Source organism: Leuresthes tenuis, unplaced genomic scaffold (genome assembly GCF_036924035.1).
Source record: "Leuresthes tenuis unplaced genomic scaffold, fLeuTen1.0.hap1 SCAF_29, whole genome shotgun sequence".
NCBI classification, from domain to species: Eukaryota; Metazoa; Chordata; class Actinopteri; order Atheriniformes; family Atherinopsidae; genus Leuresthes; species Leuresthes tenuis.
In genome coordinates this window covers 750,381-822,469 of record NW_027325383.1, presented here as the reverse complement: position 1 = coordinate 822,469, position 72,089 = coordinate 750,381, and the positions used below count along the sequence as shown (strand labels likewise).

Here is a 72,089-nt window from a genome sequence, read left to right as displayed (position 1 = left end):
AGCCCCGTCCCCACTGTAAACAGTGTTGACTGTGAGCCGCTTCCCCCCCCCTGAGACGCCGGATGGTGGACCAGAATCTTTTCGAGGCCGTCCGGAAATCGTTCTCCATGGTCTCACCGAACTCCTCCCAGGCCCGAGTTTTTGCCTCACAACCACCGAAGCCGTGGCCCGTCTGGCCCGTCGGTACCTATCAGCTTCTTCCAGGGTCCCACTGGCCAAAAAGGCCCGATAGGACTCCTTCTTCAGCTTGACGGCTTCCCTCACCACTGGTGTCCACCAGCAGGTTCGAGGGTTGCCGCCACGACAGGCACCGACCACCTTACGGCCACAACTCCGACCAGCTGCCTCGGCAATGGAGTCACGGAACATGGCCCATTCGGACTCAATGTCCCCCACCTCAAATATGGTTGAAGCTCTGCCGGAGGTGGGAGTTAAAGCTCCTTCTGACGGGGGATTCTGACAAACGCTCCCAGCAGACCCTCACAATACGTATGGGCCTGCCAGGTCTGATCGGCATCCTCCCCCACCAGCGGAGCCAACTCACCACCAGGTGGTGATCAGTTGACAGCTCCGCCCCTCTCTTCACCCGAGTGTCCAGGACATACGGCCGCAAGTCCGATGATACAACCACAAAGTCGATCATCGAACTGCGGCCAAGGGTGTCCTGGTGCCAAGTGCACATATGGACACCCTTATGCCTGAACATGGTGTTCGTTATGGACAGTCTATGACTGGCACAGAAGTCCAACAACATAACACCACTCTGATTCAGATCGGGGGGGCCGTTCCTCCCAATCACACCCCTCCAGGTCTCACTGTCATTGCCCACGTGAGCATTGAAGTCCCCCAGCAGAATGAGGGAGTCTCCGGTAGGAGCATTCTCCAGTGCCTCCCCCAGAGACTCCAAAAAGGGTAGGTACTCTGAACTGCTGTTTGGCGCATAGGCACAAACAACAGTCAGGACTCGTCCCCCCACCCAAGGCGGAGGGAGGCTACCCTCTCGTTCACTGGGGTAAACCCCAATGTACTGGCACACAGCCGGGGGGCAATAAGTATGCCCACACCTGCTCTGCGCCTCTCACCACGGGCAACTCCAGAGTGGAAGAGAGTCCAACCCCTCTCAAGAGTACTGGTTCCAGATCCCAAGCCGTGCGTCGAGATGAGTCCGACTATATCTAACGGTCTGATGAAGTTTCAACAATAAACAACAAACTTTGTATTATGAGAAAGAACCAGACTCATTCTTCAGGAATCCGAAAATAAGCTCTATTTTACGAGTTATGCACGAATTCGGATTCTCCTATAAAACGAATTCCTTAACTCAAACCAAGTTAAGACTGCTTTGTCCTTCATATTTATTCATGTCTAATCAAGTTTCAATGATAAACAACGTTGTACTTTGTAGAATGAGAAAGAACTTCTTCAGCAATAAGCATCTCTCGACAAATGACGAAATAAAGATTTTGCTATAAAATTAATTGCTATCAGCCTGACTTAAAACTGTCTTCCTTATTTATCCACTTCAAATCAAGTTTCAACAATTAAAAAAAATTTGTAGTTTGAGAAAGAACAACTTAATCTTGAGCAATCAGTATAAATAGAGGGTAAGCAAAGGTGCGAATGTCAAACCATACATGATCAAAACAGGGAGCGGAGGTGTTTGGCTGAGACAAGGTGTGAATGTCCACCCATAATTAATGAAAAGCGGGCAACAAGTAGGTTTGAATGCCCAACCATACATCATCAAAAGCAGGAGTGGATATGTTCGGCTACAAGAAGGTTTGAACGTCTGACCATATTTTGTAAAAAGCGGGTAAGAAAAGGTTCGAATGCCCGAACATACACCATCAAAGGAGGGAGCGGAGGTGTTCCGCTGTAAGAAGGTGTGAATGTCCGACCATAGTTGGTAAAAAACGGGTAAGAAAAGGTTAAAATACCCGACTGTACACAATCAGTAGCGGGTGCGGAGTTGTTCGGCTACTAAAAGGTGTGAAAGTCCGACCATGGTTTGTAAAAAGCGGGTAAGAAAAGGTGCGAATGCCCGAAAATGTATGATCAAAAGAGGGAGCGGAGGTGTTTGGCTGCAAGAAGGTGTGAATGTACACCCATAATTACTGAAAAATGGGTAAGAAAAGGTGCGAATGCCCAACTATACATAATCAAAAGCAGGAGTGGATGTGTTCGGCTCCAAGAAGGGTTGAATGTCTGACCATACTTTGTAAAAAGCAGGTAAGAAAAGGTTTGACTGCCCGAACATACACCATCAAAAGAGGGAGCGGAGGTGTTCCGCTGTAAGAAGGTGTGAATGTCCGACCATAGTTGGTAAAAAGCGGGTAAGAAAAGGTTAAAATACCCAACTGTACACAATCAATAGCGGGAGCGGAGTTGTTCGGCTACTAAAAGATGTGAAAGTCCGACTATGGTTTGTAAAAAGCGGGTAAGAAAAGGTGCTAATGCCCGACAATGTATGATCAAAAGAGGGAGCGGAGGTGTTCGGCTGCAAGAAGGTCTGAATGTCCAACCATAATTTGTAAAAACCGGGAAGGAAAGGCTCGAAAGCCCGACTATACACCATCAAAAGCGGGAGCAGAGTGGTTCAGCTGCAAGAAGGTCTGAATGTCCATCAATAATTGCTTTAAAACATGAAAGAAAATTTTCGAATATCATCCGCACATGATCATAAGAAGGAGAGGAGGTGTTCAGCTGCAAGAAGGTGTGAATGTCCACCCATAATTCCTGAAAAATGGGTAAAAAAAGGTGCGAATGCCCAACCATACATTATCAAAAGCAGGTGTGAATGTCAGATCATAATTTGCAAAAAGCTGATGAGAAAGGGTGAGAATGCCCGACTATACACCATCAAATGCGGGAGCGGAGGTGTTCGGCTCTGAGTAGGTGTGAATGTCCGACTTTAATTGCTGAAAAATGTGTTAGAAAAGGAAAGAATGCCGGACCATACATCATCAAAAGCGAGAGAGGTGGTGTTCGGCTGCAAAAAGGTGTAAATGTTCGACTAAAGTTTGTAAAAAGCGGGTAAGACATGGTGCGAATGCCTGACAAGGTATGATCAAAAGCAGGAGCGGAGGTGTTCAGCTGCAAGAAGGTCTAAATGTCCATCAATAATTGCTAGAAAACATGAAAGAAAATTTTCGAAAATCAAACCGCACATGATCATAAGTGGGAGAGGAGGTGTTCAGCTGCAAGAAGGTGTTAATGTCCACCCATTATTCCTGACAAATGGGTAAAAAAAAGGTGCGAATGCCCAACCATACATCATCAAAAGCAGGAGTGGATGTGTTCGGCTACAAGAAGGTGTGAACGTCCAACCAAAGTTTGTAAAAAGCAGTTAAGAAAAGGTTTGAATATCCAACCAAACATAATCAAAAGCGGGAGCATAGCTTTTCGACTGCAAGTAGGTGTGAATGTCAGATCATAATTTGCAAAAAGCTAAAGAGAAAGGGTGAGAATGTCCGACTGCACACCATCAAATGCGGGAGCGGAGTTGTTCGGCTGTGAGTAGGTGTGAATCTCCGACCGTAATTTCTGAAAAATGTGTTAGAAAAGGTAAGAATGCCGGTCCATACATCATCAAAAGCGAGAGAGGTGGTGTTCGGCTGCAAGTGGGTGTGAATGTCCAGCCATAATTACTCACAAACGGGTAAGAAAAGGTAGTATTGCCAGACCATACATGATCAAAACAGGGAGCGGAGGTGGTTCAGCTGCAAGAAGGTGTGAATGTCTCACTAAAGTTCAAATATATTAACAAAAGCGGGAGGAGAGGTCTTCGGATGAGAGTGGTTGAGAATTTCCAACCATAATCTATAAAATTCGGTGAAAAAAAGGTGTGATAGAACACTAAAAGGTGGAGCGGAAGTGTTCGGCTGCAAGAAGGTGTGAATGTCCGACTATATTTGGTGAAAAGCAGGTGAAGCAAGGTCTGAATGCCCAACCTTACATTATCAAAAGCGAGATCAGAGGTGTTTGGCTGCAAGAAGGCCATAGTTTGCCAAAAGCGGGTAAGCTGCGAATGACCAACTAAATATCAACAAAAGTGGGGACGGAGGTCTTCGGATGCAACTGGGTGTGAACATCCCACCATACAAGTATGGTGGAGAGGAAGCTGTGAACAGCCGACCATAGTTTGCAAAAAGCGGGTGAGACAAGGTGCGAATGTCCAACCATACATGATCAAAACAGGGAGCGGAGGTGTTTGGCTGTGACAAGGTGTGAATGTCCACCCAAAATTAATGAAAAGTGGGCAAAAAGTAGGTTTGAATGCCCAAGCATACATCATCAAAAGAAGGAGTGGATGTGTTCGGCTACAAGAAGGTTTCAATGTCCGAGCATAGTTTGTAAAAAGCGGGTAAGAAAAGGTTCGAATGCCCAAACATACACCATCAAAAGAGGGAGCGGAGGTGTTCCGCTGTAAGAAGGTGTGAATGTCCGACCATAGTTGGTAAAAAGTGGGTAAGAAAAGGTTAAAATACCCGACTGTACACAATCAATAGGGGGAGCGGATGTGTTCGGCTACAAGAAGATGTGAAAGTCCAACCATGGTTTGTAAAAAGCTGGTAAGAAAAGGTTCGAATGCCCGAATATATACCATCAAAAGCGGAAGCGGAGGTTTTCGGCTGCAAGAAGGTGTGAACGTCCGACCAAAGTTTGTAAAAAGCAGTTAAGAAAAGGTTCGAATATCCAACCAAACATAATCAAAAGCGGGAGCAGAGCTGTTCGACTGCAAGTAGGTGTGAATGTCCAGCCATAATTACTCACAAAGGGGTAAGAAAAGGTAGTATTGCCAGACCATACATGATCAAAACAGGGAGCTGAGGTGGTTCAGCTGCAAGGTGTGAATGTCTGACTATAGTTTGTAAAAAGCGGGTAAGATAAGGTGCGAATGCCCGACAATGTATAATCAAAAGAGGGAGCAGAGGTTTTCGGCTACACGAAGGTTTGAATGTCCGACCATAGTTTGTAAAAAGCGGGTAAGAAAAGGTTCAAATGCCTGACTATACACCATCAAAAGAGGGAGCGGAGATGTTCCGCTGTAAGACGGTGTGAATGTCCGACCATAGTTGGTAAAAAGCGGGTAAGAAAAGGTTAAAATACCCGACTGTACACAATCAATAGCGGGAGCGGAGTTGTTCGGCTACAAGAAGGTGTGAAAGTCCAACCATCGTTTGTAAAAAGCTGGTAAGAAAAGGTTCGAATGCCCGAATATATACCATCAAAAGCGGAAGCGGAGGTGTTCGGCTGCAAGAAGGTGTGAACGTCCGACGAAAGTTGGCAAAAAGCAGTAAAGAAAAGGTTCGAATATCCAAACATAATTAAAAGCGAGAGAGATTGTGTTCAGCTGCAAGTAGGTGTGAATATCCAGCCATAATTACTCACAAACGGGTAAGAAAATGTAGTATTGCCAGACCATACATGATCAAAACAGGGAGCGGAGGTGGTTTAGCTGCAAGGTGTGAATATCTGACTATAGTTTGTAAAAAGCGGGTAAGATAAGGTGCGAATGCCCGACAATGTATAATCAAAAGAGGGAGCAGAGGTTTTCGGCTACACGAAGGTTTGAATGTCCGACCATAGTTTGTAAAAAGCGGGTAAGAAAAGGTTCAAATGCCTGACTATACACCATCAAAAGAGGGAGCGGAGATGTTCCGCTGTAAGACGGTGTGAATGTCCGACCATAGTTGGTAAAAAGCGGGTAAGAAAAGGTTAAAATACCCGACTGTACACAATCAATAGCGGGAGCGGAGTTGTTCGGCTACAAGAAGGTGTGAAAGTCCAACCATCGTTTGTAAAAAGCTGGTAAGAAAAGGTTCGAATGCCCGAATATATACCATCAAAAGCGGAAGCGGAGGTGTTCGGCTGCAAGAAGGTGTGAACGTCCGACGAAAGTTGGCAAAAAGCAGTAAAGAAAAGGTTCGAATATCCAAACATAATTAAAAGCGAGAGAGATTGTGTTCAGCTGCAAGTAGGTGTGAATATCCAGCCATAATTACTCACAAACGGGTAAGAAAATGTAGTATTGCCAGACCATACATGATCAAAACAGGGAGCGGAGGTGGTTTAGCTGCAAGGTGTGAATATCTGACTATAGTTTGTAAAAAGCGGGTAAGATAAGGTGCGAATGCCCGACAATGTATAATCAAAAGAGGGAGCAGAGGTTTTCGGCTACACGAAGGTTTGAATGTCCGACCATAGTTTGTAAAAAGCGGGTAAGAAAAGGTTCAAATGCCTGACTATACACCATCAAAAGCGGGAGCGGAGATGTCCCGCTGTAAGACGGTGTGAATGTCTGACCATAGTTGGTAAAAAGCGGGTAAGAAAAGGTTAAAATACCCGACTGTACACAATCAATAGCGGGAGCGTAGTTGTTCGGCTACAAGAAGGTGTGAAAGTCCAACCATCGTTCGTAAAAAGCTAGTAAGAAAAGGTTCGAATGCCCGAATATATACCATCAAAAGCGGAAGCGGAGGTGTTCGGCTGCAAGAAGGTGTGAACGTCCGACCAAAGTTGGCAAAAAGCAGTAAAGAAAAGGTTCGAATATCCAAACATAATTAAAAGCGAGAGAGATTGTGTTCAGCTGCAAGTAGGTGTGAATATCCAGCCATAATTACTCACAAATGGGTAAGAAAATGTAGTATTGCCAGACCATACATGATCAAAACAGGGAGCGGAGGTTGTTTAGCTGCAAAAAGGGGTGAATGTCCAACTAAAGTTCAAATATATTAACAAAAGCGGGAGGAGAGGTCTTCGGATTAGAGTGGTTGAAATTTCCAACCATAATCTATAAAATGCGGTAAAAAAAAAGGTGTGAAGGAATGAATTTTATAGCAAAATCCGAAATCATGCATAACTCCGCATAAGGAACGTATTGCTCAACCAAAGGGATGCTTCTTTCTCATTCAGGGTAATATGAGGAACTTTATGCTTGATACATTTTAGACATGGATTACTATGAAGGACAAAGCAATTTTAACTTGGTTTGAGCAAAGCAATTCATTTTATAGGAAAATCCGAAATCGTGCAGGACTCATGAAAGTAAGCTTATTCTCGGATTCCTGATCCTCCAGTGTTGCTCTTTCCTATACTGCAAAATACAGCCTTGTTCTTTGTTGAAATCGATATAGACATTGATAAATATGAAGGACAAAGCAGTTTTAACATAGTTTGAGTAAAGGAATTCATTTTATACATAAAATCCCAAATCATGCAGAACGTATGAAAATAAGCTTATTCTCGGATTCCTGTTCCTTCAAGTGTTGCTCTTTCTACTACTGCAAAATACAATGTTGTTCTTTGTTGAAGTAAATCTAGACATTGATAAATATGAAGGACAAAGCAGTTTTCACTTGGTTTGAGTGAAGGAATTCATTTTATACATAAAATCCCAAATCATGCAGAACGTATGAAAAGAAGCTTATTCTCGGATTCCTGATCCTTCAGTGTTGCTTTTTCTACTACTGCAAAATACAATGTTGTTCTTTGTTGAAGTCGATCTAGACATTGATAAATATGAAGGACAAAGCAGTTTTAACTTGGTTTGAGTGAAGGAATTCATTTTATACATAAAATCCCAAATAATGCAGAACGTATGAAAACAAGCTTATTCTCGGATTACTGATCCTTCAGTGTTGCTCTTTCTTCTACTGCAAAATCCAGTGTTGTTCTTTGTTGAAGTCAATCTAGACATTGATAAATATGAAGGACAAAGCAGTTTTAACATAGTTTGAGTGAAGGCGTTCATTTATAGTAAAATCAATAATCGTGCAGAACTCATGAAAATAAGCTTATTCTCGGATTCCTAAAACTTTTGATTTTGCTCTTTCTTTACTACAAAGTACAATGTTGTTCTTTGTTGAAGTCGATCTAGACATTGATAAATATGAAGGACAAAGCAGTTTTCACTTGGTTTGAGTGAAGGATTTGCAGCTGAAAACCTCCCGCTCCCGCTTTTGATTGTGTATAGTCGGGCTTTCGAGCCTTTTCTTACCCGGTTTTTAGAAATTATGGTTGGACATTCAGACCTTGCAGCCGAAGACCTCCACTCCCTCTTTTGATCATACATTGTCGGGCATTCGCACCTTGTCTTACCCGCTTTTTACAAACTATAGTCAGACATTCACACCTTGCAGCTGAACCACCTCAGCTCCCTGTTTTGATCATGTATGGTCTGGCAATACAACCTTTTCTTACCCGTTTGTGAGTAATTATGGCTGGACATTCACACCTACTTGCAGTCGAACAGCTCTGCTCCCGCTTTTGATGGTATATATTCGGGCATTCGAACCTTTTCTTAACTGCTTTTTGCAAACTTTGGTCGGACGTTCACACCTTCTTGCAGCCGAACACCTCCGCTTCCGCTTTTGATGGTATATATTCGGGCATTCGAACCTTTACTTAGCAGCTTTTTACAAACCATGGTTGAACTTTCACACCTTCTTGTAGCCGAACAACTCCGCTCCCGCTATTGATTGTGTACAGTCAGGTATTTTAACCTTTTCTTACCCGCTTTTTACCAACTATGGTTGGATATTCACACCGTCTTACAGCGGAACACCTCCGCTCCCGCTTTTGATGGTGTATAGTCAGGCATTTGAACCTTTTCTTACCCGCTTTTTACAAACTATGGTCGGACATTCAAACCTTCTTGTAGCCGAAAACCTCCGCTCCCTCTTTTGATCATACATTGTCGGGCATTCGCACCTTTTCTTACCCGTTTTTTTACAAACCATGGTCGGACTGTCACACATTCTTGTAGCCAAACACATCCGCTCCCGCTATTGATTGTGTACAGTCGGGTATTTTAACCTTTTCTTACCCGTTTTTTACCAACTATGGTCGGACATTCACACCTTCTTACAGCGGAACACCTCCGCTCCCTCTTTTGATGGTGTATGTTTGGGCATTCGAACCTTTTCTTACCCGCTTTTTACAAACTATGCTCGGACATTCAAACCTTGTAGCCGAACACATCCACTCCTGCTTTTGATGATGTATGGTTGGGCATTCAAACCTACTCTTTGCCCGCTTTTCATTAATTTTGGGTGGACATTCACACCTTGTCACAGCCAAACACCTCCGCTCCCTGTTTTGATCATGTATGGTTGGACATTCGCACCTTTTCTCACCCGCTTTTTGCCAACTATGGTCGGCTGTTCACAGCTTCCTCTCCACCATACTTGTATGGTGGGATATTCACACCCACTTGCATCCGAAGACCTTTTGTTGATATTTAGTCGGTCATTCGCAGCTTACCCGCTTTTGGCAAACTATGGCCTTCATGCAGCCAAACACCTCTGATCTCGCTTTTGATGATGTAAGGTTGGGCATTCAGACCTTGCTTCACCTGCTTTTCACCAAATATAGTCGGACATTCACACCTTCTTGCAGCCGAACACTTCCGCTCCACCTTTTAGTGTTCTATCACACCTTTTTTTTCACCGCATTTTATAGATTATGGTTGGAAATTCTCAACCACTCTCATCCGAAGACCTCTCAACCCGCTTTTGTTAATATATTTGAACTTTAGTCGGACATTCACACCTTCTTGCAGCTGAACCACCTCCGCTCCCTGTTTTGATCATGTATGGTCTGGCAATACTACCTTTTCTTACCCGTTTGTTAGTAATTATGGCTGGACATTCACACCTACTTGCAGCCGAACACCACCTCTCCCGCTTTTGATGATGTATGGACCGGCATTCTTACCTTTTCTAACACATTTTTCAGCAATTATGGTCGGAGATTCACACTTACTCACAGCCGAACAACTCCGCTCCCGCATTTGATGGTGTATAGTCGGGCATTCTCACCCTTTCTCATCAGCTTTTTTCAAATTATGATCTGACATTCACACCTGCTTTTGGTAATGTATGGTTGGGCATTCGCACCTTTCCTTACCCATTTTTCAGGAATTATGGGTGGACATTCACACCTTCTTGCAGCTGAACACCTCCTCTCCCGCTATTGATTGTGTACAGTCGGGTATTTTAACCTTTTCTTACCCGCTTTTTACCAAATATGGTCGGACATTCACACCGTCTTACAGCGGAACACCTCTGCTCCCGCTTTTGATGGTGTATAGTCAGGCATTTGAACTTTTTCCTACCCGCTTTTTACAAACTATGGTCGGACATTCAAACCTTCTTGTAGCCGAAAACCTCCGCTCCCTCTTTTGATTATACATTGTTGGGCATTCGCACCTTATTTACAAACTATAGTCAGACATTCACACCTTGCAGCTGAGCCACCTCAGCTCCCTGTTTGGATAGTGTATGTTCGGGCATTCGAAACTATTCTTACCCCCTTTTTACAAACTATGCTCGGAGATTCACACCTACTCACAGCCGAACAACTCCGCTCCCGCATTTGATGATGTATTGTCCGGCATTCTAGTCTCTTCTAACACATTTTTCAGCAATTATGGTTGGACATTCACACCTACTCACAGCCGAACACTTCCGCTCCCGCATTTGATGGTGTATAGCCGGGCATTCTCACCCTTTCTCATCAGCTTTTTGCAAATTATGATCTGACATTCACACCTACTTGCAGTCGAACAGCTCTGCTCCCGCTTTTGATTATGTTTGGTTGGATATTCGAACCTTTTCTTAACTGCTTTTCACAAACTTTGGTCGGACGTTCACACCTTCTTGCAGCCGAACCCATCCACTTCCACTTTTGATGGTATATATTCGGGCATTCGAACCTTTTCTTACCCGCTTTTTACAAACCGTGGTCGGACTTTCACACCTTCTTGTAGCCAAACAACTCCGCTCCCGCTATTGATTGTGTACAGTCGGGTATTTTAACCTTTTCTTACCCGCTTTTTACCAACTATGGTCGGACATTTACACCTTCTTACAGCGGAACACCTCCGCTCCCTCTTTTGATGGTCTATGTTTGGGCATTCGAACCTTTTCTTACCCGCTTTTTACAAACTATGGTCGGACATTCAAACCTTCTTGTAGCCGAACACATCCACTCCTGCTTTTGATGATGTATGGTTGGGCATTTTCACCTTTTCTTACCCATTTTTCAGTAATTATGGGTGGACATTCACACCTTCTTGCAGCTGAACAACTCCTCTCCCGCTTATGATCATGTGCGGTTTGATATTCGAAAATTTTCTTTCATGTTTTAAAGCAATTATTGCTGGACATTCAAATCTTCTTGTAGCCGAACACATCCACTCCTGCTTTTGATGATGTATGGTTTGGCATTCGCACCCTTTTTTTACCCATTTTTCAGGAATTTTGGGTGGACATTCAGACCTTCTTGCAGCCGAAAACCTCCGCTCACTCTTTTGATCATACATTGTCGGGCATTCGCACCTTATCTTACCCGCTTTTTACAAACTATAGTCAGACATTCACACCTTGCAGCTGAACCACCTCCGCTCCCTGTTTTGATCATGTATGGTCTGGCAATACTATCTTTTCTTACCCGTTTGTGAGTAATTAATCCCAAAATATTGAGCATAAAATAAGTCTTTATGCTGATGATGTATTACTTTTCCTTCAGAACTCACAGACGTCTCTCAGTCACACGATCACACTCATAAATAAATTCTCAGCACTTTCTGACTACTCTATCAACTGGTCTAAGACCACAGTTCTGCCCATTAACTGTAGGGTCCATAATATACCTGCGATCACTTTACAGTCAGGAAATATTAGATATTTAGGCATAAACATTTCCTCCAGGCTCTCAGAGCTAACAAAGCTAAATTATGTGCAATTATTAAAGACAGTAGAGGACGATCTCTCGTTGGAAGTCCTTACCTATATCACTTATGGGGAGAGTTACATCCATTAAAATGATGATACTACCAAAAGTTAACTATTTGTTCTCAATGATCCCCATAAAACCATCTGCTACTTGGTTTAAGTCACTAGATTCATGCATCTCCAAATTTCTGTGGAAAAACAAACCACCACGTATTAGTTTAAAAACCCTACAGAAGACCAAGGACAGTGGTGGATTAGATTTACCTCATTTTCGGCACTATTCCTTAGACAATAGGTTACAATATATATCAAAATGGTTTAAACCTTGTTGTTGTCACAGTTCCCAGAGACGTTGTAATCGTTGAGGATTCTATATTCACCCCCTCATTAGAGGCAAGTAATGCAGATTGATGACACTGAATCTTCTTCTCTGTTCATTGCTGGCATCATTCCCAGCATCGTAAGTGTTCGTGGCATTGTTAGCCTCTTCTTCTGGATCTTGATATCGAGAATCCTTTTGTATTTCTGGTTTGTCAGTCCTCTGTCTTCGTTCACCGGAGTCTTTGTCTTTTTGTCCTTGAGTTTGGTGATTTTTTCTTCTTTTGATGCCTTGACACAATGTGACAGGTGATACCACGTGGGAGATCCTGTAACTTGGACTGCTGTCCCTATGCTGCGAAATGGCTGTGCTGCTCAAATGGTCTCTCCTTCATCATGGTTACATGCTGCCATTCCGACATCTCGCCATTCCGACATGGGTCTCCAATTGTCGGAATGGCGACACTTAATTTTTTATCAAACGTCCCACCATTCCGACACTTTTTTCCTCCTATGGTCGGAATGGCGGTATGTTTTTTTTTTTTTTTAACATACCGCCATTCCGACAGTTCCTTTTAATAGCCTATTTTTTACCCAAAACATTTTGCACTAATGATATGCCGGCGCAAATACGCCCTAAAGTTTGGCGCACAAGCTTTGCACATGCAGAGGCCACAGCCTCGCAAACAAACTTTAATAATCTATTATCAAAATCCCCTGAATTTCAAATGTAAAAATACAGATATTAATGTAACTCTGGCGAGACTGAAACTGATTAAGCAGAAATACAGTGTCAGTGAGCTGTCACAGCAGCCAGCTGGAGCGGAGCTCTCCACAGAGCCCATGCGTCTTTTGCACGCTGTCATCATATGCAAAAGTAATAATTGCAATTACAGATATCACGGCTACTGCACAGGACACAGTTGCGAGCACTCTGCCTTGCCTTGCCAATAGGAGAAGATAGAAATGACAGCATAGAACGTATAAAACACAACAAAATGCAGTAAAAACGTTTATTCATGTTATTCACGTGATTTATGAGTACTCACTCCAATTTTGGGAAGCGCGGATGGGTTTTGCGCATTTGGCACAAACACACAGCCGCAACGGTTGTAGCTTTATACAGCCTGTTGATATCTTAAGGACCTAACTGGTCACACCTGGGACTAAATGTCATGTAGAGATTGTTTTTACATGACATTACAGCTGAACATATAGCTTTCATCCACAAACCAACGTGGGAGAGCCCGAAGACGCATGTGCCACACGCACATAGGCATGCGTAAAACCAATTTTGACCACTTCATACTGTTTATTTGCTTTCTTTTAGTTAACTTTCGTTTCTTTTGGATTCTTGTGCGTGTTATGGAGCCGTTTTGGTCCATGTTTGTAAGCCTTTTTTTCCTGGATTAAATTTTCGGAAGTTGAAACAAGTGGCATTGGAGTGTGTGATTGAAAACCACCGCGGACTGCTTCTCCTCCTCCAGTTGCCGAGACTTTGTGTTTTTAATAACGCTTGTCTATAAACATGTGTTAAATATGGCCTTCTTGCAGCCAAACACCTCTGATCTCGCTTTTGATAATGTAAGGTTGGGCATTCAGACCTTGCTTCACCTGCTTTTCACCAAATATAGTCGGACATTCACACCTTCTTGCAGCCGAACACTTCCGCTCCACCTTTTAGTGTTCTATCAAACCTTTTTTTCACCGAATTTTATAGATTATGGTTGGAAATTCTCAACCACTCTCATCCGAAGACCTCTCCTCCCGCTTTTGTTAATATATTTGAACTTTAGTGAGACATTCACACCTTCTTGCAGCTGAACCACCTCCGCTCCCTGTTTTGATCATGTATGGTCTGGCAATACTACCTTTTCTTACCCGTTTGTGAGTAATTATGGCTGGACATTCACACCTACTTGCAGCCGAACACCACCTCTCTCGCTTTTGATGATGTATGGACCGGCATTCTTACCTTTTCTAACACATTTTTCAGAAATTACGGTCGGAGATTCACACCTACTCACAGCCGAACAACTCCGCTCCCGCATTTGATGGTGTGCAGTCGGACATTCTCACCCTTTCTCATCAGCTTTTTGCAAATTATGATCTGACATTCACACCTACTTGCAGTCGAAAAGCTATGCTCCCGCTTTTGATTATGTTTGGTTGGATATTCAAACCTTTTCTTAACTGCTTTTTACAAACTTTGGTTGGACGTTCACACCTTCTTGTAGCCGAACACATCCACTCCTGCTTTTGATGATGTATGGTAGGGCATTCGCACCTTTTTTTTACCCATTTGTCAGGAATAATGGGTGGACATTCACACCTTCTTGCAGCTGAACACCTCCGCTCCCACTTATGATCATGTGCGGTTTGATTTTCGAAAATTTTCTTTCATGTTTTCTAGCAATTATTGATGGACATTTAGACCTTCTTGCAGCTGAACACCTCCGCTCCTGCTTTTGATCATACCTTGTCAGGCATTCGCACCATGTCTTACCCGCTTTTTACAAACTTTAGTCGAACATTTACACCTTTTTGCAGCCGAACACCACCTCTCTCGCTTTTGATGATGTATGGTCCGGCATTCTTTCCTTTTCTAACACATTTTTCAGCAATTATGGTCGGACATTCACACCTACTCAGAGCCGAACACCTCCGCTCCCGCATTTGATGGTGTATAGTCGGGCATTCTCACCCTTTCTCATCAGCTTTTTGCAAGTTATGATCTGACATTCACACCTGCTTTTGATAATGTATGGTTGGGCATTCGCACCTTTTTTTACCCATTTTTCAGGAATTATGGGTGGACATTCACACCTTCTTGCAGCTGAACACCTCCTCTCCTTCTTATGATCATGTGCGGATGATATTCGAAAATTTTCTTTCATGTTTTAAAGCAATTATTGATGGACATTCAGACCTTCTTGCAGCTGAACCACTCTGCTCCCGCTTTTGATGGTGTATAGTCGGGCTTTCGAGCCTTTCCTTCCCGGTTTTTACAAATTATGGTTGGACATTCAGACCTTCTTGCAGCCGAACACCTCCGCTCCCTCTTTTGATCATACATTGTCGGGCATTAGCACCTTTTCTTACCCGCTTTTTACAAACCATAGTCGGACTTTCACATCTTTTAGTAGCCGAACAACTCCGCTCCCGCATTTGATGGTGTGCAGTCGGACATTCTCACCCTTTCTCATCAGCTTTTTGCAAATTATGATCTGACATTCACACCTACTTGCAGTCGAAAAGCTATGCTCCCGCTTTTGATTATGTTTGGTTGGATATTCAAACCTTTTCTTAACTGCTTTTTACAAACTTTGGTTGGACGTTCACACCTTCTTGTAGCCGAACACATCCACTCCTGCTTTTGATGATGTATGGTTGGGTATTTTAACCTTTTCTTACCCGCTTTTTACCAACTATGGTCGGACATTCACACCGTCTTACAGCGGAACATCTCCGCTCCCGCTTTTAATGGTGTATAGTCAGGCATTTGAACCTTTTCTTACCCGCTTTTTACAAACTATGGTATGACATTCAAACCTTCGTGTAGCCGAAAACCTCTGCTCCCTCTTTTGATTATACATTGTCGGGCATTCGCACCTTATCTTACCCGCTTTTTACAAACTATAGTCAGACATTCACACCTTGCAGCTGAACCACCTCAGCTCCCTGTTTTGATCATGTATGGTCTGGCAATACTACCTTTTCTTACCCCTTTGTGAGTAATTATGGCTGGACATTCACACCTACTTGCAGTCGAACAGCTCTGCTCCCGCTTTTGATTATGTTTGGTTGGATATTCTAACCTTTTCTTAACTGCTTTTTACAAACTATGCTCGGACTTTCACACCTTCTTGTAGCCGAACAACTCCGCTCCCCCTATTGATTGTGTACAGTCGGGTATTTTAACCTTTTCTTACCCACTTTTTACCAACTATGGTCGGACATTCACACCTTGTCACAGCCAAACACCTCCGCTCCCTGTTTTGATCATGTATGGTTGGACATTCGCACCTTGTCTCACCCGCTTTTTGCAAACTATGGTCGGCTGTTCACAGCTTCCTCTCCACCATACTTGTATGGTGGGATGTTCACACCCAGTTGCATCCGAAGACCTCCGCCCCCACTTTTGTTGATATTTAGTTGGTCATTCGCAGCTTACCCGCTTTTGGCAAACTATGGCCTTCTTGCAGCCAAACACCTCTGATCTCGCTTTTGATAATGTAAGGTTGGGCATTCAGACCTTGCTTCACCTGCTTTTCACCAAATATAGTCGGACATTCACACCTTCTTGCAGCCGAACACTTCCGCTCCACCTTTTAGTGTTCTATCAAACCTTTTTTTCACCGAATTTTATAGATTATGGTTGGAAATTCTCAACCACTCTCATCCGAAGACCTCTCCTCCCGCTTTTGTTAATATATTTGAACTTTAGTGAGACATTCACACCTTCTTGCAGCTGAACCACCTCCGCTCCCTGTTTTGATCATGTATGGTCTGGCAATACTACCTTTTCTTACCCGTTTGTGAGTAATTATGGCTGGACATTCACACCTACTTGCAGCCGAACACCACCTCTCTCGCTTTTGATGATGTATGGACCGGCATTCTTACCTTTTCTAACACATTTTTCAGAAATTACGGTCGGAGATTCACACCTACTCACAGCCGAACAACTCCGCTCCCGCATTTGATGGTGTGCAGTCGGACATTCTCACCCTTTCTCATCAGCTTTTTGCAAATTATGATCTGACATTCACACCTACTTGCAGTCGAAAAGCTATGCTCCCGCTTTTGATTATGTTTGGTTGGATATTCAAACCTTTTCTTAACTGCTTTTTACAAACTTTGGTTGGACGTTCACACCTTCTTGTAGCCGAACACATCCACTCCTGCTTTTGATGATGTATGGTAGGGCATTCGCACCTTTTTTTTACCCATTTGTCAGGAATAATGGGTGGACATTCACACCTTCTTGCAGCTGAACACCTCCGCTCCCACTTATGATCATGTGCGGTTTGATTTTCGAAAATTTTCTTTCATGTTTTCTAGCAATTATTGATGGACATTTAGACCTTCTTGCAGCTGAACACCTCCGCTCCTGCTTTTGATCATACCTTGTCAGGCATTCGCACCATGTCTTACCCGCTTTTTACAAACTTTAGTCGAACATTTACACCTTTTTGCAGCCGAACACCACCTCTCTCGCTTTTGATGATGTATGGTCCGGCATTCTTTCCTTTTCTAACACATTTTTCAGCAATTATGGTCGGACATTCACACCTACTCAGAGCCGAACACCTCCGCTCCCGCATTTGATGGTGTATAGTCGGGCATTCTCACCCTTTCTCATCAGCTTTTTGCAAGTTATGATCTGACATTCACACCTGCTTTTGATAATGTATGGTTGGGCATTCGCACCTTTTTTTACCCATTTTTCAGGAATTATGGGTGGACATTCACACCTTCTTGCAGCTGAACACCTCCTCTCCTTCTTATGATCATGTGCGGATGATATTCGAAAATTTTCTTTCATGTTTTAAAGCAATTATTGATGGACATTCAGACCTTCTTGCAGCTGAACCACTCTGCTCCCGCTTTTGATGGTGTATAGTCGGGCTTTCGAGCCTTTCCTTCCCGGTTTTTACAAATTATGGTTGGACATTCAGACCTTCTTGCAGCCGAACACCTCCGCTCCCTCTTTTGATCATACATTGTCGGGCATTAGCACCTTTTCTTACCCGCTTTTTACAAACCATAGTCGGACTTTCACATCTTTTAGTAGCCGAACAACTCCGCTCCCGCTATTGATTGTGTACAGTTGGGTATTTTAACCTTTTCTTACCCGCTTTTTACCAACTATGGTCGGACATTCACACCTTCTTACAGCGGAACACCTCCGCTCCCTCTTTTGATGGTGTATGTTCGGGCAGTCAAACCTTTTCTTACCTGCTTTTTACAAAGTATGGTCAGACATTCAACCCTTCTTGGAGCCGAACACATCCACTCCTGCTTTTGATTATGTATAGTTGGGCATTCGCACCTTTTCTTACCCATTTTTCAGTAATTATGGGTGTACATTCACACCTTCTTGCAGCCAAACACCTCCGCTCCCTCTTTTGATCATACATTTTCGGGCATTCGCACCTTTTCTTACCCGCTTTTTACAAACCATGGTCGGACTTTCACACCTTTTAGTAGCCGAACAACTCCGCACCCGCTACTGATTGTGTACAGTCGGGTATTTTAACCTTTCCTTACCCGTTTTTTACCAACTATGGTCGGACATTCACACCTTCTTACAGCGGAACACCTCCGCTCCCTCCTTTGATGGTGTATGTTCGGGCACTCGAACCTTTTCTTACCCGCTTTTTACAAACTATGGTCAGACGTTCAAACCTTCTTGTAGCCGAACATATCCACTCCTGCTTTTGATGATGTATGGTTGGGCATTCGAACCTACTTGTTGCCCGCTTTTCATTAATTATGGGTGGACATTCACACCTTGTCTCAGCCAAACACCTCCGCTCCCTGTTTTGATCATGTATGGTTTGACATTCGCACCTTTGCTTACCCTCTTTTTATACTGATTGCTCAAGATTAAGTTGTTCTTTCTCAAACTACAAAATTTTTTTAATTGTTGAAACTTGATTTGAAGTGGATAAATAAGGAAGACAAACAGTTTTAAGTCAGGCTGATAGCAATTAATTTTATAGCAAAATCTGTATTTCGTCATTTGTCGAGAGATGCTTATTGCTGAAGAAGTTCTTTCTCATTCTACAAAGTACAACGTTGTTTATCATTGAAACTTGATTAGACATGAATAAATATGAAGGACAAAGCAGTCTTAACATGGTTTGAGTTAAGGAATTCGTTTTATAGGAGAATCCGAATTCGTGCATAACTCGTAAAATAGAGCTTATTTTCGGATTCCTGAAGAATGAGTCTGGTTCTTTCTCATAATACAAAGTTTGTTGTTTATTGTTGAAACTTCATCAGACCGTTAGATATAGTCGGACTCACCTCGACGCACGGCTTGGGATCTGGAACCAGTACTCTTGAGAGGGGTTGGACTCTCTTCCACTCTGGAGTTGCCCGTGGTGAGAGGCGCAGAGCAGGTGTGGGCATACTTATAGCCCCCCGGCTGTGTGCCAGTACATTGGGGTTTACCCCAGTGAACGAGAGGGTAGCCTCCCTCCGCCTTTGGGTGGGGGGACGAGTCCTGACTGTTGTTTGTGCCTATGCGCCAAACAGCAGTTCAGAGTACCTACCCTTTTTGGAGTCTCTGGGGGAGGCACTGGAGAATGCTCCTACCGGAGACTCCCTCATTCTGCTGGGGGACTTCAATGCTCACGAGGGCAATGACAGTGAGACCTGGAGGGGTGTGATTGGGAGGAACGGCCCCCCCGATCTGAATCAGAGTGGTGTTATGTTGTTGGACTTCTGTGCCAGTCATAGACTGTCCATAACGAACACCATGTTCAGGCATAAGGGTGTCCATATGTGCACTTGGCACCCGCACACCCTTGGCCGCAGTTCGATGATCGACTTTGTGGTTGTATCATCGGACTTGCGGCCATATGTCCTGGACACTCGGGTGAAGAGAGGGGCGGAGCTGTCAACTGATCTGAGGATGCCGATCAGACCTGGCAGGCCCAAACGTATTGTGGCCCCAGCCGAGGCAGCTGGTCGGAGTTGTGGCCGTAAGGTGGTCGGTGCCTGTCGTGGCGGCAACCCTTGAACCTGCTGGTGGACACCAGTGGTGAGGGAAGCCGTCAAGCTGAAGAAGGAGTCCTATCGGGCCTTTTTGGCCAGTGGGACCCTGGAAGAAGCTGATAGGTACCGACGGGCCAGACGGGCCGCGGCTTCGGCGGTTGCTGAGGCAAAAACTCGGGCCTGGGAGGAGTTCGGTGAGACCATGGAGAACGATTTCCGGACGGCCTCGAAAAGATTCTGGTCCACCATCCGGCGTCTCAGGGGTGGGGGAGCGGCTCACAGTCAACACTGTTTACAGTGGGGACGGGGCTTTGCTGACGTCAACTAGGGATGTTGTGAGTCGGTGGGGGGAGTACTTCGAGGAACTCCTCAATCCTACCAACACGTGCTCGGAAGAGGCAGAGTCGGAGAGCTCGGAGACGGGGCCTCCCATTTCTGGGGCTGAGGTTGCCGAGGTGGTTAAAAAGCTCCTCGGTGGCAAGGCCCCGGGGGTGGATGAGGTCCGACCTGAGTTTCTCAAGGCTCTGGATGTTGTAGGGCTGTCTTGGCTGACACGCCTCTGCAGTATCGCGTTGACATCGGGGACAGTGCCTCTGGACTGGCAGATTGGGGTGGTGGTCCCCCTCTATACCCTCGGCAGGATCCTGGAGGGTGCATGGGAGTTCGCCCAACCAGTCTACATGTGTTTTGTGGACTTGGAGAAAGCGTTCGACCGTGTCCCTTGTGGAGTCCTGTGGGGGGTGCTCCGGGAATATGGAGAACCGGACCCCTTGATAGGGGCCGTTCGGTCTCTGTATGACCGGTGCCAGAGTTTGGTCCGCATTGCCGGCAGTAAGTCGGATACGTTTCCGGTGAGAGTTGGACTCCGTCAGGGCTGCCCTTTGTCACCGATTCTGTTCCTAACTTTTATGGACAGAATTTCTAGGCGGAGCCAGGGCGTTGAGGGTGTCCCATTTGGCGACCTCAGAATCGGGTCTCTGCTTTTTGCAGATGATGTGGTTCTGTTAGCGTCGTCAGGCCGTGACCTTCAGCTCTCACTGGAGTGATTCGCAGCCGAGTGTGAAGCGGCTGGGATGAGAATCAGCACCTCCAAATCCGAGACTATGGTTCTCAGCCGGAAAAGGGTGGAATGCTCTCTCCGGGTCGGGAATGAGATCCTTCCCCAAGAGGAGGAGTTCAAGTATCTCGGGGTCTTGTTCACGAGTGACGGACGAATGGAGCGGGAGATTGACGGGCGGATCGATGCGGCGCCTGCAGTGTTGCAGGCTCTGCACCGACCCGTCGTTGTGAAGAGGGAGCTGAGCCAGAAGGCGAAGCTCTCTACTTACTGGTCAATCTACGTTCCCATCCTCACCTATGGTCACGAGTTGTGGGTAGTGACCGAAAGAACAAGATCGCGAATACAAGCGGCCGAAATGGGTTTCCTCCGCAGGGTGTCTGGGCTCTCCCTTAGAGATAGGGTGAGAAGCTCAGTCATCCGGGAGGGGCTCGGAGTAGAACCGCTGCTCCTCCGCATTGAGAGGAGTCAGATGAGGTGGCTCGGGCATCTGGTTAGGATGCCCCCTGGGCGCCTCCCTGGGGAGGTGTTCCGGGCACGTCCCACTGGGAGGAGACCCCGGGGGAGACCCAGGACACGTTGGAGAGACTATGTCTCTCGGCTGGCCTGGGAACGCCTCGGGGTCCCCCCGGAAGAGCTGGAGGAAGTGGCCGGGGACAGAGACGTCTGGGTTTCTCTGCTCAAGCTGCTGCCCCCGCGACCCGACCCCCGGATAAGCGGCAGATGATGGATGGATGGATGGATATATCCTCCACCAACCAGACTTACAACCCCCGACTAGGGTAGCAGAATTTCTAAGCATCTGTACCCCAAAACTACTATCAAAAATATATAAATTATTGTCTAAGATAGATGACACAATGTCTCTTCCATCCTCAAAATGGGAGGCAGATTTATCCATCAGTTCTGGTCATAGCTTCTAACCACAAATATGTTTGAACACCTTCATAAAGACTCGAAATCCTAATTTACAGCTCATACAATACAAAATCCTTCATAGAACACACTATACAGGACAAAGGATGTTCAGGATGGGTCTAACACACTCAAACATCTGCTCACATTGCACAGATAACACACCTGATGATTATGCACACGCTTTGTGGTTTTTCTGCGCCTGTCCAGAAGTTCTGGCTTGAAGTCTGTGAGGACCTATCAACATGGCTAAAGTGTAGCATCCCTGCATGCCCCACACTGTGCATACTGGGTGACTTAGACAACATCAACATGGAAATTAACTCAGCACACATGGTTGTCACAGTGTTATGTATCGCAAAGAAAACTATTCTCATGAACTGGAAAGCGAAGAACAATCTGTGTATTAACCAGTTTAGAAATTTTCTTTTAGATTATATTAGCATGGAAACAATGTCTGCCTCCTCAAAACATCAATTGGCTGAATTTCATTCTCTCTGGTCCCCTCTGATTAGTTTTATCACATAGTGGTGGGTTGCTGAGTGATGGTGGGTCTCAGGCCCGGGCTGCTGCGACTGGTGTGACCGGGTGGTTTGTTTGTTTGTTTTTTATGTTGTTTGTTTGTTTTTTGTAGAGGTCCTCCTGGGTGGGGTTGGGTTGAGTGGGGTGGGGCGGGATGGGTACCTTCTGGGGGTACAGTAGCTCCCAGAATATGGTCGCTGCAGCCTCGAGCCTGGTGGACATCAGGCCCTCCTGCCCATTGTTGGCTCCCAGGTAGCGGGGATGCCTATTGCAGCCAGTCCCTGGCTGCCCTCTCTGGGGGAGAGTAGCTCCCCCGGTATATATCCCCATACCCCTCTCCCTTCTGGCTCCTGTACACAGCACACACTCACACATGAAGGGTTTTGGGGGCGTGTGTGTTCGGTGGGGTGTAGTGGATGGGGCCACGTAGGTGGTCCCCTTTGGTTGCACTCTGCAGTTCCCTGCCCCTGTTTTAATTACACCTTAGACATTACTACTTATCAAACACACTCACACACACACACATTAGGTCTTGGGGGGTGGTTACACTGAGTGGCATCTGGTGGGCGGGGCTCTTTGGGTATGTAGGCTGCCCAGAGTGCCGCGCTCCCAGTTCTACAAGTTTGGCTGCCCCTCAATTTTAATTGCTCACTATTAGAAAATATTGAAGAGCCAGAAGGGTGAGGGGAGGGGTCTTCTTCGCACACCCCTGCTTCCTGGTGTCTGCTCGGGGCAGGAGGGGCCAGGAGGATTAATTAATTGTTCTGCTGGTTCGGGGTCTGTGGTGGCTGGGGGGTTGCTGGCCTCCTGGTTTGCCCGCTGCACTACACCCCAGCAGAGTCGAGGGAGGTAGGATGTGTGGATGTGTGGATGTATGGGACGTGAAAGTGTGTGTGGTAATGATTGGGCCTGGATCTGGGACTTGCTGTCGCCTGTGTTTCTCCCGATGGGGCATCAGCGTTGCCTCTCCCCACTGCTCGCGACTTCACCCACCTGTGGGCACGTCTTGACTCCCAGGGCACTTGGCCAGGGGCGCTGGGGCAGGCGCTGACCCACTTTGTGGCTGTCTGGGGCGCTTGGCCCTCCTGGGTATTGGGTGGGGCCTCTGCCGGGGGGTTTGGGGGCGCTCGGGCTCCTGGGGCCCAGGTCCAGTGCACGGCCCATGTCTGGGCGGCTGGGGCCTGGCGGGGTCGGTGGGCTGTTACCCCTGGTTCCCGGAGTGCCTCTGCCCTATGCTTATGGGGGCTCTTTCCGGGGGCTTCCTCTGCAGTCTTCTGGGTGGATGCGTGGTTGCCCCTGCGGTGGGCTGCCTGGGTTCTGTGCTCTGTGGGGGCTGCTGGTGGCCTGGGTCTTGTGGCCCTCTCTGCCTGCTTCTGATTGCTTGGGGGGGGGGGGCTGTGGATTGTGGCCCTGTACGCTTATACACTCATAACTAAGCACGGTTATCATGTAGGTCCTGTGCCATGGGTGTTGCATGTTCTCACACACACACACACACACATTCATTAGTCCAGTAGCATGGTCACTAAGCAGTTGATGTATTATCATGTCGTCTCAGGTCATCTATATCCACAGCTGTGTTGTATGCGATTGCCGCTTCTTGTGCTTGTTTTTGTTTGTTTGTGTGTTTGTTTTTTCTCTGCTTGTCTGCTTTCAGGTGCTCCTGGTGGCGCTAAGGCTGGATTCCCCTCAGAGGCCATGGATTGTTGTCTGTTTTGTTTTTTACAGGTGTAGCAGCTGGTTGTCTGGTTTTTGTTTCTATTTTTTTTTCTGTTTCCTCTTCTTTCCTCTTCTTCTTTCCTTGTCCCCCGGTCCGGTTCAGTTCAGTTCATGTCATATATTGTAAACAGAAATAAATAAATGGGCATCAAGGGGAGCTTTACATTTATAAAACTTCCCTTGGCAAAGCAAATCTGTTTGGCATCAAAGGTATTCAGACTACAATTCTTCTGACATAATGCTGAACAGGACAAGGGGAAAAAAAAAAAAAGTAAAGAAGACAGTTCTGCCGAAAGTCAGGGACTAGACCTGTTCTAAGTTCTATACTTTTTGAAAGGGGCATGTTTATCAACTATGGAATTAGAAGATTTACAAAAATGGTCAAGTGCTAGATCTTCATCTGAGATTTTAACAGTGTCATATAACTATTCAACAGATCAGTTAAAAAAAAGCCTGCTCATGGAGATGTTTCAGGATCTGGATACCAAGCGTGGACCTAATGTTTTCATTTTTGCAATTCTGATACAGGCTATTGAGCAGTGATAACTAACACCAAGTTCAGATACTGCGGATATTCTACCTTTGATTTGTTAAGATTGAGCCAATCAGGGACAACCTTGAAGGATCTCTTTGGTTTTGTAGGATCAGTAATTACCTGAGAAAGGTTGATATTGGTACACACCTTTTTTAAATGATCAGAGGCAGAGTTCAACTTGTTTAAATTAAAATTGCCACACAGAGATTGGGTTTAGGCCACATGCACACAGAATGACATCAACAAATATAAGAAATATTAAACATTTACACATAGATTTTTGAATACATGTAGAGGAATGATACTTTGAAATGTGCTCATTGCGGAGTTATGATCAGTTGAGTAATGAAGGTTGAACTATTCTGGGAAAGAGGTTCTATTCCCACCATCATGATGGACACTCCTGATATAGAAGGTTTCGCTAACGCATTGGAATTGTTTTACTATTTTCATATGCATGTGCAATGAAGAATTGCTTGCTGCTGATAAATGCAAAGAAGAAAAGCTTACACATAGATGCTCACATATAGGTTGCTGAATGCAATGAAGACCTGCTTATCCAGTAAAGTTCAATGTCAATGTGTAATATTCAATTAGGATTTGCAAAACAGTGAAGTTAAACAATGAATATGTCCATAGTCGGTATGAGAAGACTACAGGAATATTTACCTGGGTGTACGTTCAAACAGAGATGAGAAAATCGCGATAAATAATTGTTTGTTTGTTTGTTAGTATGTATATGAATGTTACGTGTATAAAATGTGTTGAGTTATAGTTACTCAGTAGTGTCTCAGTGAAACAACCGACGGGGGATGCCTTGCGGTGACAACAAAAGCAGTGTTTTACTGATCAGTCAAGTTGCTCCAGTGTACTCCATACAAACTGGTTGGCTACTGAAGGGATAGAAAATGGGGAATTCTTGTTTTAAAGCACTGTGACGGACTGGCGACCTGTCCAGGGTGTACCCTGCCTTTCGCCCGATGACTGCTGGGATAGGCTCCAGCCCACCCGCTACCCGATTAACGGACTGTCGGTATAGAAAATGGATGGATGTTTTAAAGCAAACAAGGAATTAGATGGGAAAAATACATGTTTTAACGGGACCTAGACAATATTAAATACTCAGACAGATGGGAGAAGAAGTGTAGTTTTGTAGGAAATCACAAAATTATTACATAGAATTAGTGAAATCAATTGAAGAATGCCTTTCTGAAGAGCTGTTTACCACAGATGAGCAGCTTTGCGACCAAACACAATGTAGATCGCTTTACTGACAAAATTATCTAATTTAATGGATTGGTTTAGACATGCATAACAGCATTTTAAGAACAAAGAGAGAAACAAAAAGGGACAACGCTTCATGGTGGAAGGTGATGTATAAATAAAAGTTTATATGATGAAGGGGGTGGCAACACCCATTCCGAAATCCCGCCATTCCGACATCCCGCTATTCCGACATCCCACCATTCCGACATACCACCATTCCGACATACCACCATTCCGACATGCAAACGTCCCACCATTCCGACGTTCAAATGTCCCACCATTCCGACAAGGCTTTCTGTATAAGGAAATGTGTGTTACTCAACAGGTGAGTCCCTTCTTTCTGTTCATGCAATTTATATGTTTAACACATGTTTATAGACAAGCGTTATTAAAAACACAAAGTCTCGGCAACTGGAGGAGGAGAAGCAGTCCGCGGTGGTTTTCAATCACACACTCCAATGCCACTTGTTTCAACTTCCGAAAATTTAATCCAGGAAAAAAAGGCTTACAAACATGGACCAAAACGGCTCCATAACACGCACAAGAATCCAAAAGAAACGAAAATTAACTAAAAGAAAGCAAATAAACAGTATGAAGTGGTCAAAATTGGTTTTACGCATGCCTATGTGCGTCTGGCACATGCGTCTTCGGGCTCTCCCACATTGGTTTGTGGATGAAAGCTATATGTTCAGCTGTAATGTCATGTAAAAACAATCTCTACATGACATTTACTACCAGGTGTGACCAGTTACGTCCTTAAGATATCAACAGGCTGTATAAAGCCTTGCGCAACGGCTGTGTGTTTGTGCCAAATGCGCAAAGCCCATCCGCGCTTCCCAAAATTGGAGCGAGTACTCATAAATCACGTGAATAACATGAATAAACGTTTTTACTGCATTTTGTTGTGTTTTATACGTTCTATGCTGTCATTTCTCTCTTCTCCTATTGGCAAGGCAAGGCAGAGTGCTCGCAACTGTGTCCTGTGCCGTAGCCGTGATATCTGTGCAATTATTACTTTTGCATATGATGACAGCGTGCAAAAGACGCATGGGCTCTGTGGAGAGCTCCGCTCCAGCTGGCTGCTGTGACAGCTCACTGACAATGTATTTCTGCTTAATCAGTTTCAGTCTCGCCAGAGTTACATTAATATCTGTATTTTTATATTTGAAATTCAGGGGATTTTGATAATAGATTATTAAAGTTTGTTTGCGAGGCTGTGGCCTCTGCATGTGCAGAGCTTGTGCGCCAAACTTTAGGGCGTATTTGCGCCGGCATATCATTAGTGCAAAATGTTTTGGGTAAAAAATAGGCTATTAAAAGGAACTGTCGGAATGGCGGTATGTTAAAAAAAAAAAACATACCGCCATTCCGACCATAGGAGGAAAAAAGTGTCGGAATGGTGGGACGTTTGATAAAAAATTAAGTGTCGCCATTCCGACAATTGGAGACCCATGTCGGAATGGCGAGATGTCAGAATGGCAGCATGTAACCATGATGAAGGAGAGACCATTTGAGCAGCACAGCCATTTCGCAGCACAGGGACAGCAGTCCAAGTTACAGGATCTCCCACGTGGTATCACCTGTCACATTGTGTCAAGGCATCAAAAGAAGAAAAAATCACCAAACTCAAGGACAAAAAGACGAAGACGCCGGTGAACGAAGAGAGAGCACTGACAAACCAGAAATACAAAAGGATTCTCGATATCAAGATCCAGAAGAAGAGGCTAACAATGCCACGAACACTTACGATGCTGGGAATGATGCCAGCAATGAACAGAGAAGAAGATTCAGTGTCATCAATCTGCAACACGTGCCTCTAATGAGGGGGTGAATATAGAATCCTCAACGATTACAACGTCTCTGGGAACTGTGACAAAAACAAGGTTTAAACCATTTTGATATATATTGTAACCTATTGGCTAAGGAATAGTGCTGAAAATTAGGTAAATCTAATCCACCATTGTCCTTGGTCTTCTGTAGGGTTTTTAAACTAATACGTGGTGGTTTGTTTTTCCACAGAAATTTGGAGATGCATGAATCTAGTGACTTAAACCAAGTAGCAGATGGTTTTATGGGGATCATTGAGAACAAATAGTTAACTTTTGGTAGTATCATCATTTTAATGGATGTAACTCTCCCCATAAGTGATATAGGTAAGGACTTCCAACGAGAGATCGTCCTCTACTGTCTTTAATAATTGCACATAATTTAGCTTTGTTAGCTCTGAGAGCCTGGAGGAAATGTTTATGCCTAAATATCTAATATTTCCTGACTGTAAAGTGATCGCAGGTATATTATGGACCCTACAGTTAATGGGCAGAACTGTGGTCTTAGACCAGTTGATAGAGTAGTCAGAAAGTGTTGAGAATTTATTTATGAGTGTGATCGTGTGAGTGAGAGACGTCTGTGAGTTCTGAAGGAAAAGTAATACATCATCAGCATAAAGACTTATTTTATGCTCAATATTTTGGGATTAATTACTCACAAACGGGTAAGAAAAGGTAGTATTGCCAGACCATACATGATCAAAACAGGGAGCGGAGGTCGTTCAGCTGCAAGAAGGTGTGAATGTCCAACTAAAGTTTATAAAAAGCGGGTAAGACAAGGTGCGAATGCCCGACAATGCATGATCAAAAGAGGGAGCGGAGGTTTTCGGCTGCAAGAAGGTCTGAATGTCCACCCATAATTCCTGAAAAATGGGTAAAAAAAGGGTGCGAATGCCAAACCATACATCATCAAAAGCAGGAGTGGATGTGTTCGGCTAGAAGAAGGTTTGAATGTCCGACCATAGTTTGTAAAAAGCGGGTAAGAAAAGGTTCGAAGCCCAAACATAGACCATCAAAAGAGGGAGCGGAGGTGTTCCGCTGTAAGAAGGTGTAAATGTCCGACCATAGTTGGTAAAAAGCGGGTAAGAAAAGGTTAAACTACCCGACTGTACACAATCAATAGCGGGAGCGGAGTTGTTCGGCTACAAGTAGGTGTGAAAGTCCGACCATGGTTTGTAAAAAGCGGGTAAGAAAAGGTTCGAATGCCCGAATAAATACCATCAAAAGTGGAAGTGGAGGTGTTCGGCTGCAAGAAGGTGTGAACGTCCGACCAAAATTTGTAAAAAGCAGTTAAGAAAAGGTTCGAATATCCAACCAAACATAATCAAAAGCGGGAGCAGAGCTGTTCGACTGCAAGTAGGTGTGAATGTCAGATCATAATTTGCAAAAAGCTGATGAGAAGGGGTGAGAATGCCCGGTTATACACCATCAAATGCGGGAGCGGAAGTGTTCGGCTGTGAGTAGGTGTGAATGTCCGACCATAATTGCTGAAAAATGTGTTAGAAGAGACTAGAATGCCGGACAATACATCATCAAAAGCGGGAGAGGTGGTGTTCGGCTGCAAGTAGGTGTGAATGTCCAGCCATAATTACTCACAAATGGGTAAGAAAAGGTAGTATTGCCAGACCATACATGATCAAAAGAGGGAGCAGAGGTGTTCAGCTGCAAGAAGGTCTGAATGTCCACCAATAATTACTGAAAAATGGGTAAGAAAAGGTGCGAATGCCCAACAATACATCATCAAAAGCAGGAGTGGATGTGTTCGGCTACAAGAAGGTTTGAATGTCCGACCAAAGTTTGTAAAAAGCAGGTAAGAAAAGGTGAAAATACCCGACTGCACACAATCAAAAGAGGGAGCGGAGTTGTTCAGCAACAAAGAGTGAAAGTCTGACCATGGTTTGTAAAAAGTGGGTAAGAAAAGGTTTGTATGCCCGAATATACAACATCAAAAGCGGAAGCGGAGGTGTTCGGCTGCTTGAAAGTTTGAACGTCCAACCAAAGTTTGTAAAAAGCAGTTAAGAAAAGTTTCGAATATCCAACCAAACATAATCAAAAGCGGGAGCAGAGCATTTCGACTGCAAGTAGGTGTGAATGTCAGATAATAATTTGCAAAAAGCTGATTAGAAAGGGTGAGAATGCCCGACTATACACCATCAAATGCGGGAGCTGAGTTGTTCGGCTGTGAGTAGGTGTGAATCTCCGAGCATATTTTGTAAAAAGGGGGTAAGAATAGATTCGAATGCCCGAACATACACTATCAAAAGAGGGAGCGGAGGTGTTCCGCTGTAAGAAGGTGTGAATGTAAGACCATAGTTGGTAAAAAAACGGGTAAGAAAAGGTTAAAATACCCGACTGTACACAATCAATAGTGGGAGCGGATGTGTTTGGCTACAAGAATGTGTGACAGTCCGACCATGGTTTGTAAAAAACGGGTAAGAAAAGTTGCGAATGCCCGACAATGTATGATCAAAAGAGGGAGCGGAGGTTTTCGGCTACAAGAAGGTTTAAATGTCCGACCATAGTTTGTAAAAAGCGGGTAAGAAAAGGTTCAAATGCCTGACTATACACCATCAAAAGCGGGAGCGGAGTTGTTCCGCTGTAAGACGGTGTGAATGTCCGACCATAGTTGGTAAAAAGCGGGTAAGAAAAGGTTAAAATACCTGACTGTACACAATCAATAGCGGGAGCGGAGTTGTTCGGCTACAAGAAGGTGTGAAAGTTCAACCATGGTTTGTAAAAAGCTGCTAAGAAAAGGTTCGAATGCCCGAATATATACCATCAAAAGCGGAAGCGGAGGTGTTCGGCTGCAAGAAGGTGTGAACGTCCGACCAAAGTTTGTAAAAAGCAGTTAAGAAAAGTTTCGAATATCCAACCAAACATAATCAAAAGCGGGAGCAGAGCGTTTCGACTGCAAGTAGGTGTGAATGTCCAGCCATAATTACTCACAAACGGGTAAGAAAAGGTAGTATTGCCAGACCATACATGATCAAAACAGGGAGCTAAGGTTGTTCAGCTGCAAGGTGTGAATGTCTGACTATAGTTTGTAAAAACCGGGTAAGATAAGGTGCGAATGCCCAACATTGTATAATCAAAAAAGAGAGCAGAGGTTTTCGGCTACAAGAAGGTTTGAATGTCCGACCATAGTTTGTAAAAAGCGGGTAAGAAAAGGTTCAAATGCCTGACTATACACCATCAAAAGCGCGGAGCGGAGGTGTTCCGCTGTAAGACGGTGTGAATGTCCGACCATAGTTGGTAAAAAGTGGGTAAGAAAAGGTTAAAATACCCGACTGTACACAATCAATAGGGGGAGCGGAGTTGTTCGGCTACAAGAAGGTGTGAAAGTCCAACCATGGTTTGTAAAAAGCTGGTAAGAAAAGGTTCGAATGCCCGAATATATACCATCAAAAGCGGAAGCGGAAGTGTTCGGCTGCAAGAAGGTGTGAACGTCCGACCAAAGTTTGTAAAAAGCAGTTAAGAAAAGGTTCGAATATCCTACCAAACATAATCAAAAGCGGGAGCAGAGCTGTTCGACTGCAAGTAGGTGTGAATGTCCAGCCATAATTACTCACAAACGGGTAAGAAAAGGTAGTATTGCCAGACCATACATGATCAAAACAGGGAGCTGAGGTGGTTCAGCACCAAGGTGTGAATGTCTGACTATAGTTTGTACAAAGCGGGTAAGATAAGGTGCGAATGCCCGACAATGTATAATCAAAAGAGGGAGCAGAGGTTTTCGGCTACAAGAAGGTTTGAATGTCCGACCATAGTTTGTAAAAAGCGGGTAAGAAAAGGTTCAAATGCCTGACTATACACCATCAAAAGCGGGAGCGGAGATGTTCCGCTGTAAGACGGTGTGAATGTCCGACCATAGTTGGTAAAAAGCGGGTAAGAAAAGGTTAAAATACCCGACTGTACACAATCAATAGCGGGAGCGGAGTTGTTCGGCTACAAGAAGGTGTGAAAGTCCAACCATCGTTTGTAAAAAGCTGGTAAGAAAAGGTTCGAATGCCCGAATATATACCATCAAAAGCAGAAGCGGAGGTGTTCGGCTGCAAGAAGGTGTGAACGTCCAACCAAAGTTGGCAAAAAGCAGTAAAGAAAAGGTTCGAATATCCAAACATAATTAAAAGCGAGAGAGATTGTGTTCAGCTGCAAGTAGGTGTTAATATCCAGCCATAATTACTCACAAACGGGTAAGAAAATGTAGTATTGCTTGACCATACATGATCAAAACAGGGAGCGGAGGTGGTTTAGCTGCAAAAAGGGGTGAATGTCCAACTAAAGTTCAAATATATTAACAAAAGCGGGAGGAGAGGTCTTCGGATTAGAGTGGTTGAGAATTTCCAACCATAATCTATAAAATGTGGTGAAATAAAAAGGTGTGAAGGAATGAATTTTATAGCAAAGTCCGAAATCATGCATAACTCCGCAAAAGGAACGTATTGCTCAACCAAAGGGATGCTTCTTTCTCATTCAGGGTAATATGAGGAACTTTATGCTTGATACATTTTAGACATGGATAACTATGAAGGACAAAGCAATTTTAACTTGGTTTGAGCAAAGCAATTCATTTTATAGGAAAATCCGAAATCGTGCAGGACTCATGAAAGTAAGCTTTTTCTCGGATTCCTGATCCTCCAGTGTTGCTCTTTCCTATAATGAAAAATACAGCCTTGTTCTTTGTTGAAATTTATATAGACATTGATAAATATGAAGGACAAAGCAGTTTCCACTTTGTTTGAGTGAAGGAATTAATTTTATAGCAAAATCCCAAATCAAGCAGAACGTATGAAAATAAGCTTGTTTTCGGATTCCTGATCCTTCAGTGTTGCTATTTCTTCTACTGCAAAATACAATGTTGTTCTTTGTTGAAGTAAATCTAGACATTGATAAATATGAAGGACAAAGCAGTTTTCACTTGGTTTGAGTGAAGGAATTCATTTTATACATAAAATCCCAAATCATTCAAAACGTATGAAAAGAAGCTTATTCTCGCATTCCTGATCCTTCAGTGTTGCTTTTTCTTCTACTGCAAAATACAATGTTGTTCTTTGTTGAAGTCGATCTAGACATTGATAAATATGAAGGACAAAGCAGTTTTAACTTGGTTTGAGTGAAGGAATTCATTTTATACATAAAATCCCAAATCATGCAGAACGTATGAAAATAAGCTTATTCGCGGATTCCTGATCCTTCAGTGTTGCTTTTTCTTCTACTGCAAAATACAATGTTGTTCTTTGTTGAAGTCGATCTAGACATTGATAAATATGAAGGACAAAGCAGTTTTAACTTGGTTTGAGTGAAGGAATTCATTTTATACATAAAATCCCAAATCATGCAGAACGTATGAAAATAAGCTTATTCTCGGATTACTGATCCTTCAGTGTTGCTCTTTCTTCTACTGCAAAATCCAGTGTTGTTCTTTGTTGAAGTCAATCTAGACATTGATAAATATGAAGGACAAAGCAGTTTTAACATAGTTTGAGTGAAGGCATTCATTTATAGTAAAATCAATAATCGTGCAGAACTCATGAAAATAAGCTTATTCTCGGATTCCTAAAACTTTTGATTTGCTCTTTCTTTACTGCAAAGTACAATGTTGTTCTTTGTTGAAGTCGATCTAGACATTGATAAATATGAAGGACAAAGCAGTTTTCACTTGGTTTGAGTGAAGGATTTGCAGCTGAAAACCTCCCGCTCCCGCTTTTGATTGTGTATAGTTGGGCTTTCGAGCCTTTTCTTACCCGGTTTTTAGAAATTATGGTTGGACATTCAGACCTTGCAGCCGAAGACCTCCACTCCCTATTTTGATCATACATTGTCGGGCATTCGCACCTTGTCTTACCCGCTTTTTACAAACTATAGTCAGACATTCACACCTTGCAGCTGAACCACCTCAGCTCCCTGTTTTGATCATGTATGGTCTGGCAATACTACATTTTCTTACCCGTTTGTGAGTAATTATGGCTGGACATTCACACCTACTTGCAGTCGAACAGCTCTGCTTCCGCTTTTGATGGTATATATTCGGGCATTCGAACCTTTTCTTAACTGCTTTTTGCAAACTTTGGTCGGACGTTCACACCTTCTTGCAGCCGAACACCGCTTCCGCTTTTGATGGTATATATTCGGGCATTCGAACCTTTTCTTAGCAGCTTTTTACAAACCATGGTTGAACTTTCACACCTTCTTGTAGCCGAACAACTCCGCTCCCGCTATTGATTGTGTACAGTCAGGTATTTTAACCTTTTCTTACCCGCTTTTTACCAACTATGGTCGGACATTCACACCGTCTTACAGCGGAACACCTCCGCTCCCGCTTTTGATGGTGTATAGTCAGGCATTTGAACCTTTTCTTACCCGCTTTTTACAAACTATGGTCGGACATTCAAACCTTCTTGTAGCCGAAAACCTCCGCTCCCTCTTTTGATCATACATTGTCGGGCATTCGCACCTTTTCTTACCCGTTTTTTACAAACCATGGTCGGACTGTCACACATTCTTGTAGCCAAACACATCCGCTCCCGCTATTGATTGTGTACAGTCGGGTATTTTAACCTTTTCTTACCCGTTTTTTTACCAACTATGGTCGGACATTCACACCTTCTTACAGCGGAACACCTCCGCTCCCTCTTTTGATGGTGTATGTTTGGGCATTCGAACCTTTTCTTACCCGCTTTTTACAAACTATGCTCGGACATTCAAACCTTGTAGCCGAACACATCCACTCCTGCTTTTGATGATGTATGGTTGGGCATTCAAACCTACTTGTTGCCCGCTTTTCATTAATTTTGGGTTGACATTCACACCTTGTCACAGCCAAACACCTCCGCTCCCTGTTTTGATCATGTATGGTTGGACATTCGCACCTTTTCTCACCCGCTTTTTGCCAACTATGGTCAGCTGTTCACAGCTTCCTCTCCACCATACCTGTATGGTGGGATATTCACACCCAGTTGCATCCGAAGACCTTTTGTTGATATTTAGTCGGTCATTCGCAGCTTACCCGCTTTTGGCAAACTATGGCCTTCATGCAGCCAAACACCTCTGATCTCGCTTTTGATGATGTAAGGTTGGGCATTCAGACCTTGCTTCACCTGCTTTTCACCAAATATAGTCGGACATTCACACCTTCTTGCAGCCGAACACTTCCGCTCCACCTTTTAGTGTTCTATCACACCTTTTTTTTCACCGCATTTTATAGATTATGGTTGGAAATTCTCAACCACTCTCATCCGAAGACCTCTCCTCCCGCTTTTGTTAATATATTTGAACTTTAGTCGGACATTCACACCTTCTTGCAGCTGAACCACCTCCGCTCCCTGTTTTGATCATGTATGGTCTGGCAATACTACCTTTTCTTACCCGTTTGTGAGTAATTATGGCTGGACATTCACATCTACTTGCAGCCGAACACCACCTCTCCCGCTTTTGATGATGTATGGACCGGCATTCTTACCTTTTCTAACACATTTTTTAGCAATTATGGTCGGAGATTCACACTTACTCACAGCCGAACAACTCCGCTCCCGCATTTGATGGTGTATAGTCGGGCATTCTCACCCTTTCTCATCAGCTTTTTTCAAATTATGATCTGACATTCACACCTGCTTTTGATAATGTATGGTTGGGCATTCGCACCTTTTCTTACCCATTTTTCAGTAATTATGGGTGGACATTCACACCTTCTTGCAGCTTAACACCTCCTCTCCCGCTATTGATTGTGTACAGTCGGGTATTTTAACCTTTTCTTACCCGCTTTTTACAAACTATGGTCGGACATTCAAACCTTCTTGTAGCCGAAAACCTCTGCTCCCTCTTTTGATTATACATTGTTGGGCATTCGCACCTTATTTACAAGCTATAGTCAGACATTCACACCTTGCAGCTGAGCCACCTCAGATCCCTGTTTTGATAGTGTATGTTCGGGCATTCGAACCTATTCTTACCCCCTTTTTACAAACTATGCTCGGAGATTCACACCTACTCACAGCCGAACAACTCCGCTCCCGCATTTGATGATGTATTGTCCGGCATTCTAGTCTCTTCTAACACATTTTTCAGCAATTATGGTCGGACATTCACACCTACTCACAGCCAAAAACTTCCGCTCCCGCATTTGATGGTGTATAGCCGGGCATTCTCACCCTTTCTCATCAGCTTTTTGCAAATTATGATCTGACATTCACACCTACTTGCAGTCGAACAGCTCTTTTCCCGCTTTTGATTATGTTTGGTTGGATATTCGAACCTTTTCTTAACTGCTTTTTACAAACTTTGGTCGGACGTTCACACCTTCTTGCAGCCGAACACATCCACTTCCACTTTTGATGGTATATATTCGGGCATTCGAACCTTTTCTTACCCGCTTTTTACAAACCGTGGTCGGACTTTCACACCTTCTTGTAGCCAAACAACTCCGCTCCCGCTATTGATTGTGTACAGTCGGGTAGTTTAACCTTTTCTTACCCGCTTTTTACCAACTATGGTCGGACATTTACACATTCTTACAGCGGAACACCTCCGCTCCCTCTTTTGATGGTCTATGTTCGGGCATTCGAACCTTTTCTTACCCGCTTTTTACAAACTATGGTCGGACATTCAAACCTTCTTGTAGCCGAACACATCCAATCCTGCTTTTGATGATGTATGGTTTGGCATTTTCACCTTTTCTTACCCATTTTTCAGTAATTATGGGTGGACATTCACACCTTCTTGCAGCTGAACAACTCCTCTCCCGCTTATGATCATGTGCGGTTTGATATTCGAAAATTTTCTTTCATGTTTTAAAGCAATTATTGATGGACATTCAAATCTTCTTGTAGCCGAACACATCCACTCCTGCTTTTGATGATGTATGGTTTGGCATTCGCACCCTTTTTTTACCCATTTTTCAGGAATTTTGGGTGGACATTCAGACCTTCTTGCAGCCGAAAACCTCCGCTCCCTCTTTTGATCATACATTGTCGGGCATTCGCACCTTATCTTACCCGCTTTTTACAAACTATAGTCAGACATTCACACCTTGCAGCTGAACCACCTCCGCTCCCTGTTTTGATCATGTATGGTCTGGCAATACTGCCTTTTCTTACCCGTTTGTGAGTAATTAATCCCAAAATATTGAGCATAAAATAAGTCTTTATGCTGATGATGTATTACTTTTCCTTCAGAACTCACAGACGTCTCTCAGTCACACGATCACACTCATAAATAAATTCCACAGTTCCCAGAGACGTTGTAATCGTTGAGGATTCTATATTCACCCCCTCATTAGAGGCACGTAATGCAGATTGATGACACTGAATCTTCTTCTCTGTTCATTGCTGGCATCATTCCCAGCATCGTAAGTGTTCGTGGCATTGTTAGCCTCTTCTTCTGGATCTTGATATCGAGAATCCTTTTGTATTTCTGGTTTGTCAGTCCTCTGTCTTCGTTCACCGGAGTCTTTGTCTTTTTGTCCTTGAGTTTGGTGATTTTTTCTTCTTTTGATGCCTTGACACAATGTGACAGGTGATACCACGTGGGAGATCCTGTAACTTGGACTGCTGTCCCTGTGCTGCGAAATGGCTGTGCTGCTCAAATGGTCTCTCCTTCATCATGGTTACATGCTGCCATTCCGACATCTCGCCATTCCGACATGGGTCTCCAATTGTCGGAATGGCGACACTTAATTTTTTATCAAACGTCCCACCATTCCGACACTTTTTTCCTCCTATGGTCGGAATGGCGGTATGTTTTTTGTTTTTTTTAACATACCGCCATTCCGACAGTTCCTTTTAATAGCCTATTTTTTACCCAAAACATTTTGCACTAATGATATGCCGGAGCAAATACGCCCTAAAGTTTGGCGCACAAGCTTTGCACATGCAGAGGCCACAGCCTCGCAAACAAACTTTAATAATCTATTATCAAAATCCCCTGAATTTCAAATATAAAAATACAGATATTAATGTAACTCTGGCGAGACTGAAACTGATTAAGCAGAAATACAGTGTCAGTGAGCTGTCACAGCAGCCAGCTGGAGCGGAGCTCTCCACAGAGCCCATGCGTCTTTTGCACGCTGTCATCATATGCAAAAGTAATAATTGCAATTACAGATATCACGGCTACTGCACAGGACACAGTTGCGAGCACTCTGCCTTGCCTTGCCAATAGGAGAAGAGAGAAATGACAGCATAGAACGTATAAAACACAACAAAATTCAGTAAAAACGTTTATTCATGTTATTCACGTGATTTATGAGTACTCACTCCAATTTTTGGAAGCGTGGATGGGCTTTGCGCATTTGGCACAAACACACAGCCGCAACGGTTGTAGCTTTATACAGCCTGTTGATATCTTAAGGACCTAACTGGTCACACAATGTCATGTAGAGATTGTTTTTACATGACATTACAGCTGAACATATAGCTTTCATCCACAAACCAACGTGGGAGAGCCCGAAGACGCATGTGCCAGACGCACATAGGCATGCGTAAAACCAATTTTGACCACTTCATACTGTTTATTTGCTTTCTTTTAGTTAACTTTCGTTTCTTTTGGATTCTTGTGCGTGTTATGGAGCCGTTTTGGTCCATGTTTGTAAGCCTTTTTTTCCTGGATTAAATTTTCGGAAGTTGAAACAAGTGGCATTGGAGTGTGTGATTGAAAACCACCGCGGACTGCTTCTCCTCCTCCAGTTGCCGAGACTTTGTGTTTTTAATAACGCTTGTCTATAAACATGTGTTAAACATATAAATTGCATGAACAGAAAGAAGGGACTCACCTGTTGAGTAACACACATTTCCTTATACGGAAAGCCTTGTCGGAATGGTGGGACATTTGAACGTCAGAATAGCGGGATGTCGCAATGGTGGGATGTCGGAATGGTGGGACGTTTGCATGTCGGAATGGTGGTATGTCGGAATGGTGGGATGTCGGAATAGCGGGATGTCGGAATGGCGGGATTTCGGAATGGGTGTTGCCACCCCCTTCATCATATACACAGTTATTTATACATCACCTTCCACCATGAAGCGTTGTCCCTTTTTGTTTCTCTCTTTGTTCTTAAAATGCTGTTATGCATGTCTAAACCAATCCATTAAATTAGATCATTTTGGCAGTAAAGCGATCTACAATGTGCTTGGTCGCAAAGCTGCTCATCTGTGGTAAACAGCTCTTCAGAAAGGCATTCTTCAATTGATTTCACTAATTCTATGTAATAATTTTGTGATTTCCTACAAAACTACACTTCTTCTCCCATCTGTCTGAGTATTTAATATTGTCTGGGTCCCGTTAAAACATGTATTTTTCCCATCTAATTCCTTGTTTGCTTTAAAACAAGTATTCCCCATTTTCTATCCCTTCAGTAGCCAACCAGTTTGTATGGAGTACACTGGAGCAACTTGACTGATCAGTAAAACACTGCTTTTGTTGTCACCGCAAGGCTTCCCCCGTCGGTTGTTTCACTGAGACACTACTGAGTAACTATAACTCAACACAGTTTATACACATAACATTCCTATACATACTAACAAACAAACAAACAATTATTTATCGCAATTTTCTCATCTCTGTTTGAACGTACACCCAGGTAAATATTCCTGTAGTCTTCTCATACCGACTATGGACCCATTCATTGTTTAACTTCACTGTTTTGCAAATCCTAATTGAATATTACACATTGACATTGAACTTTACTTGATAAGCAGGTCTTCATTGCATTCAGCAGCCTATATGTGAGCATCTATGTGTAAGCTGTTCTTCTTTGCATTTATCAGCAGCAAGCAATTCTTCATTGCACATGCATATGAAAATAGTAAAACAATTCCAATGCGTTAGCGAAACCTTCTATATCAGGAGTGTCCATCATGATGCTGGGAATAGAACCTCTTTCCCAGAATAGTTCAACCTTCATTACTCAACTGATCATAACTCCGCAATGAGCACATTTCAAAGTATCATTCCTCTACATATATTCAAAAATCTATGTGTAAATGTTTAATATTTCTTATATTTGTTGATGTCATTCTGTGTGCATGTGGCCTGAACCCAATCTCTGTGTGGCAATTTTAATTTAAACAAGTTGAACTCTGATCATTTAAAAAAGGTGTGTACCAATATCAACCTTTCTCAGGTAATTACTGATCCTACAAAACCAAAGAGATCCTTCAAGGTTGTCCCTGATAAAGTTGATAAACACGCCCCTTTTAAAAAGTATAGAACTTAGAACAGGTCTATCCCTGGCTTTCGGCAGAACTGTCTTCTTTACTTTTTTTTCCCCTTGTCCTGTTCAGCATTATGTCAGAAGAATTGTAGTCTGAATACCTTTGATGCCAAACAGATTTGTTTTGCCAAGGGAAGTTTTATAAATTTAAAGCTCCCCTTGATGCCCATTTATTTATTTCTGTTTACAATATATGACATGAACTGAACTGAACCGGACCGGGGGACAAGGAAAGAAGAAGAGGAAAGAAGAGGAAACAGAACAAAAATAGAAACAAAAACCAGACAACCAGCTGCTACACCTGTAAAAAACAAAACAGACAACAATCCATGGCCTATGAGGGGAATCCAGCCTTAGCGCCACCAGGAGCACCTGAAAGCAGACAAGCAGAGAAAAAACAAACACACAAACAAACAAAAACAAGCACAAGAAGCGGCAATCGCATACAACACAGCTGTGGATATAGATGACCTGAGACGACATGATAATACATCAACTGCTTAGTGACCATGCTACTGGACTAATGAATGTGTGTGTGTGTGTGTGAGAACATGCAACACCCATGGCACAGGACCTACATGATAACCGTGCTTAGTTATGAGTGTATAAGCGTACAGGGCCACAATCCACAGCCCCCCCCCCCCAAGCAATCAGAAGCAGGCAGAGAGGGCCACAAGACCCAGGCCACCAGCAGCCCCCACAGAGCACAGAACCCAGGCAGCCCACCGCAGGGGCAACCACGCATCCACCCAGAAGACTGCAGAGGAAGCCCCCGGAAAGAGCCCCCATAAGCATAGGGCAGAGGCACTCCGGAAACCAGGGGTAACAGCCCACCGACCCCGCCAGGCCCCAGCCGCCCAGACATGGGCCGTGCACTGGACCTGGGCCCCAGGAGCCCGAGCGCCCCCAAACCCCCCGGCAGAGGCCCCACCCAATACCCAGGAGGGCCAAGCGCCCCAGACAGCCACAAAGTGGGTCAGCGCCTGCCCCAGCGCCCCTGGCCAAGTGCCCTGGGAGTCAAGACGTGCCCACAGGTGGGTGAAGTCGCGAGCAGTGGGGAGAGGCAACGCTGATGCCCCATCGGGAGAAACACAGGCAGGCCAGGCGACAGCAAGTCCCAGATCCAGGCCCAATCATTACCACACACACTTTCACGTCCCATACATCCACACATCCACACATCCTACCTCCCTCGACTCTGCTGGGGTGTAGTGCAGCGGGCACACCAGGAGGCCAGCAACCCCCCAGCCACCACAGACCCCGAACCAGCAGAACAATTAATTAATCCTCCTGGCCCCTCCTGCCCCGAGCAGACACCAGGAAGCAGGGGTGTGCGAAGAAGACCCCTCCCCTCACCCTTCTGGCTCTTCAATATTTTCTAATAGTGAGCAATTAAAATTGAGGGGCAGCCAAACTTGTAGAACTGGGAGCGCGGCCCTCTGGGCAGCCTACATACCCAAAGAGCCCCGCCCACCAGATGCCACTCAGTGTAACCACCCCCCAAGACCTAATGTGTGTGTGTGAGTGTGTTTGATAAGTAGTAATGTCTAAGGTGAAATTAAAACAGGGGCAGGGAACTGCAGAGTGCAACCAAAGGGGACCACCTACGTGGCCCCATCCACTACACCCCACCGAACACACACGCCCCCAAAACCCTTCATGTGTGAGTGTGTGCTGTGTACAGGAGCCAAAAGGGAGAGGGGTATGGGGATATATACCGGGGGAGCTACTCTCCCCCAGAGAGGGCAGCCAGGGACTGGCTGCAATAGGCATCCCCGCTACCTGGGAGCCAACAATGGGCAGGAGGGCCTGATGTCCACCAGGCTCGGGGCCTGCAGCGACCATATTCCGGGAGCTACTGTACCCCCAGAAGGTACCCATCCCGCCCCACCCCACTCAACCCAACCCCACCCAGGAGGACCTCAACAAAAAACAAACAAACAACATCAAAAAACAAACAAACAAACCACCCGGTCACACCAGTCGCAGCAGCCCGGGCCTGAGACCCATCATCACCCAGCAACCCACCATCACCACTATGTGATAAAACTAATCAGAGGGGACCAGAGAGAATGAAATCCAGCCAATTGATGTTTTGAGGAGGCAGACATTGTTTCCATGCTTATATAATCTAAAAGAAAATTTCTAAACTGGTTAATACACAATTGTTCTTCGCTTTCCAGTTCATGAGAATAGTTTTCTTTGCGATACATAACACTGTGACAACCATGTGTGCTGAGTTAATTTCCATGTTGATGTTGTCTAAGTCACCCAGTATGCACAGTGTGGGGCATGCAGGGATGCTACACTTTAGCCATGTTGATAGGTCCTCACAGACTTCAAGCCAGAACTTCTGGACAGGCGCAGAAAACCACAAAGCGTGTGGATAATCATCAGGTGTGTTATCTGTGCAATGTGAGCAGATGTTTGAGTGTGTTAGACCCATCCTGAACATCCTTTGTCCTGTATAGTGTGTTCTATGAAGGATTTTGTATTGTATGAGCTGTAAATTAGGATTTCGAGTCTTTATGAAGGTGTTCAAACATATTTGTGGTTAGAAGCTATGACCAGAACTGATGGATAAATCTGCCTCCCATTTTGAGGATGGAAGAGACATTGTGTCATCTATCTTAGACAATAATTTATATATTTTTGATAGTAGTTTTGGGGTACAGATGCTTAGAAATTCTGCTACCCTAGTCGGGGGTTGTAAGTCTGGTTGGTGGAGGATATATCCATCCATCCATCCATCATCTGCCGCTTATCCGGGGGTCGGGTCGCGGGGGCAGGAGCTTGAGCAGAGAAACCCAGACGTCTCTGTCCCCGGCCACTTCCTCCAGCTCTTCCGGGGGGACCCCGAGGCGTTCCCAGGCCAGCCGAGAGACATAGTCTCTCCAACGTGTCCTGGGTCTCCCCCGGGGTCTCCTCCCAGTGGGACGTGCCCGGAACACCTCCCCAGGGAGGCGCCCAGGGGGCATCCTAACCAGATGCCCGAGCCACCTCATCTGACTCCTCTCAATGCGGAGGAGCAGCGGTTCTACTCCGAGCCCCTCCCGGATGACTGAGCTTCTCACCCTATCTCTAAGGGAGAGCCCAGACACCCTGCGGAGGAAACCCATTTCGGCCGCTTGTATTCGCGATCTTGTTCTTTCGGTCACTACCCACAACTCGTGACCATAGGTGAGGATGGGAACGTAGATTGACCAGTAAGTAGAGAGCTTCGCCTTCTGGCTCAGCTCCCTCTTCACAACGACGGGTCGGTGCAGAGCCTGCAATACTGCAGGCGCCGCACCGATCCGCCCGTCAATCTCCCGCTCCATTCGTCCGTCACTCGTGAACAAGACCCCGAGATACTTGAACTCCTCCTCTTGGGGAAGGATCTCATTCCCGACCCGGAGAGAGCATTCCACCCTTTTCCGGCTGAGAACCATAGTCTCGGATTTGGAGGTGCTGATTCTCATCCCAGCCGCTTCACACTCGGCTGCGAATCACTCCAGTGAGAGCTGAAGGTCACGGCCTGACGACGCTAACAGAACCACATCATCTGCAAAAAAGCAGAGACCCGATTCTGAGGTCGCCAAATGGGACACCCTCAACGCCCTGGCTCCGCCTAGAAATTCTGTCCATAAAAGTTAGGAACAGAATCGGTGACAAAGGGCAGCCCTGACGGAGTCCAACTCTCACCGGAAACGTATCCGACTTACTGCCGGCAATGCGGACCAAACTCTGGCACCGGTCATACAGAGACCGAACGGCCCCTATCAAGGGGTCCGGCACTCCATATTCCCGGAGCACCCCCCACAGGACTCCACGAGGGACACGGTCGAACGCTTTCTCCAAGTCCACAAAACACATGTAGACTGGTTGGGCGAACTCCCATGCACCCTCCAGGATCCTGCTGAGGGTATAGAGCTGGTCCACTGTTCCACGGCCAGGACGAAAGCCACACTGCATCTCCTGAATCCGAGGCTCGATTATCCGACGGATCCTCCTCTCTAATATCCCCGAATAGACCTTACCAGGGAGGCTGAGGAGTGTGATACCCCTATAGTTGGAACACACCCTCCGGTCCCCCTTTTATAAGAGGGGGACCACCACCCCAATCTGCCAGTCCAGAGGCACTGTCCCCGATGTCCACGCGATACTGCAGAGGCGTGTCAGCCAAGACAGCCCTACAACATCCAGAGCCTTGATAAACTCAGGACGGACCTCTTCCACCCCCGGGGCCTTGCCACCGAGGAGCTTTTTAACCACCTCGGCAACCTCAGCCCCAGAAATGGGAGGCCCCGTCTCCGAGCTCTCCGACTCTGCCTCTTCCGAGCATGTGTTGGTAGGATTGAGGAGTTCCTCGAAGTACTCCCCCCACCGACTCACAACATCCCTAGTTGAGGTCAGCAAAGCCCCGTCCCCACTGTAAACAGTGTTGACTGTGAGCCGCTTCCCCCCCCCGAGACGCCGGATGGTGGACCAGAATCTTTTCGAGGCCGTCCGGAAATCGTTCTCCATGGTCTCACCGAACTCCTCCCAGGCCCGAGTTTTTGCCTCAGCAACCGCCGAAGCCGTGGCCCGTCGGTACCTATCAGCTTCTTCCAGGGTCCCACTGTCCAAAAAGGCCCGATAGGACTCCTTCTTCAGCTTGACGGCTTCCCTCACCACTGGTGTCCACCAGCAGGTTCGAGGGTTGCCGCCACGACAGGCACCGACCACCTTACGGCCACAACTCCGACCAGCTGCCTCGGCAATGGAGTCACGGAACATGGCCCATTCGGACTCAATATCCCCCACCTCAAATATGGTTGAAGCTCTGCCGGAGGTGGGAGTTAAAGCTCCTTCTGACGGGGGATTCTGACAAACGCTCCCAGCAGACCCTCACAATACGTTTGGGCCTGCCAGGTCTGATTGGCATCCTCCCCCACCAGCGGAGCCAACTCACCACCAGGTGGTGATCAGTTGACAGCTCCGCCCCTCTCTTCACCCGAGTGTCCAGGACATACGGCCGCAAGTCCGATGATACAACCACAAAGTCGATCATCGAACTGCGGCCAAGGGTGTCCTGGTGCCAAGTGCACATATGGACACCCTTATGCCTGAACATGGTGTTCGTTATGGACAGTCTATGACTGGCACAGAAGTCCAACAACATAACACCACTCTGATTCAGATCGTGGGGGCCGTTCCTCCCAATCACACCCCTCCAGGTCTCACTGTCATTGCCCACGTGAGCATTGAAGTCCCCCAGCAGAATGAGGGAGTCTCCGGTAGGAGCATTCTCCAGTGCCTCCCCCAGAGACTCCAAAAAGGGTAGGTACTCTGAACTGCTGTTTGGCGCATAGGCACAAACAACAGTCAGGACTCGTCCCCCCACCCAAGGCGGAGGGAGGCTACCCTCTCGTTCACTGGGGTAAACCCCAATGTACTGGCACACAGCCGGGGGGCAATAAGTATGCCCACACCTGCTCTGCGCCTCTCACCACGGGCAACTCCAGAGTGGAAGAGAGTCCAACCCCTCTCAAGAGTACTGGTTCCAGATCCCAAGCCGTGCGTCGAGGTGAGTCCGACTATATCTAACGGTCTGATGAAGTTTCAACAATAAACAACAAACTTTGTATTATGAGAAAGAACCAGACTCATTCTTCAGGAATCCGAAAATAAGCTCTATTTTACGAGTTATGCACGAATTCGGATTCTCCTATAAAACGAATTCCTTAACTCAAACCAAGTTAAGACTGCTTTGTCCTTCATATTTATTCATGTCTAATCAAGTTTCAATGATAAACAACGTTGTACTTTGTAGAATGAGAAAGAACTTCTTCAGCAATAAGCATCTCTCGACAAATGACGAAATACAGATTTTGCTATAAAATTAATTGCTATCAGCCTGACTTAAAACTGTTTGTCTTCCTTATTTATCCACTTCAAATCAAGTTTCAACAATTAAAAAAATTTTGTAGTTTGAGAAAGAACAACTTAAACTTGAGCAATCAGTATAAAAAGAGGGTGGGCAAAGGTGCGAATATCAAACCATACATGATCAAAACAGGGAGCGGAGGTGTTTGGCTGAGACAAGGTGTGAATGTCCACCCATAATTAATGAAAAGCGGGCAACAAGTAGGTTCGAATGCCCAACCATACATCATCAAAAGCAGGAGTGGATATGTTCGGCTACAAGAAGGTTTGAACGTCTGACCATAGTTTGTAAAAAGCAGGTAAGAAAAGGTTCGAATGCCCGAACATACACCATCAAAGGCAGGGGGCGGAGGTGTTCCGCTGTAAGAAGGTGTGAATGTCCGACCATAGTGGGTAAAAAGCGGGTAAGAAAAGGTTAAAATACCCGACTGTACACAATCAATAGCGGGAGCGGAGTTGTTCGGCTACTAAAAGATGTGAAAGTCCGACTATGGTTTGTAAAAAGCGGGTAAGAAAAGGTTCAAATGCCTGACTATACACCATCAAAAGCGGGAGCGGAGGTGTTCCGCTGTAAGAAGGTGTAAATGTCCGACCATAGTTGGTAAAAAGCGGGTAAGAAAAGGTTAAAATACCCGACTGTACACAATCAATAGCGGGAGCGGAGTTGTTTGGCTACAAGAATGTGTGAAAGTCCGACCACGGTTTGTAAAAAGCGGGTAAGAAAAGGTTCGAATGCCCGAATATATACCATCAAAAGTGGAAGTGGATGTGTTCGGCTGCAAGAAGGTGTGAACGTCCGACCAAAGTTTGTAAAAAGCAGTTAAGAAAAGGTTCGAATATCCAACCAAACATAATCAAAAGCGGGAGCAGAGCTGTTCAACTGCAAGTAGGTGTGAATGTCAGATCATAATTTGCAAAAAGCTGATGAGAAAGGGTGAGAATGCCCGGCTATACACCATCAAATGCGGGAGCGGAAGTGTTCGGCTGTGAGTAGGTGTGAATGTCCGACCATAATTGCTGAAAAATGTGTTAGAAGAGACTAGAATGCCGGACAAGACATCATCAAATGCGGGAGCGGAGTTGTTCAGCTGTGAGTAGGTGTGAATCTCCGAGCATAGTTTGTAAAAAGGGGGTAAGAATAGGTTCGAATGCCCGAACATACACTATCAAAACAGGGAGCTGAGGTGGCTCAGCTGCAAGGTGTGAATGTGTGACTATAGTTTGTAAATAAGGTGCGAATGCCCAACAATGTATAATCAAAAGAGGGAGCGGAGGTTTTCGGCTACAACAAGGTTTGAATGTCCGACCATAGATTGTAAAAAGCGGGTAAGAAAAGGTTCAAATGCCTGACTATACACCATCAAAAGCGGGAGCAGAGGTGTTCCGCTGTAAGACGGTGTGAATGTCCGACCATATTTGGTAAAAAGCGGGTAAGAAAAGGTTAAAATACCCGACTGTACACAATCAATAGCGGGAGAGGAGGTGTTCAGCTGCAAGAAGGTGTGAATGTCCACCCATAATTACTGAAAAATGGGTAAGAAAAGGTGCGAATGCCCAACCATACATTATCAAAAGCAGGTGTGAATGTCAGATCATAATTTGCAAAAAGCTGATGAGAAAGGGTGAGAATGCCCGACTATACACCATCAAATGCGGGAGCGGAGTTGTTCGGCTGTGAGTAAGTGTGAATCTCCGACCATAATTGCTGAAAAATGTGTTAGAAAAGGTAAGAATGCCGGTCCATACATCATCAAAAGCGGGAGAGGTGGTGTTCGGCTGCAAGTAGGTGTGAATGTCCAGCCAGAATTACTAACAAACGGGTAAGAAAAGGTAGTATTGCCAGACCATACATGATCAAAACAGGGAGCGGAGGTGGTTCAGCTGCAAGAAGGTGTGAATGTCCGACTAAAGTTCAAATATATTAACAAAAGCGGGAGGAGAGGTCTTCGGATGAGAGTGGTTGAGAATTTCCAACCATAATCTATAAAATGCGGTGAAAAAAAAGGTGTTATAGAACACTAAAAGGTGGAGCGGAAGTGTTCGGCTGCAAGAAGGTGTGAATGTCCGACTATATTTGGTGAAAAGCAGGTGAAGCAAGGTCTGAATGCCCAACCTTACATCATCAAAAGCGAGATCAGAGGTGTTTGGCTGCATGAAGGCCATAGTTTGCCAAAAGCGGGTAAGCTGCGAATGACCGACTAAATATCAACAAAAGGTCTTCGGATGCAAGTGGGTGTGAATATCCCACCATACAAGTATGGTGGAGAGGAAGCTGTGAACAGCCGACCATAGTTGGCAAAAAGCGGGTGAGAAAAGGTGCGAATGTCCAACCATACATGATCAAAACAGGGAGCGGAGGTGTTTGGCTGTGACAAGGTGTGAATGTCCGACCATAGTTGGTAAAAAGTGGGTAAGAAAAGGTTAAAATACCCGACTGTACACAATCAATAGCGGGAGCGGATGTGTTTGGCTACAAGAATGTGTGACAGTCCGACCATGGTTTGTAAAAAACGGGTAAGAAAAGGTGCGAATGCCCGACAATGTATGATCAAAAGAGGGAGCGGAGGTTTTCGGCTACAAGAAGGTTTGAATGTCCGACCATAGTTTGTAAAAAGCTGCTAAGAAAAGGTTCGAATGCCTGAATATATACCATCAAAAGCGGAAGCGGAGGTGTTCGGCTACAAGAAGGTGTGAAAGTTCAACCATGGTTTGTAAAAAGCTGCTAAGAAAAGGTTCGAATGCCCGAATATATACCATCAAAAGCTGAAGCGGAGGTGTTCGGCTGCAAGAAGGTGTGAACGTCCGAACAAAGTTTGCAAAAAGCAGTTAAGAAATGGTTGGAATGCCCGAATATATACCATCAAAAGCGGGAGCAGAGCTGTTCGACTGCAAGTAGGTGTGAATGTCCAGCCATAATTACTCACAAACGGGTAAGAAAAGGTAGTATTGCCAGACCATACATGATCAAAACAGGGAGCTGAGGTGGTTCAGCTGCAAGGTGTGAATGTCTGACTATAGTTTGTAAAAAGCGGGTAAGACAAGGTGCGAATGCCCGACAATGTATGATCAAAAGAGGGAGTGGAGGTCTTCGGCTGCAAGGTCTGAATGTCCAACCATAATTTCTAAAAACCGGGTAAGAAAAGGCTCGAAAGCCCGACTATACACAATCAAAAGCGGGAGCGGGAGGTTTTCAGCTGCAAATCCTTCACTCAAACCAAGTGAAAACTGCTTTGTCCTTCATATTTATCAATGTCTAGATTTACTTCAACAAAGAACAACATTGTATTTTGCAGTAGTAGAAAGAGCAACACTTGAAGGAACAGGAATCCGAGAATAAGCTTATTTTCATACGTTCTGCATGATTTGGGATTTTATGTATAAAATGAATTCCTTTACTCAAACTATGTTAAAACTGCTTTGTCCTTCATATTTATCAATGTCTAGATTGACTTCAACAAAGAACAACATTGTATTTTGCAGTAGAAGAAATAGCAACACTGAAGGATCAGGAATCCGAAAACAAGCTTATTTTCATACGTTCTGCTTGATTTGGGATTTTGCTATAAAATTAATTCCTTCACTCAAACAAAGTGGAAACTGCTTTGTCCTTCATATTTATCAATGTCTATATCGATTTCAACAAAGAACAAGGCTGTATTTTGCAGTATAGGAAAGAGCAACACTGGAGGATCAGGAATCCGAGAATAAGCTTACTTTCATGAGTCCTGCACGATTTCGGATTTTCCTATAAAATGAATTGCTTTGCTCAAACCAAGTTAAAATTGCTTTGTCCTTCATAGTTATCCATGTCTAAAATGTATCAAGCATAAAGTTCCTCATATTACCCTGAATGAGAAAGAAGCATCCCTTTGGTTGAGCAATACGTTCCTTTTGCGGAGTTATGCATGATTTCGGATTTTGCTATAAAATTCATTCCTTCACACCTTTTTTTTTCACCGCATTTTATAGATTATGGTTGGAAATTTCAACCACTCTAATCCGAAGACCTCTCCTCCCGCTTTTGTTAATATATTTGAACTTTAGTTGGACATTCACCCCTTTTTGCAGCTAAACCACCTCAGCTCCCTGTTTTGATCATATATGGTCTGGCAATACTACATTTTCTTACCCGTTTGTGAGTAATTATGGCTGGATATTCACACCTACTTGCAGCTGAACACAATCTCTCTCGCTTTTAATTATGTTTGGATATTCGAACCTTTTCTTTACTGCTTTTTGCCAACTTTGGTCGGACGTTCACACCTTCTTGCAGCCGAACACCTCCGCATCCGCTTTTGATGGTATATATTCTGGCATTCGAACCTTTTCTTACCAGCTTTTTACAAACGATGGTTGGACTTTCACACCTTCTTGTAGCCGAACAACTCCGCTCCCGCTATTGATTGTGTACAGTCGGGTATTTTAACCTTTTCTTACCCGCTTTTTACCAACTATGGTCGGACATTCACACCGTCTTACAGCGGAACATCTCCGCTCCCGCTTTTGATGGTGTATAGTCAAGCATTTGAACCTTTTCTTACTCGCTTTTTACAAACTATGGTCGGACATTCAAACCTTCTTGTAGCCGAAAACCTCTGCTCCCTCTTTTGATTATACATTGCCGGGCATTCGCACCTTATCTTACCCGCTTTTTACAAACTATAGTCAGACATTCACACCTTGGTGCTGAACCACCTCAGCTCCCTGTTTTGATCATGTATGGTCTGGCAATACTACCTTTTCTTACCCGTTTGTGAGTAATTATGGCTGGACATTCACACCTACTTGCAGTCGAACAGCTCTGCTCCCGCTTTTGATTATGTTTGGTTGGATATTCGAACCTTTTCTTAACTGCTTTTTACAAACTTTGGTTGGATGTTCACACCTTCTTGCAGCCGAACACCTCCGCTTCCGCTTTTGATGGTATATATTCGGGCATTCGAACCTTTTCTTACCAGCTTTTTACAAACCATGGTTGGACTTTCACACCTTCTTGTAGCCGAACAACTCCGCTCCCCCTATTGATTGTGTACAGTCGGGTATTTTAACCTTTTCTTACCCACTTTTTACCAACTATGGTCGGACATTCACACCTTCTTACAGCGGAACACCTCCGCTCCCTCTTTTGATGGTGTATGTTTGGGCATTCGAACCTTTTCTTACCCGCTTTTTACAAACTATGCTCGGACATTCAAACCTTCTTGTAGCCGAACACATCCACTCCTGCTTTTGATGATGTATGCTTGGGCATTCAAACCTACTTTTTGCCCGCTTTTCATTAATTTTGGGTGGACATTCACACCTTGTCACAGCCAAACACCTCCGCTCCCTGTTTTGATCATGTATGGTTGGACATTCGCACCTTGTCTCACCCGCTTTTTGCAAACTATGGTCGGCTGTTCACAGCTTCCTCTCCACCATACTTGTATGGTGGGATGTTCACACCCAGTTGCATCCGAAGACCTCCGCCCCCACTTTTGTTGATATTTAGTTGGTCATTCGCAGCTTACCCGCTTTTGGCAAACTATGGCCTTCTTGCAGCCAAACACCTCTGATCTCGCTTTTGATAATGTAAGGTTGGGCATTCAGACCTTGCTTCACCTGCTTTTCACCAAATATAGTCGGACATTCACACCTTCTTGCAGCCGAACACTTCCGCTCCACCTTTTAGTGTTCTATCACACCTTTTTTTCACCGAATTTTATAGATTATGGTTGGAAATTCTCAACCACTCTCATCCGAAGACCTCTCCTCCCGCTTTTGTTAATATATTTGAACTTTAGTCGGACATTCACACCTTCTTGCAGCTGAACCACCTCCGCTCCCTGTTTTGATCATGTATGGTCTGGCAATACTACCTTTTCTTACCCGTTTGTGAGTAATTATGGCTGGACATTCACACCTACTTGCAGCCGAACACCACCTCTCTCGCTTTTGATGATGTATGGACCGGCATTCTTACCTTTTCTAACACATTTTTCAGAAATTACGGTCGGAGATTCACACCTACTCACAGCCGAACAACTCCGCTCCCGCATTTGATGGTGTGCAGTCGGACATTCTCACCCTTTCTCATCAGCTTTTTGCAAATTATGATCTGACATTCACACCTACTTGCAGTCGAAAAGCTATGCTCCCGCTTTTGATTATGTTTGGTTGGATATTCAAACCTTTTCTTAACTGCTTTTTACAAACTTTGGTTGGACGTTCACACCTTCTTGTAGCCGAACACATCCACTCCTGCTTTTGATGATGTATGGTTGGTTATTCGCACCTTTTTTTTACCCATTTGTCCGGAATAATGGGTGGACATTCACACCTTCTTGCAGCTGAACACCTCCTCTCCCACTTATGATCATGTGCGGTTTGATTTTCGAAAATTTTCTTTCATGTTTTCTAGCAATTATTGATGGACATTTAGACCTTCTTGCAGCTGAACACCTCCGCTCCTGCTTTTGATCATACCTTGTCAGGCATTCGCACCATGTCTTACCCGCTTTTTACAAACTTTAGTCGAACATTTACACCTTTTTGCAGCCGAACACCACCTCTCTCGCTTTTGATGATGTATGGTCCGGCATTCTTTCCTTTTCTAACACATTTTTCAGCAATTATGGTCGGACATTCACACCTACTCAGAGCCGAACACCTCCGCTCCCGCATTTGATGGTGTATAGTCGGGCATTCTCACCCTTTCTCATCAGCTTTTTGCAAATTATGATCTGACATTCACACCTGCTTTTGATAATGTATGGTTGGGCATTCGCACCTTTTTTTACCCATTTTTCAGGAATTATGGGTGGACATTCACACCTTCTTGCAGCTGAACACCTCCTCTCCTTCTTATGATCATGTGCGGATGATATTCGAAAAATTTCTTTCATGTTTTAAAGCAATTATTGATGGACATTCAGACCTTCTTGCAGCTGAACCACTCTGCTCCCGCTTTTGATGGTGTATAGTCGGGCTTTCGAGCCTTTCCTTCCCGGTTTTTACAAATTATGGTTGGACATTCAGACCTTCTTGCAGCCGAACACCTCCGCTCCCTCTTTTGATCATACATTGTCGGGCATTAGCACCTTTTCTTACCCGCTTTTTACAAACCATAGTCGGACTTTCACATCTTTTAGTAGCCGAACAATTCCGCTCCCGCTATTGATTGTGTACAGTCGGGTATTTTAACCTTTTCTTACCCGCTTTTTACCAACTATGGTCGGACATTCACACCTTCTTACAGCGGAACACCTCCGCTCCCTCTTTTGATGGTGTATGTTCGGGCAGTCAAACCTTTTCTTACCTGCTTTTTACAAACTATGGTCAGACATTCAACCCTTCTTGGAGCCGAACACATCCACTCCTGCTTTTGATTATGTATAGTTGGGCATTCGCACCTTTTCTTACCCATTTTTCAGTAATTATGGGTGTACATTAACACCTTCTTGCAGCCGAACACCTCCGCTCCCTCTTTTGATCATACATTTTCGGGCCTTCGCACCTTTTCTTACCCGCTTTTTACAAACCATGGTCGGACTTTCACACCTTTTAGTAGCCAAACAACTCCGCACCCGCTACTGATTGTGTACAGTCGGGTATTTTAACCTTTTCTTACCCGTTTTTTACCAACTATGGTCGGACATTCACACCTTCTTACAGCGGAACACCTCCGCTCCCTCCTTTGATGGTGTATGTTTGGGCATTCGAACCTTTTCTTACCCGCTTTTTACAAACTATGGTCAGACGTTCAAACCTTCTTGTAGCCGAACATATCCACTCCTGCTTTTGATGATGTATGGTTGGGCATTCGAACCTACTTGTTGCCCGCTTTTCATTAATTATGGGTGGACATTCACACCTTGTCTCAGCCAAACACCTCCGCTCCCTGTTTTGATCATGTATGGTTTGACATTCGCACCTTTGCCCACCCTCTTTTTATACTGATTGCTCAAGATTAAGTTGTTCTTTCTCAAACTACAAAATTTTTTTAATTGTTGAAACTTGATTTGAAGTGGATAAATAAGGAAGACAAACAGTTTTAAGTCAGGCTGATAGCAATTAATTTTATAGCAAAATCTGTATTTCGTCATTTGTCGAGAGATGCTTATTGCTGAAGAAGTTCTTTCTCATTCTACAAAATACAACGTTGTTTATCATTGAAACTTGATTAGACATGAATAAATATGAAGGACAAAGCAGTCTTAACTTGGTTTGAGTTAAGGAATTCGTTTTATAGGAGAATCCGAATTCGTGCATAACTCGTAAAATAGAGCTTATTTTCGGATTCCTGAAGAATGAGTCTGGTTCTTTCTCATAATACAAAGTTTGTTGTTTATTGTTGAAACTTCATCAGACCGTTAGATATAGTCGGACTCACCTCGACGCACGGCTTGGGATCTGGAACCAGTACTCTTGAGAGGGGTTGGACTCTCTTCCACTCTGGAGTTGCCCGTGGTGAGAGGCGCAGAGCAGGTGTGGGCATACTTATTGCCCCCCGGCTGTGTGCCAGTACATTGGGGTTTACCCCTGTGAACGAGAGGGTAGCCTCCCTCCGCCTTTGGGTGGGGGGACGAGTCCTGACTGTTGTTTGTGCCTATGCGCCAAACAGCAGTTCAGAGTACATACCCTTTTTGGAGTCTCTGGGGGAGGCACTGGAGAATGCTCCTACCGGAAACTCCCTCATTCTGCTGGGGGACTTCAATGCTCACGTGGGCAATGACAGTGAGACCTGGAGGGGTGTGATTGGGAGGAACGGCCCCCCCGATCTCAATCAGAGTGGTGTTATGTTGTTGGACTTCTGTGCCAGTCATAGACTGTCCATAACGAACACCATGTTCAGGCATAAGGGTGTCCATATGTGCACTTGGCACCAGGACACCCTTGGCCGCAGTTCGATGATCAACTTTGTGGTTGTATCATCGGACTTGCGGCCGTATGTCCTGGACACTCGGGTGAAGAGAGGGGCGGAGCTGTCAACTGATCACCACCTGGTGGTGAGTTGGCTCCGCTGGTGGGGGAGGATGCCGATCAGACCTGGCAGGCCCAAACGTATTGTGAGGGTCTGCTGGGAGCGTTTGTCAGAATCCCCCGTCAGAAGGAGCTTTAACTCCCACCTCCGGCAGAGCTTCAACCATATTTGAGGTGGGGGACATTGAGTCTGAATGGGCCATGTTCCGTGACTCCATTGCCGAGGCAGCTGGTCGGAGTTGTGGCCGTAAGGTGGTCGGTGCCTGTCGTGGCGGCAACCCTCGAACCTGCTGGTGGACAGCTGAAGAAGGAGTCCTATCGGGCCTTTTTGGCCAGTGGGACCCTGGAAGAAGCTGATAGGTACCGACGGGCCAGACGGGCCACGGCTTCGGCGGTTGCTGAGGCAAAAACTCGGGCCTGGGAGGAGTTCGGTGAGACCATGGAGAACGATTTCCGGACGGCCTCGAAAAGATTCTGGTCCACCATCCGGCGTCTCGGGGGGGGGAAGCGGCTCACAGTCAACACTGTTTACAGTGGGGACGGGGCTTTGCTGACCTCAACTAGGGATGTTGTGAGTCGGTGGGGGGAGTACTTCGAGGAACTCCTCAATCCTACCAACACATGCTCGGAAGAGGCAGAGTCGGAGAGCTCGGAGACGGGGCCTCCCATTTCTGGGGCTGAGGTTGCCGAGGTGGTTAAAAAGCTCCTCGGTGGCAAGGCCCCGGGGGGGGATGAGGTCCGTCCTGAGTTTCTCAAGGCTCTGGATGTTGTAGGGCTGTCTTGGCTGACACGCCTCTGCAGTATCGCGTGGACATCGGGGACAGTGCCTCTGGACTGGCAGATTGGGGTGGTGGTCCCCCTCTTTAAAAAGGGGGACCGGAGGGTGTGTTCCAACTATAGGGGTATCACACTCCTCAGCCTCCCTGGTAAGGTCTATTCGGGGGTATTGGAGAGGAGGATCCGTCGGATAATCGGGCCTCGGATTCAGGAGATGCAGTGTGGCTTTCGTCCTGGCCGTGGAACAGTGGACCAGCTCTATACCCTCAGCAGGATCCTGGAGGGTGCATGGGAGTTCGCCCAACCAGTCTACATGTGTTTTGTGGACTTGGAGAAAGCGTTCGACCGTGTCCCTCGTGGAGTCCTGTGGGGGGTGCTCCGGGAATATGGAGTGCCGGACCCCTTGATAGGGGCCGTTCGGTCTCTGTATGACCGGTGCCAGACTTTGGTCCGCATTGCCGGCAGTAAGTCGGATACGTTTCCGGTGAGAGTTGGACTCCGTCAGGGCTGCCCTTTGTCACCGATTCTGTTCCTAACTTTTATGGACAGAATTTCTAGGCGGAGCCAGGGCGTTGAGGGTGTCCCATTTGGCGACCTCAGAATCGGGTCTCTGCTTTTTGCTGATGATGTGGTTCTGTTAGCGTCGTCAGGCCGTGACCTTCAGCTCTCACTGGAGTGATTCGCAGCCGAGTGTGAAGCGGCTGGGATGAGAATCAGCACCTCCAAATCCGAGACTATGGTTCTCAGCCGGAAAAGGGTGGAATGCTCTCTCCGGGTCGGGAATGAGATCCTTCCCCAAGAGGAGGAGTTCAAGTATCTCGGGGTCTTGTTCACGAGTGACGGACGAATGGAGCGGGAGATTGACGGGCGGATCGGTGCGGCGCCTGCAGTGTTGCAGGCTCTGCACCGACCCATCGTTGTGAAGAGGGAGCTGAGCCAGAAGGCGAAGCTCTCTACTTACTGGTCAATCTACGTTCCCATCCTCACCTATGGTCACGAGTTGTGGGTAGTGACCGAAAGAACAAGATCGCGAATACAAGCGGCCGAAATGGGTTTCCTCCGCAGGGTGTCTGGGCTCTCCCTTAGAGATAGGGTGAGAAGCTCAGTCATCCGGGAGGGGCTCGGAGTAGAACCGCTGCTCCTCCGCATTGAGAGGAGTCAGATGAGGTGGCTCGGGCATCTGGTTAGGATGCCCCCTGGGCGCCTCCCTGGGGAGGTGTTCCGGGCACGTCCCACTGGGAGGAGATCCCGGGGGAGACCCAGGACACGTTGGAGAGACTATGTCTCTCGGCTGGCCTGGGAACGCCTCGGGGTCCCCCCGGAAGAGCTGGAGGAAGTGGCCGGGGACAGAGACGTCTGGGTTTCTCTGCTCAAGCTGCTGCCCCCGCGACCCGACCCCCGGATAAGCGGCAGATGATGGATGGATGGATGGATTTATCCTCCACCAACCAGACTTACAACCCCCGACTAGGGTAGCAGAATTTCTAAGCATCTGTACCCCAAAACTACTATCAAAAATATATAAATTATTGTCTAAGATAGATGACACAATGTCTCTTCCATCCTCAAAATGGGAGGCAGATTTATCCATCAGTTCTGGTCATAGCTTCTAACCACAAATATGTTTGAACACCTTCATAAAGACTCGAAATCCTAATTTACAGCTCATACAATACAAAATCCTTCATAGAACACACTATACAGGACAAAGGATGTTCAGGATGGGTCTAACACACTCAAACATCTGCTCACATTGCACAGATAACACACCTGATGATTATCCACACGCTTTGTGGTTTTCTGCGCCTGTCCAGAAGTTCTGGCTTGAAGTCTGTGAGGACCTATCAACATGGCTAAAGTGTAGCATCCCTGCATGCCCCACACTGTGCATACTGGGTGACTTAGACAACATCAACATGGAAATTAACTCAGCACACATGGTTGTCACAGTGTTATGTATCGCAAAGAAAACTATTCTCATGAACTGGAAAGCGAAGAACAATCTGTGTATTAACCAGTTTAGAAATTTTCTTTTAGATTATATTAGCATGGAAACAATGTCTGCCTCCTCAAAACATCAATTGGCTGAATTTCATTCTCTCTGGTCCCCTCTGATTAGTTTTATCACATAGTGGTGGTGGTGGGTTGCTGGGTGATGTTGGGTCTCAGGCCCGGGCTGCTGCGACTGGTGTGACCGGGTGGTTTGTTTGTTTGTTTTTTGTAGAGGTCCTCCTGGGTGGGGTTGGGTTGAGTGGGGTGGGGAGGGATGCGTACCTTCTGGGGGTACAGTAGCTCCCGGAATATGGTCGCTGCAGGCCCCGAGCCTGGTGGACATCAGGCCCTCCTGCCCATTGTTGGCTCCCAGGTAGCGGGGATGCCTATTGCAGCCAGTCCCTGGCTGCCCTCTCTGGGGGAGAGTAGCTCCCCCGGTATATATCCCCATACCCCCCTCCCTTCTGGCTCCTGTACACAGCACACACTCACACATGAAGGGTTTTGGGGGCGTGTGTGTTCGGTGGGGTGTAGTGGATGGGGCCACGTAGGTGGTCCCCTTTGGTTGCACTCTGCAGTTCCCTGCCCCTGTTTTAATTTCACCTTAGACATTACTACTTATCAAACACACTAACACACACACATTAGGTCTTGGGGGGTGGTTACACTGAGTGGCATCTGGTGGGCGGGGCTCTTTGGGTATGTAGGCTGCCCAGAGTGCCGCGCTCCCAGTTCTACAAGTTTGGCTGCCCCTCAATTTTAATTGCTCACTATTAGAAAATATTGAAGAGCCAGAAGGGTGAGGGGAGGGGTCTTCTTCGCACACCCCTGCTTCCTGGTGTCTGCTCGGGGCAGGAGGGGCCAGGAGGATTAATTAATTGTTCTGCTGGTTCGGGGTCTGTGGTGGCTGGGGGGTTGCTGGCCTCCTGGTGTGCCCGCTGCACTACACCCCAGCAGATTCGAGGGAGGTAGGATGTGTGGATGTGTGGATGTATGGGACGTGAAAGTGTGTGTGGTAATGATTGGGCCTGGATCTGGGACTTGCTGTCGCCTGGCCTGCCTGTGTTTCTCCCGATGGGGCATCAGCGTTGCCTCTCCCCACTGCTCGCGACTTCACCCACCTGTGGGCACGTCTTGACTCCCAGGGCACTTGGCCAGGGGCGCTGGGGCAGGCGCTGACCCACTTTGTGGCTGTCTGGGGCGCTTGGCCCTCCTGGGTATTGGGTGGGGCCTCTGCCGGGGGGTTTGGGGGCGCTCGGGCTCCTGGGGCCCAGGTCCAGTGCACGGCCCATGTCTGGGCGGCTGGGGCCTGGCGGGGTCGGTGGGCTGTTGCCCCTGGTTCCCGGAGTGCCTCTGCCCTATGCTTATGGGGGCTCTTTCCGGGGGCTTCCTCTGCAGTCTTCTGGGTGGATGCGTGGTTGCCCCTGCGGTGGGCTGCCTGGCTGCCTGGGTTCTGTGCTCTGTGGGGGCTGCTGGTGGCCTGGGTCTTGTGGCCCTCTCTGCCTGCTTCTGATTGCTTGGGGGGGGGGCTGTGGATTGTGGCCCTGTACGCTTATACACTCATAACTAAGCACGGTTATCATGTAGGTCCTGTGCCATGGGTGTTGCATGTTCTCACACACACACACACACATTCATTAGTCCAGTAGCATGGTCACTAAGCAGTTGATGTATTATCATGTCGTCTCAGGTCATCTATATCCACAGCTGTGTTGTATGCGATTGCCGCTTCTTGTGCTTGTTTTTGTTTGTTTGTGTGTTTGTTTTTTTCTCTGCTTGTCTGCTTTCAGGTGCTCCTGGTGGCGCTAAGGCTGGATTCCCCTCATAGGCCATGGATTGTTGTCTGTTTTGTTTTTTACAGGTGTAGCAGCTGGTTGTCTGGTTTTTGTTTCTATTTTTGTTCTGTTTCCTCTTCTTTCCTCTTCTTCTTTCCTTGTCCCCCGGTCCGGTTCAGTTCAGTTCATGTCATATATTGTAAACAGAAATAAATAAATGGGCATCAAGGGGAGCTTTACATTTATAAAACTTCCCTTGGCAAAACAAATCTGTTTGGCATCAAAGGTATTCAGACTACAATTCTTCTGACATAATGCTGAACAGGACAAGGGGAAAAAAAGTAAAGAAGACAGTTCTGCCGAAAGCCAGGGACTAGACCTGTTCTAAGTTCTATACTTTTTAAAAGGGGCGTGTTTAGCAACTATGGAATTAGAAGATTTACAAAAATGGTCAAGTGCTAGATCTTCATCTGGGATTTTAACAGTGTCATATAACTATTCAACAGATCAGTTAAAAAAAAGCCTGCTCATGGAGATGTTTCAGGATCTGGATACCAAGCGTGGACCTAATGTTTTCATTTTTGCAATTCTGATACAGGCTATTGAGCAGTGATAACTAACACCAAGTTCAGATACTGCGGATTTTCTACCTTTGATTTGTTAAGATTGAGCCAATCAGGGACAACCTTGAAGGATCTCTTTGGTTTTGTAGGATCAGTAATTACCTGAGAAAGGTTGATATTGGTACACACCTTTTTTAAATGATCAGAGGCAGAGTTCAACTTGTTTAAATTAAAATTGCCACACAGAGATTGGGTTTAGGCCACATGCACACAGAATGACATCAACAAATATAAGAAATATTAAACATTTACACATAGATTTTTAAATATATGTAGAGGAATGATACTTTAAAATTCGTTGACAAAACCGTAAAAGAGAATGCACACTTGACACAGGATTTTACTGCTTTAGAGTTAAAAAAAATGCCTAACAGGTTTTAAGAGAAGTCGAGCTCCGGGTTTAGACGGGCTTCCTGCAGAATTCTATCTGACCTTTTGGGACCTTTTATCATCAGACATTTTAGATGTTTTTAAAGATTTTGAAAAACTCGACCGACTGCCTGACAGTTTTAGAGTGGGAATAGTGACTCTACTTTATAAAAAAAATGATAAGACTGACCTAAAGAATTGGAGGCCCATCACACTTTTAAACTTTGACTGTAAACTTTTTAGCAAGGTTTTAGCGACACGGATGTCCTCTGTTTTAGAGGAGGTAATTCACCCAGACCAGGCTTGTGCAATCTCAGGGAGACAACTCACTGACAGCCTCGTACTGATTCGAGACATCATTGATTACGATAGAGAAAGAAACACCCGGCTTGTCATCTTAAATTTAGACTTTGAAAAAGCTTTTCATCAGGTCTCGCAAAGCAGTTTTAACATAGTTTGAGTGAAGGAATTCATTTTATAGATAAAATCCCAAGAGTCTGCTGAGAAAAGAGAGTGAATACGAAGTAGACTTTAACACGGCTCTGGGAGCAATCCGAGTGCGGGCTAACCGGGAGAATTGCTTGAAAGAAACGCGACACCGAATGAGCGGTCAGAAAAAAGCCTCAATACGGTGTTCCCATGGTGTTTTTGTTGCTGCCTTGTCTTTTGCACATAGTAAAAGACAAGGCAGCCATCGAATAGGGCCCGATTGTTCCTACTTGGTCAGCCGAGGAGCAAGGGGGGGGAGCAAGCGTCTCCACCAAGCAAAGCTCACCATGGGGAAGGTGGCTATGCCAACTAGCCTGATGCCCTGCTCCTGCAGTGACGGATAATCGTACTCTGGTTTCTCTTCATAACGTACAAGTCTTTCGCCTTTTACTAAAGACTTCCGTGGAGAGCAGCACTAATGAGTTGTTTCTATTTTTGGCAGGCTTTACCTTTGCGGGTGAAGCCCTTTTTGTCTGTGCAAAAGAAATCTTGTTACTGTGCAGAGTGACTTCTCTGAGTAGAGTCGCCTTACTTGTTGCGACTGTGCCGATGTTCGAAGCTGGAGTGCAAAGTTGTTGCTTGAATGGTGCTTGCTGGAGCGTGCGGGAGTGCAAATTTATACCATTTGAAAGGGCTGAAGAGTGCTCAGTGCAGCGGGTGGGCGGAGGTGCAAAGTGACACTCTGGCCACCTATGGCCATAAAAAGAACACCGCTACAAGTGCGCATTGTGCCAGGAAGGGCCCTCGGACGTGAACCAGTGGACAGTTATCGCTTCTCAGTCTTTTAGCTCAGATCAAGTGTAATATCTGTTCTTATCAGTTTAATTTCTGATATGTCCTCTATACGAGGACTACATATTAAATGGATTTTTAGCAATAGGAGTTGAAAAAGGAGCTTGTTCCGTTCACTCCAAACATCGACCCAGTACTGCAGTGCCGCTGGGAACGGTGCTCTCTTCTCTGCTCTAGTGAAAAAGCAAACAGCGGTGCAGGATGGAAGTTTCTTTTAGTCTGCTGAGAAGAGAGTGTGAATGCGAAGTAGACTTTAACACGGCTCTGGGAGCAAGCCGAGTGCGGGCTAACCGGGAGAATTGCTTGAAAGAAACGCGACACCGAATGAGCGGTCAGAAAAAAGCCTCAATACGGTGTTCCCATGGTGTTTTTGTTGCTGCCTTGTCTTTTGCACAGAGTAAAAGACAAGGCAGCCATCGAATAGGGCCCGATTGTCCCTACTTGGTCAGCCGAGGAGCAAGGGGGGGGAGCAAACGTCTCTACCAAGCAAAGCTCACCATGGGGAAGGTGGCTATGCCAACTAGCCTGATGCCCTGCTCCTGCAGTGACGGATAATCGTACTCTGGTTTCTCTTCATAACGTACAAGTCTTTCGCCTTTTACTAAAGACTTCCGTGGAGAGCAGCACTAGTGAGTTGTTTCTATTTTTGGCAGGCTTTACCTTTGCGGGTGAAGCCCTTTCTGTCTGTGCAAAAGAAATCTTGTTACTGTGCAGAGTGACTTCTCTGAGTAGAGTCGCCTTACTTGTTGCGACTGTGCTGACGTTGTTGCTTGAATGGTGCTTGCTGGAGCGTGCAGGAGTGCAAAGTTATACCATTTAAAAGGGCTGAAGAGTGCTCAGTGCGGAGGTGCAAAGTGACACTAAAAAGAACACCGCTACAAGTGCGCATTGTGCCAGGAAGGGCCCTCGGACGTGAACCAGTGGACAGTTATCGCTTCTCGGCCTTTTGGCTAAGATCAAGTGTGGTATCTGTTCTTATCAGTTTAATATTTGATATGTCCTCTATACGAGGACTACATATTAAATGGATTTTTAGCAATAGGAGTTGAAAAAGGAGCTGGCTCCGTTCACTCCAAGCATCGACCCGGTACTGCAGTGCCGCTGGGAACGGTGCGATCTTCTCTGCTCTTGTGAAAAAGCAAACAGCGGTGCAGGATGGAAGTTTCAGGGTCCTATTCGATGGCTGCAACACCTGAAAGAGATATTGATGCGAGACCTGATGAAAAGCTTTTTCAAAGTCTAAATTTAAGATGACAAGCCGGGTGTTTCTTTCTCTATCGTAATCAATGATGTCTCGAATCAGTACGAGGCTGTCAGTGAGTTGTCTCCCTGAGATTGCACAAGCCTGGTCTGGGTGAATTACCTCCTCTAAAACAGAGGACATCCGTGTCGCTAAAACCTTGCTAAAAAGTTTACAGTCAAAGTTTAAAAGTGTGATGGGCCTCCAATTCTTTAGGTCAGTCTTATCATTTTTTTTATAAAGTAGAGTCACTATTCCCACTCTAAAACTGTCAGGCAGTCGGTCGAGTTTTTCAAAATCTTTAAAAACATCTAAAATGTCTGATGATAAAAGGTCCCAAAAGGTCAGATAGAATTCTGCAGGAAGCCCGTCTAAACCCGGAGCTCGACTTCTCTTAAAACCTGTTAGGCATTTTTTTTAACTCTAAAGCAGTAAAATCCTGTGTCAAGTGTGCATTCTCTTTTACGGTTTTGTCAACGAATTTTAAAATTTCTGCCGATGTTTCCAAGTGCACTGGTTTCTCTTTGTACATGTTACTATAAAAGGTATGTACAGTTTCAATCATCTCTTGTGTGGATTTTGTTCAAAACCCATCTTCTCTTTTTAGATTTTGAATACACTCCTTTTTATTTATAACTTTCTTAAAAAAGTACCGTGTGCATTTTTCACCTTCCTCAATTTCCTGCTCCCTGCTTCTTACAAAAATTCCTTTACTCTTTATTTCTGCTAAAACTGACATTTCCTTTTTGACATCTTTGATTTCTTCATTAAAGTTTATGCCACACTGATTTAGTTTAAAGTAGCGCTGTAAGCGTTTCTGTTGTCCCATCATACATCTATTCTCTTTCCTTTTTTTACGTTTACCTTGCTGTTTAAAAAAAGTCTGGGTCGTTTCCTTCACCATTTCCCACCATTGTGCATGTGTTTCGTAGAGGTCTTGAAGGGTCTGCCACTCTTTATAACATTCCCTGTACTGACTGACTATGATTTCATCCTCCAACAGGGAACAGTTGAGTTTCCACAGACCACGTCCTACCGTCACACCAGAAGGGGGTGAAAGGGTGCAGGAGAGCATAAGGTGGTTTGAAAAGAAAACAGGGGTTAATCTAACATCAGTGGGTGGGCAATCTCTAGTAAAGAAATAATCGATGCGAGAGGCTCTGGTGCCATCATGACTAAACCAGGTGAAGCCCTCCTCTCTGGGATGCATGGTTTTAAAACAGTCAGTAAGCTTAAAATCCCTGCATATGCCCTGAAGTAAAATCGAAGTCTTATCCACTTTAAAATCTCCCCCTGCTCTTTTTCTATCTTTCCTGCTCAAGATACAGTTAAAATCCTGCTACAACTAAAGGTACTTGCCCTAGCATGTAAAGCTGTATATCTTCTAAAAGGTCATACCTGTCATTTTTCCATTGAAACCATAAATATTTAAGAGGTTAAAGTCTTGCCCCATAAAATTCAAGTGTGCTAAAAGTGCCCGTCCGTCTCTCACCACTGTGCTACCTTTCACCAGAACATGCGGATTTTTAATTAGAATGGCCACACCATCATTTTTATTTTGATTTGAACCACTCCATATCGATAAATGGGGCCACATTTCCTCCCATTGTCTATGGTTTTTTAAAAAAGGTAGTCCACATTCTTGTATTAAAAACACATCTGATTTTATGGAGTCTAAGAAGGATAAAATACTCTGGGCTCTTGTCTTTGATTTCACACTTCTCACATTTAGTGTTGAGAAGGTGAGAACCATTAAAAGGATAAAGGAAAGTAGGTATGTCATTTTCGTTTTTCTAAGTTATCAAAACAAATTACACACTCAGGTTATTTCTTGGGAAACTAGCTCTTCCTTCATTTCTTTAGGTGAAAAGTGAGTAGGGTGATCTATATTTCCTTTTCGGACTCTCTGTGTTACCCGTTTGGGAGTAATTATGGCTGGACATTCACACCTACTTGCAGCCGAACACCACCTCTCCCGCTTTTGATGATGTATGGACCGGCATTCTTACCTTTTCTAACACATTTTCCAGCAATTATGGTCGGACATTCACACCTATTCACAGCCGAACAACTCCGCTACCGCATTTGATGGTGTATAGTCAGGCATTCTCACCCTTTCTCATCAGCTTTTTGCAAATTATGATCTGACATTCACACCTACTTGCAGTCGAACAGCTCTGCTCCCGCTTTTGATTATGTTTGGTTAGATATTCGAAACTTTTCTTAACTGCTTTTTACAAACCTTGGTTGGACGTTCACACCTTCTTGCAGCCGAACACCTCCGCTTCTGCTTTTGATAGTGTATATTAGGGCATACGAACCTTTTCTTACCCGCTTTTTACAAACCATGGTCGGACTTTCACACCATCTCTTAGCTGAACAACTCCGCTCCCTCTTTTGATTGTGTACAGTCGGGTATTTCAACCTTTTCTTACCCGGTTTTTACCAACTATGGTTTGGACATTCACACCTTCTTACAGCGGAACACCTCCGCTCCCTCTTTTGATGGTGTATGTTCGGGCATTCGGACCTTGTCTTACCCGCTTTTTACAAACTTTAGTCGAACATTCACACCTTTTTGCAGCTGAACACCACCTCTCCCGCTTTTGATGATGTATGTTCCGGCATTCTTACCTTTTCTAACACATTTTTCAGCAATTATGGTCGGACATTCACGCCTACTCAGAGCCGAACACCTCTGCTCCCGCATTTGATGGTGTATAGTCAGGCATTCTCACCTTTTCTCATCAGCTTTTTGCAAATTATGATCTGACATTCACACCTGCTTTTGATAATGTATGGTTGGGCATTCGCACCTTTTTTTACCCATTTTTCAGGAATTATGGGTGGACATTCACACCTTCTTGCAGCTGAACACCTCCTCTCCCGCTTATGATCATGTGCGGTTTGATATTCGAAAATTTTCATTCCTGTTTTAAAGCAATTATTGATGGACATTCAAACCTTCTTGTAGCCGAAAACATCCACTCCTGCTTTTGATGATGTATGGTTGGGCATTCGGACCCTTTTTTTACCCATTTTTCAGGAATTATGGGTAGACATTCAGAACTTCTTGCAGCCGAAAACCTCCGCTCACTCTTTTGATCATACATTGTCAGGCATTCGCACCTTGTCTTATCCGCTTTTTACAAACTTTAGTCGGACATTCACACCTTCTTGCAGCTGAACCACCTCCGCTCCCTGTTTTGATCATGTATGGTCTGGCAATACTACCTTTTCTTACCCGTTTGTCAGTAATTATGGCTGGACATTCACACCTACTTGCAGCCGAACACCACCTTTCTCGCTTTTGATGATGTATGGACCGGCATTCTTACCTTTTCTAACACATTTTTCAGCAATTATGGTCGGAGATTCACACCTACTCACAGCCGAAAAACCGTTCCCGCATTTGATGGTGTATAGTCAGGCATTCATACCTTTTCTTACCCGCTTTTTACAAACCATTTTTCAGTAATTATGGGTGGACATTCACACCTTCTTGCAGCTGAACACCTCCTCTCCCGCTTATGATCATGTGCGGTTTGATATTAGAAAATTTTCTTTCATGTTTTCTAGCAATTATTGATGGACATTCAGACCTTCTTGCAGCTGAACACCTCCGCTCCCTCTTTTGATCATACATTGTCGGGCATTCACACCTTTTCTTACCCGCTTTTTACAAACCCTGGTCGGACTTTCACACCTTTTAGTAGCCGAACAACTCCGCTCCCGCTATTGATTGTGTACAGTCGGGTATTTTAACCTTTTCTTACCCGCTTTTTACCAACTATGGTCGGACATTCACACCTTCTTACAGCGGAACCCCTCCGCTCCCTCTTTTGATGGTGTATGTTCGGGCATTCAAACCTTTTCTTACCCGCTTTTTACAAACTATGGTCGGATATTCAAACCTTCTTGTAGCCGAACACATCCACTCCTGCTTTTGATGATGTATGGTTGGGCATTCGAACCTACTTGTTGCCCGCTTTTCATTAATTTTGGGTGGACATTCACACCTTGTCGCAGCCAAACACCTCCGCTCACTGTTTTGATCATGTATGGTTTGACATTCGCACCTTCTCTCACCCGCTTTCTACTATGGTCGGCCATTCACAGCTTCCTCTACACCATACTTGTATGGTGGGATATTCACACCCACTTGCATCCGAAGACCTCCGCCCCCACTTTTGTTGATATTTAGTCGGTCATTCGCACCTTACCCGCTTTTGGCAAACTATGGCCTTCTTGCAGCCAAACACCTCTGATCTCGCTTTTGATGATGTAAGGTTGGGCATTCAGAGGTTGCTTCACCTGCTTTTCACCAAATATAGTCGGACATTCACACCTTCTTGCAGCCGAACACTTCCGCTCCACCTTTTAGTGTTCTATGGGGTATTCACACCTTTTTTTTCACCGCATTTTATAGATTATGGTTGGAAATTCTCACCCACTCTCATCCGAAGATCTCTCCTTCCGCTTTTGTTAATATATAGTCGGGCATTCGAACCTTTTCTTACCCGCTTTTTACAAATTATGGTCGAACAGTCACACCTACTTGCAGCCGAATACTTCCGCTCCACCTTTTAGTGATGTATGGTTGGCATTTGCACCTTTTCTTACCCTCTTTTTATACTGATAGCTGAAGATTAAGTTGTTCTTTCTCAAACTACAAAATTTTTTTAATTTTTGAAATTTGATTTGAAGTGGATAAATAAGGAGGACAAACAGTTTTAAGTCAGGCTGATAGAAGGAATTAATTTTATAGCAAAATCTGTATTTCGTCATATGTCGAGAGATGCTTATTGCTGAAGAAGTTCTTTCTCATTCTACAAAGTACAACGTTGTTTATTGTTGAAACTTGATTAGACATGAATAAATATGAAGGACAAAGCAGTCTTAACTTGGTTTGAGTTAAGGAATTTGTTTTATAGGAGAATCCGAATTTGTGCATAACTCGTGAAATAGAGCTTATTTTCGGATTCCTGAAGAATAAGTCTGGTTCTTTCTCATAATACAAAGTTTGTTGTTTATTGTTGAAACTTCATCAGAAATGAAGAAATAAGAACAAACCGTTTTAAGTCAGTTTGATAGAAGTATTTCATTTTATAGCAAAATCTGTATTCCTTCATATCTCCTCGAGAGAAGCTAATTGCTGAAAATTAGGTCTGGTTCTTTTTCATACTACAAAATACAGTGTTGTTTATTGTTGAAACTAGATTAGAAGTAGATAAATATGAAGGACAAAGCAGTTTGAACTTGGTTTGAGAGAAGGAATTAATTTTATTGCAAAATCCGAATTCATGCATAACTCGTCAAATAGATAGTGATGTGTCGTTCGTGAGCGATTCGTTCGATATAAACTAATTTTTTATATGACTCGGGAGTAACGAGTTGTCTCAGTGAGTGATTCGTTCATTTTCATGCAGTACCCTTCCTCACCACATGGCAGGCGGCAGCTTCATAAGCTCAGTCAGCAGGACAGGAAACAGTATTGATTCGTTCACGACTCAACTCCTCGGGAGACGGGTCCTCGCACAGGAAACAGTATTGATTCGTTCATGACTCAACTCCTCGGCTGACGGGTCCTTGCATAGGAAACAGTATTGATTTGTTTACGACTCAACTCCTTGGGTCTTCGTTCATTTGTCACGTTTCAAATTATACATTTCATTTGACAGGCTGAAGAGCAGTAGGCACAACGGTTCATTCACAAACCGGATCATTAATCTCAAAGACTATTCTACCATCAACAACTTGGAAGCCACAATCGACTCTATAGATGCAGAAAAAGCATTTGATGGAGTGAACTGGAAACTTTTATTCGCAGCATTAAACAAATTCGGGTTTGGGTCACACTTCATCAACTGGATAAGGATATTATATAGCTCCCCAAATGCAAGTGTCAGGACAAATGATCAAACTTCTCCAAGCTTCAGTCTGCAGAGAGGTACAAGACAAGGTTGCCCACTTTCTCCCTCACTTTTTGCTATTTTCATCAAACCTTTAGCAGCTTCTATCAGACAAGATAGAAATATTAAAGGCATCCAATCCCAAAATATTGAGCATAAAATAAGTCTTTATGCTGATGATGTATTACTTTTCCTTCAGAACTCACAGACGTCTCTCACTCACACGATCACACTCATAAATAAATTCTCAGCACTTTCTGACTACTCTATCAACTGGTCTAAGACCAAAGTTCTACCCATTAACTGCAGGGTCCAGAATATACCTGTGATCACTATACAGTCAGGAAATATTAGATATTTAGGCATAAACATTTCCTCCAGGCTCTCAGAGCTAACAAAGATAAATTATGTGCAATTATTAAAGAGAGAGATCTCTCTCGTTGGAAGTCCTCACCTATATCACTTATGGGGAGAGTTACAACCATTAAAATGATGATACTACCAAAAGTTAACTATTTAAGTTAACCATGAAGCGTTGTCCCTTTTTGTTTCTCTCTTTGTTCTTAAAATGCTGTTATGCATGTCTAAACCAATCCATTAAATTAGATCATTTTGGCAGTAAAGCGATCTACAATGTGCTTGGTTGCAAAGCTGCTCATCTGTGGTAAACAGCTCTTCAGAAAGGCATTCTTCAATTGATTTCACTAATTTTATGTAATAATTTTGTGATTTCCTACAAAACTACACTTCTTCTCCCATCTGTCTGAGTATTTAATATTGTCTGGGTCCCGTTAAAACATGTATTTTTCCCATCTAATTCCTTGTTTGCTTTAAAACAACTATTCCCCATTTTCTATCCCTTCAGTAGCCAACCAGTTTGTATGGAGTACACTGGAAAACTTGACTGATCAGTAAAACACTGCTTTTGTTGTCACCGCAAGGCTTCCCCCGTCGGTTGTTTCACTGAGACACTACTGAGTAACTATAACCCAACACTGTTTATACACATAACATTCATATACATACTAACAAACAAACAATTATTTATCGCAATTTTTTCATCTCTGTTTGAACGTACACCCAGGTAAATATTCCTGTAGTCTTCTCATACCGACTATGGACCCATTCATTGTTTAACTTCACTGTTTTGCAAATCCTAATTGAATATTACACATTGACATTGAACTTTACTGGAAAAGCAGGTCTTCATTGCATTCAGCAGCCTATATGTGAGCATCTATGTGTAAGCTGTTCTTCTTTGCATTTATCAGCAACAAGCAATTCTTCATTGCACATGCATATGAAAATAGTAAAACAATTCCAATGCGTTAGCGAAACCTTCTATATCAGGAGTGTCCATTATGACGCTGGGAATAGAACCTCTTTCCCAGAATAGTTCAACCTTCATTACTCAACTGAGCATAACTCCGCAATAAGCACATTTCAAAGTATCATTCCTCTACATGTATTCAAAAATCCATGTGTAAATGTTTAATATTTCTTATATTTGTTGAGGTCATTCTGTGTGCATGTGGCCTAAAATTTTCTTTCATGTTTTCTAGCAATTATTGATGGACATTCAGACCTTCTTGCAGCCGAGCACCTCCGCTTCTGCTTTTGATAGTGTATATTTGGGCATACAAACCTTTTCTTACCCACTTTTTACAAACCATGGTCGGGCTTTCACACCATCTCTTTGCTGAACAACTCCGCTCTCTCTTTTGATTGTGTACAGTCGGGTATTTTAACCTTTTCTTATCCGCTTTTTACAAACTATGGTCGGACATTCACACCTTACAGCGGAACACCTCCTCTCCCTCTTTTGATGGTGTATGTTTGGACATTGGAACCTTTTCTTACCCGCCTTTTACAAACTATGGTCGGACATTCAAACCTTCTTGTAGCCGAACACATCCACTCCTGCTTTTGATGATATATGGTTGGGCATTCGCACCTTTTCTTAACCATTTTTCAGTAATTATTGGTGGACATTCAGACCTTGAAGCTGAACCACCTCCGCTCCCTGTTTTGATCATGTATGGTCTGGCAATACTATCTTTTCTTACCCGTTTGTGAGTAATTATGGCTGGACATTCACACCTACTTGCAGCCGAACACCACCTCTCCCGCTTTTGATGATATATGGACCGGCATTCTTATCTTTTCTAACACATTTTCCAGCAATTATGGTCGGACATTCACACCTACTCACAGCCGAACAACTCCGCTACCGCATTTGATGGTGTATAGTCGGGCATTCTCACCCTTTCTCATCAGCTTTTTGCAAATTATGATCTGACATTCACACCTACTTGCAGTCGAACAGCTCTGCTCCCGCTTTTGATTATGTTTGGTTAGATATTCGAAACTTTTCTTAACTGCTTTTTACAAACTTTGGTTGGACGTTCACACCTTCTTGCAGCCGAACACCTCCGCTTCTGCTTTTGATAGTGTATAATAGGGCATACGAACCTTTTCTTACCCGCTTTTTACAAACCATGGTCGGACTTTCACACCATCTCTTAGCTGAACAACTCCGCTCCCTCTTTTGATTGTGTACAGTCGGGTATTTCAACCTTTTCTTACCCGGTTTTTACCAACTATGGTTTGGACATTCACACCTTCTTACAGCGGAACACCTCCGCTCCCTCTTTTGATGGTGTATGTTCGGGCATTCGGACCTTGTCTTACCCGCTTTTTACAAACTTTAGTCGAACATTCACACCTTTTTGCAGCTGAACACCACCTCTCCCGCTTTTGATGATGTATGTTCCGGCATTCTTACCTTTTCTAACACATTTTTCAGCAATTATGGTCGGACATTCACGCCTACTCAGAGCCGAACACCTCTGCTCCCGCATTTGATGGTGTATAGTCAGGCATTCTCACCTTTTCTCATCAGCTTTTTGCAAATTATGATCTGACATTCACACCTGCTTTTGATAATGTATGGTTGGGCATTCGCACCTTTTTTTACCCATTTTTCAGGAATTATGGGTGGACATTCACACCTTCTTGCAGCTGAACACCTCCTCTCCCGCTTATGATCATGTGCGGTTTGATATTCGAAAATTTTCATTCCTGTTTTAAAGCAATTATTGATGGACATTCAAACCTTCTTGTAGCCGAAAACATCCACTCCTGCTTTTGATGATGTATGGTTGGGCATTCGGACCCTTTTTTTACCCATTTTTCAGGAATTATGGGTAGACATTCAGAACTTCTTGCAGCCGAAAACCCTCCGCTCACTCTTTTGATCATACATTGTCAGGCATTCGCACCTTGTCTTATCCGCTTTTTACAAACTTTAGTCGGACATTCACACCTTCTTGCAGCTGAACCACCTCCGCTCCCTGTTTTGATCATGTATGGTCTGGCAATACTACCTTTTCTTACCCGTTTGTGAGTAATTATGGCTGGACA

At 44.8% G+C, this 72,089-nt stretch overlaps 4 non-coding genes across 4 annotated transcripts; all 4 read left to right on the top strand.

Annotated features, from left to right (window-relative positions):
- The first annotated feature begins 61,068 nt into the window (after positions 1–61,068).
- Positions 61,069–61,182, top strand: LOC140285156 (U5 spliceosomal RNA). The gene has a single exon (XR_011910298.1). It is a non-coding gene; the product is annotated as a U5 spliceosomal RNA (small nuclear RNA).
- Positions 61,183–61,490: 308 nt separating this feature from the next.
- Positions 61,491–61,681, top strand: LOC140285152 (U2 spliceosomal RNA). The gene has a single exon (XR_011910294.1). It is a non-coding gene; the product is annotated as a U2 spliceosomal RNA (small nuclear RNA).
- A 390-nt stretch (positions 61,682–62,071) lies between these two features.
- Positions 62,072–62,185, top strand: LOC140285161 (U5 spliceosomal RNA). The gene has a single exon (XR_011910302.1). It is a non-coding gene; the product is annotated as a U5 spliceosomal RNA (small nuclear RNA).
- Positions 62,186–62,444: 259 nt separating this feature from the next.
- Positions 62,445–62,635, top strand: LOC140285166 (U2 spliceosomal RNA). Its single transcript, XR_011910307.1, has one exon. It is a non-coding gene; the product is annotated as a U2 spliceosomal RNA (small nuclear RNA).
- The last annotated feature ends 9,454 nt before the right edge of the window (positions 62,636–72,089 follow it).